Here is a 56562-nt window from a genome sequence, read left to right on the forward strand (position 1 = left end):
TCATGAACAAGTCCTCGAGATACTTGAAGTCCTCCACTCGGGGCAGCAGCTCATCCCTGACCACATGTGCTGATGTGCACTCCACCCATTTCCAGCTGAGAACCATGGCCTCAGACTTGGAGGTGCTGATTCTCATCCCAGCTTCTTCCTACTCAGCTTCATTACCTGGAAAATGACTGAGCTATGAAAAAGCTTGTTTTGAAAATTCCTTCTCCAAAAGACGAAGCTGAAGCTTTTGTGGCCTTACAGTCCCTGATGTAAAGTGAAAATGTGTGAAAGGATCTGTAAAATATTGCTACTTCTTTAACTGGTTAAACTGTGTAATAGGTGCATCGCTCACAACACAGTAAAGCTGTTCATTACCTGCACAAAAAAAGAGGAAAAATTCATTTAGATGTTGCCCTGCAAACAACAACATGCTAAACTGTAGAAGTCAAACTTTTATTGCTTTCATAGTGAAACCACATCATCTTGGGACAAATTAAAATTTTCAGTTTTTCCCAGAATTATCCGCACTCTGTTCATTTGGATCCCACCTGTTATCCTTCTCAGGTTTGAGCAGTAAACAAAGAAACTGACCTCTGCACACACCAGGGAACGTCCCCAAGACTGTTTTATTTATTTTGTTTTTTTCACTTTCAGTTTCTCTCCAGCAGTTACAAGGAGTCATATGACAGCAGATCAGTCCATATGATATTACTTGATACAATCAGAATGTTATTGCTGCTAAGGCTACAGGTTTATTTATTTATGTGATGATTTATGGGTTTTTATCACTTTTTCTTTGGTAAACTTGCACCACACAGTCAACGTTGATCTGACCAGTGGCGCTGTGTTTCTACCATTATGACCTGGAGTTATTACTTTATTTGGAGAGTTTGGAGGATTATTGTGTTAATTTTGCCACTGCAGTGTTCTAAATGTGCGTCAAACTGGGTGTTGAAAATATTTAATATGAATGTTTGTACAACAGGACTTATGAATCCACTCCTAGCCTTCATTTGGCACAAAAAAAAAAAAGGAATGTAAAGAAGCAAAAAAACCAAACCAAACATTGTTCTGGTTACATACCAAACACTGACATGGACAGTTCTAGTTTCCAGTAGACATCTGAGACTAAAGGCCCAGGTGAGCAACCTGGTGATGGGGCAAAGAGGTAGACTTGTATTCAAGACCGCCTAAACCAAGACCAAGACAATACCAAGACCAGAGGGTATCGAGACCAAGTCAAGACCAAGACAAAGTTGAGACGAGACCAAGACCGAGACAAAAAAGTCTTTAAACTGCAGCCAGATGCTGCTTCGTTTACAGGTGTCAGGCATATTTATGTGTTTTTGCGATGCACTCCTCTTCACCGCTGTCTACTGTCTCACTCACTTACTGAGAGGACAGACGCACGCTCCACTTGACTGTCGCGTCTCTCACCCTCTATGTTTTTCACATAATTATATTATCCCATATCCTCGAATGTGGTTGGCCACAATATGGAGGGATTGGAGCATAGCTGAGCCACTGTGTGAGAGCTGAGCAGCAAAAAGAAATTAAGTGAGGAGCCGGCTCTCGCTCAATGGGAGTCAATTGTTCTGATTCACTACAAAGCACTCTTCTAAGCACGGCTCTTAGAGCTGATGCTTTTGCGCACGACACATTATCGAACGTTACGTTGTGTGTCGTGGATACTGTTGACCCTAAATCTCCCGACCACTAAGACAGAGACAGCGAGACCAAGACAAGACCAAGACCATGTAAAAGTGGTCTCAAGACCGGTCTTGGTCTTGAGACATCCAACTCTACAAAGAAGAACACCACCTACGTCAGGAAGAGGTCAAAGCAGGTGTGGCCAAGCAGGAAATGAGCAGAGCAGTGGGACTTTGGGAGCAAGGAGAACAGATGTTTTGGCTAACCTGGTAAACTTCAATCGTCTTGAGAAAGAGACACCTTTCTGCTCCTTTGCTCTGGAAGCTGCTCCTTTGAATATCACATATCATAACTTGGATTTGGGATAATAGAAGTTCTTCTACAAAATGTTTACTTCAGCGCAATCCATGTGAATAAGTTAACAATGCTTTTAAATAACTTAAACAGAGTAAAATACTGATCCTCTGGAATCACACTGAAACTATATAATTAATTAACTTTCAAACTGCTAAACTTTAATCAGATTAAGAGTTAAATATATTTATATTGTCTTTATCATTTTTTTGTACAAATGAAGAATAAAGAAAACTGATTTTCCTGCATTTCCCAACTCAGCAGAACAAAGTGATGAAGTGTTCTCCTACTGATACTGTATAAGCAACCTAACAATAATGACAATGTCTGCATTTTAACTCAGTTACTGTATTAATTTAACCGTTAAGTCAATATTTCATTTGGACCATTTTATATAATCTATAATGAAGGATCACATTTTACATGACAGTGTTCACTTGCAGGACCTAAGGAATAAATAAAAATCCACAGGATTTTATTGAAGTTGGTTTTGTTGGCTTTTCTTCCCAAGAGATACGTTTTTATTTACATTTACACATTGATACTGATTAAACATTACTAAATTTTACTAAAAGAAACATTTTCTCTAAGCAATTTATCAATGTGTAGCTAGGAATACAATCAAATGTGTGATTAAGAGACAACAACCTGTGTTACATATGTAACTAACCAGAGGACAAAATGTGCACACAGAATGTTTAATCTTACTCTAAGTTTATAAATGAACAACATTTTTCAGATTTATCTTTAGACTTCAGACACAACTGTAAAGATCACATCTGGTAGTAAATTTCTCAGTAATAAAACACAACGATTTTTATTTATTATGTGATGTTATTCAAAGCAGAGAATTTAAAATATGGCATAGTGAATTCATTTAGAAAAGGCACTCTCAAAAAAAGAAAGTAAAACTTATCAGCCTTGTTTCTTTCCCATTATTTCTTCTTCCACACAGGTATAGAGGTCTGTCTGGGGGCAGCAATGCAACTGGTCAAACATTCGCCAGAGTTTTTCAGACACACAAAACAAAATGTCACATTACATCGAGGGCAATCAACTGATGGGCAAGCCATCGTGCTGTGCTCCAACAGCAAACCACAGGTAGGACAGGCACGGACCGAGGGACAAACAAGGACTCCAGAATCAAACTCATCGTCATCCTCATACTCGGACTCAAACTCATCGTCATACCCATGGAATGTGATATCTGGGCATTTCTTTAGTGTTTCTAGTGATGGGTTGCAGCAGCCACGATTTCCACAGCGGTCTTTCCGAGGCCGTGCACCCTTCCACTCCCTCAAACACTGCCAGCAGAATTCAAACAGCCGTCCTTTTACTGCTGTGCATACTTTACAGAGGACATTCAAATCTGACCCATTCTCTCTCGTCACAGCGAATCCACATCCAGGACACTACATGGAGACAGAGGTGGGGCAACATTTTATAAATAGCAAAATGTCTATCAAGTCTAAATTCACAGCATATAATAACATGTTGATGAAACCCTTACCAACTTAGTAGTAAGTGTCTGCCTGGCAGCATTGAATTCCATGATTTTTTGAAAGTACTCCATTTCTTCAGGGGTCAGAAGAGCCATTTTACAAACCTCTGCAAAAGTCCACTCAGCACTACAACCAGACCCACCACACACAAACCTGCTTCTACCCTTTATTAAAATATGGAGAGGTGAGAGAATGATTAGACTCGCATGTCGGAAACAAAACAAGTTGATGAGTTTTTTCAAGAAGTTACATTATTAAGAAATATTTCATCATACATCAGAAGTGTCCTGCTATATGTACAAATATTTGATGAAACACAGAGTTTTGTTGCTATATGTTGTCTGAAAGTCATTTATGCTCTTTACATTAGAGAAACACTGAAATTATCACAGCTGTAACAGAACAGGTGGAATTCAAAGCTACACTGAAGCCTCACTGATGTATTACAGGTTTAGTGCAGAGGCAATTTAACTTAAATCATTTAAATGCTACAAGTTACAATAGAGAAGACGGAAGCTGAACATTTCTGACTGTTTTATTTATTTCCTTGAGAGCACAGCAGGTTTCTGCTGAGAGAAGTTCATGAATTTACAGCAGTTCAACGCTCTGTGTGTCGATCTCAGTCAGCGTAGCTTCTTTCTGTCTCCACTACATGGCAGTAAGCGTTACAGTCACACCAATAAAAAACAATGATGTACTGGCCACTGTTTTCATTATTCTTTATTTATTCACGTAGATGTAACATAGTCCTGTTAAGAATCAACGCAACCCTGCCGGATGCTGTTTTTATTTGTTTGCTTGTGTATTTTAACAAAGCCAACCTTTAGTGGCCTACCTGGTCCAACAACCTGCGACACCAGTTGGTGAGAGAGGTCGGGGTCACAGCGTGACCACAGGACATCTTAGCTCTGCGAGATTTGAAGCCTTCATACAAAACTGAGAACAATCACACAGAAGTAAAAAATCAATGTCACACACGAATAAATGCGCATGCATTCTTTTTTACTCTGGTTAGTGTGAAAACACGTAAAACTATTTTTTAAAATTCTTTTCATTATTTATATTTTAGATTTGAATTGGTTCGATGTCACTTTGAAAAGTGCCCACATGATACTTACAGTCCAAATCATCCTCTCCATCTACAAATGTAAGTGTGGGGTCGTGTGGGTTGTAACACTTCTCCTGTTTTGTTGGCACGCTTGAAGGCGTCACACTGAGAAACAAAAACAAACAGATCAGAATGAACACTTCCAGTTGGACTTCAAAGAAGAACACTTTTCCTAGAGGCAGATACTTCTTTTTAACATGATGTTTGTGATCAGCGGCTTTGTGTTTCCCAGTTGCCAGTCTTGGCAGCCGGGGATCACTCCGCTCCTGGCCGACGCCCGGCACACAATGTACGCCTATGGCGTCTCCTGCAGGTGTTGGGCCTGCGGGAGCATGGGCCCATGTCCCCTTTTCGGGCTGTGCCCGGCAAGGCCCCATGGACTAAGGCCCGGCCACCAAACACTCGCCCTCGGGCACCCTCCCCGGTTCCTGGCTCCAGGGCGGGGCCCCGGTATCCCGGGCAGGGTAAACTGTTCCCTTGATGTTTTGTTCATGAGGGTCTTCTAAATCGCTCTTTGTCTGGTCCCTCACCCAGGACCAATTTGCCATGGCAGACCCTACCAGGGGGCAAAAGCTACATGTGTTTTGTGGACTTGGAGAAGGCATTCGACCGTGTCCCTCGGGGCGTCCTGTGGGAGGTGTTGCAGGAGTATGGGGTGTCTGGCCCATTGCTACGGGCCATTCGATCCCTATACAACCGTTGCAAGAGCTTGGTTCGCATTGCCGGCAATAAGTCGGACTCGTTCCTGGTGGGTGATGGGCTCCACCAGGGCTGCCCTTTGTCACCGGTTCTGTTCATAATTTTTATGAACAGGATTTCTAGGCGCAGCCAAGTGGCAGAGGGCTTTCACTTCAGTGGCTGCAGAATCTCATCTCTGCTTTTCATGGATGATGTGGTTCTGTTGGCTTCATCAGGTGAAGGCCTCCAGCTTGCACTGGAATGGTTCGCAGCCGAGTGTGAAGCAGCGGGAATGAGGATCAGCACCTCCAAATCTGAGGCCATGGTTCTCAGCCGGAAAAGGATGGAGTGCCGACTCCGGGTAGGGGATGAGTTCCTGCCCCAGGTGGAGGAGTTCAAGTATCTCGGGGTCTTGTTCGCGAGTGATGGGAGAAGGGAGCCGGAGATCGACAGACGGATTTGTGCTGCAGCTGCAGTGATGCGGACGCTGCACCGGTCCGTCGTTGTGAAGAGGGAGCTGAGTGTAAAAGCAAAGCTCTCAATTTACCAGTCGATCTACATCCGGATACAAGCGGCAGAAATGCGCTTCCCCCGAAGGGTGGCTGTTCTCTCCCTTAGAGATAGGGTGAGAAGTTCAGCCATCCGGGAGGGGCTCAGAGTAGAGCCGCTGCTCCTCCACATTGAAAGGAGCCAGCTGAGGTGGTTCGGGCATCTGACAAGGATGCCTCCTGGACGCCTCCTGGGTGAGGTCTTCCGGGAGGAGGCCCCGGGGCAGCCTTACCTTACTCAGGTAATTGTTATTTTATATATTATGCTGTATGTTGTTCAATACATTTCTATGCAAAACAAGAGAAATTTCAATACACAGCAGTATATTCACAATTGAAACAAGATATTTACATACACTTTAGGGAAGTGTCTTTACTGTTAAACATCAATTTAGAGTAAACTTTTTTGTTTTAGATAAATAAATATTTAAATACCTTTAAATTAGTTAAATGTCAGAATAAAGAGAGACAGAGCTGTCTATTTTTGTATCACTGTCATCAAATTTAAGAGTACATATACACTAAGTTTATTTTTAATTAATAAGAAAACTGCAGACGATTCCATTCTGAGCTGAAGAAGCTTCTGATTTAGGAGTAAAGTCCATGTAAGTAAATTGGTGGCACACCTGTGGATGCATATAAGGCAAAACACAGAGCCCGTTTCTTTGACATGGGAAAATCAAGAGATAACAACCAAAACTGATTTGATTTTTTACAATTAAAAAACTGTTTGTGTTTTTATCTGGAGAGTATGTAAAAATCTGGTTTATGATAAGTTGATGATAAGCACAACAAGGCTAAATAGTTAAATAAACTTTTCTGAATCTAAATAGTGGACTTTGGTAGAATTAAAAAAATAACTGTAGTGCAGGTCTATAACTATTTTCAGTGCGACTATCATCTAGTTTTTATTCTAGTTCTTTCTTGGTTAAGTCCTAAGTAGACCTGATTTTGAACTGTTGTAGTCCTGTTTTAATTCCAGATCAGTTCTGGGTCTGGTTGAATTGGGGTTTAGTCCTCGTGCCTTGATATAGCCCTGATTTTGTTCTCCCTTGCTGCCTAATTAAAAAAGTAGATATATGGTGAAAAGGTAGAAAAAGTAGATATATAAGTACACATATGTCATGCATGTGTGATATTCTTTTTCTTATATGAAGTTATTCTATTTCGAACAAAACTCAAAACACAGCCTAATAAATCTTCAACTTCACAGCATGTTTTTCAGTCATTTCTACCGCCCCCCCCCCCCCCCCCCGCCCATCCCACATGCATACTACCCTTTAGGGCTAAGCCACGGGTGTATAAAGTGTCTGGCTCCGCCTCTGCTGTAACGCCAGACTGTGACACTGAACAATCACATCGCGCAGTTTACAACAATAACAAAAAAAAAAGCCCGTGGAATCAGAGCAACAGGTGCACGCAGTGTTACCTGTGCTGCGGAGCCGGGTATGGGGCCATCGTCGCTCTGTACGCGGGAATCTCTGGATACAGGCGATAGACATGTGGCACGCTGATGAACGGCGCAACACCTAAATCTGGGTAAGGTGAAGGCACACCTGTGGTCCGGTTGAACATCTGGCTTGGATTTTACTGTCACGGCGTTCTGTCTCTGGTCACGGAAGAATATCCTGCAATGGACTGAGAGTTGCTTTTGTCTGCGCTGAATGTAGGCAGCGATGCTCCTCCCTCTCTCGTGCGCGCCTATGTGTGTTTCAGGCTCGCACCTCTGAGAAGAGCGAAGAAAAAGTCCTTACCAAACTGGTAAATGCAAGGCAAAAAGTAAAAACAATTACCTGAAGTCTGGGATATAAAACTTTTTGAGACTTTCATTAAGATTATTAAATCCTCCAGCCAGCATTAAAAGGTGTGATGTGATAGAACCTTTGTGAACGATTATATGAAAGTGAATTTAAAGACAGTAAATAGATGACACACTTTATTTAACTCTTGAAAAATCAAGATGGTGAATTCCCAGTCCTTCCCTTTCCCCCTCCTTCCTCTGTTCTCTCAGTTTTCCTCGGAAAACTGATTTCCCATTCGTTTCATTTGGATTTCACCAGTTATCCTTTCAGCTGTTTGAAGAAACATTAAACACTAAACCTACCCTCTGCACACACCAGGGAATGCCCCTAAGATTTTTTGTTTTGATATTTTTTCCTTTCGATTTCAACCCAGCAGTTATGAGAAGTCATGTGACTACAGATCAGAATTCTTGATTATTTTATACACTTTTATTTCACATAATCCGTGTTAGTGCTACTGGGATTTGAGGTTTATTTATTCATTTTAGAAATAAATCTGTTTGGGTTTGATTGCACTACTTTTGTGACCTTGCATCATGTAGCCAAAGTTGAGGAAAGTACCCGATCTACAGATCAGAGACTCTGGGTTGGATTATCTGAGTTTGTGCATGGGCTTCATGTGTTGTTTTTCTCATTGTGGTGTTCTGAATATGCATCAAACTGGATGTTAAAATGTTTAAATTTTTCATATGGTTATACAAAATGACTAACATCAGATCAGATCAGATCAATACCATGTTTATATGTTTACAATGTTATTTCCCGGTTGAAACGAAACAACGAATGGACAACCCCGCCCCTCAGGCGAAGTTATAAAAATTGGTAACACACCTTGCACAACCTGTTGCCTTCAGACTGATAACCTGAAAGGATCGCAGCCTCACTTCCTAACAAAGTGATGTGTGCCGCCGCTGTATTGCCTGTGAGTCTGAGGAGGGGGGTGAAACGGCACATGAACCAGCTGCCAGACGTGACCGTGAGCGACCTCAAGAGGGTGCTGAAAATCTGCGCAAACGAAGGTAAAAATATAAATTAATTAATTAACTTAACAAATATGAAATTATCGGTACTCAGTGAGCTTACATTCAATGTTTTAATACATGTTTTGCATTTTTTCAGGTAAAAAAACATGTATAAAATGTAATGAAGCGCAAACATTTTTAAATATTTTTGTTTACGTTTTTCTCTATCGCATGAAATTTACACATACAGTTACTTGGACCTGTATAATAGCAATATAACTGCTAACTGCTGCCGGCCACCTTTACTTTCAACAATAACCTCTGCTAAGGTTCACTCTAAAGCGTGAAAGATAGTTTTTTATAATGTCATTGTAGCTATTTTTAGTCTAAAAGCTGCAAAGTAAAATCCGCTCTGACCCGTCTTATGTGTGTTTAGGATACACAAAGAATGATCAAGGAAAGTCACATGACCACGACTCTGCACCACTGTCCAAATGTGGAATCAAGCCCAGTTCAGCTGTGCAGACGGTGAGGAAGGTTCATGGCGGGTGAAGGAGTCTATCATTAATTTGAGCTTTCTTCACATTTCACGTCTCCTTTCACTCTCAACACTAATTTAATACTACGTGGAAAAATGATTAATTTTGTGTAAATTTTTATCTTACATTTTTATCGTAACTTTATATTTGGGTATAAAAACATGAACTGACTCTGAAGTTGCTCATTGCATTTCAAAAATTGTTGCACAAACCGGTGACATGTTTCTAAAAAAAATTGTGTTTTTGTTCTGTTGTTATGATATGTAATCTAAGAAATGTGTTAAGCGCTGTTTAACAAAGGTACTAGCTGTCACCTCTCATAACCTTAAGATGGAGAACCTGGAAGGATTAAGGCTTCGTCTCCTAGGAATGATTGAAATCATCATTATCTGTCCTGATGGTCAGAGGCATTCGATTTGGCTGCACAAGATACAGCTGGAAGCAATGATTGTGGGCTGTTTTAAAGGGGAAGTGCTGAAAAAGCTCTTCATCCTTGGTAGGTTACTTAAAAACTGAAAACAAATACATTAAAAAAATGTATTTATCACTACTAAGTGATTCTACATTCAAAAACTTTGTTTTGTATGTACCTTAGTTTTTGTTTTTTGTTTTTTTTTTTTTATGTTACACGTACGGTCACTTAGACTTGTATAATACTGATAAAATTGCTTAGCTGCTAACTGCTACCAGTCACCTTTATTTTCAATCAAACTCTAATACTGGGAAGATAATATGATTATTTATAACATTTGTGCAGTTATTTTTTGTCTAAAGCTGCAACTGCAAAGTAAAACCCTGCCTATCTGTCTTAAGTTTTTCTAGATTACACTTTGGAAAATATCAAATTGCACTTTAATGGCAAGCCACTGGATGACGACTCTGCATCACTGGCCGATTGTGGAATCAAAGCCGGCTCAGCTGTGCAGATGACGAGGAAAGTTGATGGAGGCTGAAGGAGTCAACAATAAATTCATCTGAATACATCAAAGTTACAGGAAACACTGAACTATAAATACACATAAGTAACAAAATGCATGATTCTCATTGGTGTGACATCTATGGTTTTCATTCTCCTTTGCACTTTCTTTACATTTTATGGTTCATGTCATATCCATGCTTGACACTAATTAAATATTAATTGGAATAAATAATGATGAATTATTGTGTACATTTTTTATTTAAATGTGTATTTTTTATAACAACAAGTTGGTGGACCTTCTGTGCTCACAGTCAGAGGTGTGTGTGTGTGTGTGTGTGTGTGTGTGTGTGTGTGTGTGTGTGTGTGTGTGTGTGTGTGTGTGTGTGTGTGTGTGTGTAGGTGTGTGTGTGTAACCTTAGATTATTACATTTTTTGAAAGAAATCAAAATAAATCTAATGGTACCTAGAACAACATCCACAAAGCAAATGCTGAAATAACAAGTGTATTTTCAGGTTCCCATTTTACACATTATCCTTTTCTAATGTAGATAAATAAAGCATATCAGCAAATGTTAAAAAATTAAATATAAAGGCTTCCAGTTTTCAACTTGAATTTTAAGAAAAATTTGTACTAGTTTTTCTCTTCCTGTAAATACTTCTAAATCAACATTGGCACATTTGGACCGCATTTTTTGATAAAGTATTATGAAGGATCACATTTTATATGATCATTTATCTATATGAGCTCTAATCAATAAGCAGGCAGGAAGAAAATAGGCCAAAGGTTTACATCAAATGAGGTGTTGCTAACTTGTTCACATGTATGCATCAAATTTGGCGATAAATGTTGTGTTTTATAATTACACACATACTAGTCTTTAATAGTCAGCAAAAGAAGATGCAACATTGGTTGCACATAGATAACTCGAATTGTAAGACATGCTGGGCATGTAATTTAGGTTTATATTGTTGGATTGTCATTTATGCTTAGAAACACATACTCATATATGCTTAGAGGTATACAATCAATTGTATGTTGATAGAAGGTCTGATCCTTCGTAGTCTGCAAGCACTGCATTCTGGAGTGGACACACATTCTTAGGTCATGAGAGAGGTCGTACCTTCTCTTTCTGATTTATACTATGGGAGGACACCTACTCTGTATCTGTTTAAGTATATGAGCCTTTTGTTTAGGTGGTCCGCTGAGTTCCTAGCACCGGAACCCTAGCTTTGGGGAGTCATTCGCAGGGTCATATTTTGACACATGCACACGCGTGCCTACACATACACAGAGACAGGTACTCTTTGTTCACATGTATGCTTGTGTAAGATGTCATATGTTAATGAACCTATGCATATTCATGTACCACAATAAAGAGCAGTGCACCGAGGGAGCTAAATGAGAGTGACTGGGGTTCAAGAGGCAGGAGCAGCGCTCGTCTCGCCCTCTCTCTCCTGCACGAGATCACACACAGAGCTCTGGTGCGTCTTGCTTTTGCCATTGTAGCAGAATTGTCTCTGATTGTTCCAGGGATGGTGTTGTGCCCTAGATGACCCTATCAGTAATGCTCCCTAGCTTTCGGACAATACCATGTAACAATAAGTCATTTTACTTGTTCTAAATGTCTGAAGAGAAAATGAGAAAATGATAGCAAAACTACTTAAAACTTCTGGCACTCTACAACCCCCTGCTATGCTTATATGATAGCCTTCATTCCAGGCCTACAAAATGGTTTCCTATGTTTATTATTGCAAAATAAATAAAGAAAACAGAAAAGCACGAAAGTGTCTGTCAATCTCTCGTTCCACTCCCCCATCATTAATGAACAAGTCCTTGAGATACTTGAAATCTTCCACTCGGGGCAGCAGCTCAATCCAGACCAGTGGTGCTGATGTGCACTCCACCCATTTCCAGCTGAGAACCGTGGTCTCACACTCGGAGGTGCTGATTCTCAGTCCAGCTTCTTCACGCTCAGCTCAAATACCTAAAAATAACTGAGATATGAAAAAGCTTGTTTTGAAAATTGAAGCTTTTGAGACCTCACAGTCCATGAAGTGAAGTGAAAATGAGTGGAAGGATCTTAAAAATATTGCAAATTCTTTAACTGATCAAACTGTGTAATCGGTTCATGACTCACATCGCAGTAAAGCCACGTGTTTGGCCGTTCATTACCTGCACAAACATTGAGAAAGAAAAAATGAATTTAGAAGATGTTGCCCTGCAATCAACAAACTGTAGAAATCAAACTTTTATTGATTTCAAAGTGAAACAACATCATCTTTAGACAAATTTAAAGGTTCAGTTTTCCCAGAATTATCCACACTCTGTTCATTTGTATCCCACCTGTTATCCTTCTCAGTTTTGAGCAGTAAACACAGACACTGACATCTGCACACACCAGGGAACGTCCCCAAGATTGTTTTGTTTATTTTGTTTTTGCTACTTTCAGTTTCTCTCCAGCAGTTACAAGAAGTCATACGACTGCAGATCAGCACTTATATGGTTTTACTTTATGTAATAAAAGTGTTAGTGCTGCTGAGAGTCCAGGTTTATTTATTTATGTAATGATTAATGGGATTTATCCATTTATCTTTTGTAAACTTGCATGGTGTAGTCAAAGTTGATCTGACCAGTGGTGCTGTGTTTTTACTGTTATGACCTGGATTTATTATTTTATTTGAAGAGTTTGGGGGATTATTGTGATATTGTGCCACTGCAACGTTCTGAATGTGCATCAAACTGGATCTTAAAATTATTTAATCTGAATCTTCATACAACAGGACTTTTGAATCCACTCACAGCAACCATTTGGCACAACAACCAGGATGTAAAGAAACAAATAAACCAAATGAAACATTGTTCTGGTTACATAACAAACACTGATGTGGGCAGTTTTTAGTTGTTGGGTGGTTTCCAGTGTTCATCTTAATGACGGTATTTGAAATTATGTTGTACAACAAGATTTACTTCTATACTCGGCTATGAGGCATTATGATGAGCATTGTTTACTTGTTTTACTTTTAGTTGAACTTTTTGGTTTACACATCATCTTGGGCTCCATGTTTAAAACTTAATGTGTATTTTCTATAACTTTTGTTCTGAAACCATAGCAATGCAGGCACCGTAAATAAATAGAAGTTCTTCTTTAAAATGTTTACCTCGGTGCAATTAATGCTGTGATTTACATGTGAAGAAGTTTACAATGTTTCAAAATAATTTAAACAGTAAAAAATACCCTTGAATCACACTGAAACTAGAAATTTAAGTGGCTATTTTCCAAAGATCAAGATTAGTAAAACCTGGTGCAAAGAGGAACACAACCGATTTTAGGGAGAGGTTGAAGCAGACATGGACAAACACTAAATGAGTAGAGCAGTGTGGCTGTGAAAGCATGGAGGATTGATGTTTTGCCTTGCCTGATAAAGCTTTATGTCTGGGAAAAGGGCAAGACACCTTTCTGTTCCTTTGCTCTGGATGCAGTTTGGAATATCACATATCAGAACTTGGATTTGAGGAAATAGAAGATCTTCTGTGAAATGTTTTTAAATAATTTCAATAGAGTAAAACATATACTGATCCCCTGGAATTACACTGAAACTAGACATTTAAGTTAACCTTCAAACAGCTAAACTTTACTCAGATTAAGAGTTAAAAATGTTTATGTTGTCTATTATCAGATTTTTGGGGTACAAATAAAAAACAGAATAAAAACAGGTTTTCCTCCATTCCCTACTCAAACAGCACAAAGCGATGACACCTTCTCCTGCTGACTCTGTACACAGCAAATTCAAAAGTGTTAAATGTATTGGTGTTAGTAGTCTTCTTGCAAAAGTAGAGTTAATTTTACTCTAAGTAGAGTCACATTCTTTTAATGTAACTCTGAGGTGTAAAATGATAGTAGTTAAAATCGAGCGTTAAAAATGAGTGTTTCTATTTCAAATCTGGAGGTGTTACAATGGAAACATTAACTCTTGACCTCTTAACTCTGAACTCCTACAGGAGCTATGACACCAATAGAGTAAATTCACAGACTCCGCCCCCAGCACCATAGGCTCCAATTGAAGCTGAAGTGAAGCCGTTTCAGAACATTTTGCTCTACATATTTGAGTTGTTTGCCATGCTTGGTAAGTCATTTTTTCAAAGATTGTTTCAATTATTATTATTAGCTTTTACTTCTGTAGCTCTTTGGAGTTGAGACAAAGCTGTGTGAAAGGCATTAGCCATGTTGCTCGCTGATAGCATAATATTCTGTTTTAGCTAGCTGAAAGGTATTGTTTCCGGGCAAATACCACAGCCTTGAAAAAAAGCTTGCATGTGAATTTTCAGTCAAACCTTTGGTCAAATACACCTAAAACATTGTCTAGAATGTGAATTGGTATAATGGTGGTACTTGAAGCCTGAAAATGATCTCCCATAAAAAAATGAGCAAACAGCAGTAGCAGATGTCCTGACTGGGTTCTATGAGTAACCTAACAATAATGAAAATATCAGCATTTTAACTCAGTTACTGTATTTTCATTTCATTTGTACCATTAAAAAAATAATGTACCATAAAGGATCACATTTTACATGACAGTGTTAGACTTACAGGACCTAAGGAATAAAATGGCTGAAAGAAAGAAAAATACACAGGATTTAATATGGTTTTGCAGTGTTTTCTTCCCAGAGATGCGTTTTTATTTACATTTCTATATTAACTTTTATTAAAAATAGCAAGGTTTTATTAAAAGAGAAGTTTGCTCGGAACAGTTTAGAGGAAACAAGAGCAGTCCTCACGTACTTAGGAAGTACTTAGGAATATAAACAAAAATGTGTGTTAAGGAGATGACACAGGTTATATATGTAACTAACCAGAGGACAGCATGTGCTTACACACAGTGTTTAAGTTTCTTTCCCATTATTTCTTGTGCCAAACAGGTATAGAGGTCTGTCTGGGGGCAAGAATGCACACAGTTTTTAAACATTCAACAGGCTTCTTCAGACACACAAAGCAAAACCTCAAATTGCATCGAGGGCAAACAACCGATTTACAAAGTATCTTGCTGCGCTCCAACAGTAACCCACAAGTGGGACAGGCACGAACTGAGGGACACACACGGACACCATGATATGAATTAAATGTCATATCTGGGCATTTTTCTAATGTGTCTAGTGACGGGTTGCAGGAGCCATCGTTTTCACAGTGGTCTTTTCGAGGCCGTGCACCCTTCCACTCCCTCAAACACTGCCAGCAGAATTCAAACGGCCGTCCTTTTACTGCTGTGCACACTTTACAGAGGACATTCAAATCACAGCAGATCCACATCCAGGACACTACATCGAGACGGATGTGGGACAATATTTAATACCTGATGAAATGTCTAATTACAATTCTACATTTACAGTAAACATCATATTAAAATGAAACTCTTACCAACTTAGTCGTAATTGTCTGCCTGGCAACGTTAAATGCCATGGTTTTTTGAAAGTACCTCTTTTCTTGAGGGTCCAGCAGAGCCATTTTACAAACCTCTGCAAAAGTCCACTCAGCACCACAACCAGACCCACCACACACAAACCTGGTTTAACCCTTTATTAAATATGGAGAGGTGAGAGAATTATTAGACTCACATGTTGGAAACAAAACACCAAACAAGTTGATAAGTTGTTTGTTTTCCCCTGTAAGTTAGATTAAAAATCGTAAATAGTGAAATATTTCATAAAACATCAGAACTGTATTGCTATATGTGGTAATTATTTGATGAAACACACACATGATTATCACAGCTGTAACAGAAAAGCTGTAATTTCAAGCTTCACTGAAGCCTCACAGAGGGCAGATCAGTCAGCCAGCATGCACAGTCCCAATATTGAAAAAGAAATGTGTGATGTATTACAGGTTTAATTGCAGAGGCAATTTAACTTTAAAGGATTTAAATTCAACAACTTAAAACAGAGAAGACAGGAGCTGAAAAATTATGTCCTTTTTATTTATTTCCATGATTACACAGCATAATTTCATTAACTTACAGAGCAGTGTGGCGATCGTGACTCAAGAGTTGGGAGTTTGTCTTGTAATCGGAAGGTTGCCGGTTCGAGCCCCGGCTTGGACAGTCTCGGTTGATGCGTCCTTGGGCAAAACACTTCACCCATTGCCTACTGGTGGTGGTCAGAGGGCCCGGTGGCGCCAGTGTCCGGCAGCCTCGCCTCTGTCAGTGCGCCCCAGGGCAGCTGTGGCTACAATGTAGCTTACCATCACCAGTGTGTGAATGGGTGGATGACTGATTGTGTAAAGCGCTTTGGGGTCCTTAGGGACTAGTAAAGCGCTATACAAATACTGACCATTTAGAAGCGTAGCTTCTTTCTCTCTTTTTCTTTACATGACAGTAAAAGTCACAATCCAATTCATTACAAAAAATAACGATGATATAATTGCCACTGTTTTCAAATGTCTTTATTTATTCATGTTCATGTAACATTGTCCTGTTAAAAATCAATGCAACCCTGCCAACCCTTGTTATTTATTTATATATGTCTGCTTGTTTATTTTAACAAAGCCAACCTTTAGTGGCCTACCTGGTCCAACAACCTGCGAGGTGAGGGAGGTCGGGGTCACAGCTGTCCTGTGACCACAGGACATCTGAGCTCTGAGAGATTTGAAGCCTTCATACAAAACTGAGAACAATCACACAGAAGTAAAAAACATCAATGTCACAGGAATAAATGCCGATGCGTTTTGTTTGACCTTGGTTCATGTGAATACAGGTAAAATAATGTATCATAATGTATCACTTAACCAGCACTAAGGGGGAGAGCAGAACATTCATGCTTGGAAAACAAGCACCTAAGTTTACAATGGTTAACTGATTATCTTGGAATCATAGGCCTTCATCATGGTCATCTGAGACAAAAGGCCCGGGTGCCTGGTGATAGGTCTAGAGGCCTGGGGCAAAAAGTAACACCACCTACATCAGGAAGAGGTTGAAGGAGGTGTGGACAAACGGGGAATGAGCAGAGCTGTAGGACTGTGGGAGCATGGAAAAATAGATGTTTTGGCTAAACTGGTAAACAATATCATCTTGAGAAAGAGTGAGACCCCTTTCTTCCCCTTTAGAAGAGGTTCCTTGGATCATCTTCTCAGCAGCTGCCCACAGCCTCTCCACGATGGCTGCTATCTGTGGCACCACGACCAGGTGCTGAATGCAGTGTGTTACGACCCGGCTCAAAGCCGCAACATAAAAAAGGAGACAAATACCAGAGTACGGGTGAGAAGAGGTTTTGTCTTAAAATGGAATATCAGGTCAGCTAAAATGGCTGGTGCCACCAAGGCAAAGACAAGTGAGCTCCCCGGGAAGCTTGCCTCAGGTATGCTTTTATCCACACCTGACTAGGTGTGGCCAATTAGCACCAGCTGAACACACTGAGCAGATTAGAGGCTGCAGAGGGACGTAACAAGTGGCAAAGAGCTTAGCCTCATCTCACAGTCTCATGCTGTGTCCCAATTCGGGGTATGCACGCTTGAAGTACGCACACTACGCGTACTACGTACGGTGCGTACTATAAGTACGAGAAGTGCGGAAGTGAGAGGCTTGTGAAATGGGACGGTATATGCTTCGTCGCGCTGTTCAGGTTGCCTAGCAACCATGATACTAACCGCGAGACACGTTACATACAGCTTTGTTTGACAGAAATGAAGGAGAAAATTGTTTTGTTGGTCAATCATTTTTGTCATGACATCACTTTGATTAGTTGAGTATCTGAGGCTGAGACCACAGGACTGTAAAACATGATTCAAGGGCTTCATTTCTGTACTGAACAGTCATTTAAGATTAGCTACTAAATAATAATTAGTTAATGTTGTTCATGAGACTAAAGTCATCTCACTATGGTAATGTAAATATAATATGGCCAATATTATAGTATTGTCAGATTATTATGATATATATATATATATATATATATATATATATATATATATATATATCACTGACTGTCAGCTTGTTGTGTTTGTGGATATATGACTGACTTTAATTATCCATAAAATCATCAGATTCTCTGTAAGATTAAGGTCGACTATATGTATATTTAGAAGTAGAGGCTTTAAAACCAAGTTAATGCTGAAAGTACAAACATCACTAGTGTCACATAACTTTGCCGACATGTGGCCAACAGCAATGTTTTAATGTTCTTCGTTATTAAACATTCGCACATGAATAAGTGACGTCATATTCAGTACTTACTTTTGACAGTTCACTTTTCGGCCGCTCCCTTCTGCCGTATTTTGCGGCAAAATTATCCACACCCACCGCCGCGCTATGAATTGTGGGATATATGGGACCACGAAGCGTGCACCGGACCACGCTTGATATTTGGGGAAATCGACGGCGCATTTGGAGTATGCATTTCAAGTACACTTCGAATTGGGACAGCCGTCTTCGTGTGGCGGTGACGTAACCGCACTTAAAATGCATACTTCAAGCGTGCATACCCCGAATTGGGACACAGCATCAGACTGGCTTTTCTGAGACAAGTATTATATATCATATATCGTAAGTTGGATTTGGGGAAACAGAAATTACTAAAATATTTGCCTCAGCGCAATTCATGCTGTGATTTACATGCAAATAAGTTAACTATGATTTTAAAACGATTTAAACAGAGTGAAAAATATACTGATATCCTGGAATCACACCAACAACTAGAATTTAAGGAAACCTCTAAACAGCTAAACTTTAATCAGATTAAGAGTTAAATATTTTTATATTGTCCAATGAAATGAAAAACAAAGAATGGAAACAGGTTTACCTGCACTCCCCAACCCAACACCACAAAGTGGTGAAGCCTTCTCCTACTGAGACTGTATGAGTAACCTAACAATAATGAAAATATCTGTATTTTAACTCAGTTACTGTATTAATTTAGCTGTCCATTTCTACCATTTTTAAATAATGTATAATGAAATATCACATTTTACATGACAGTGTTCACTTACAGGATCTAAGGAATAAATAAAAATCCACAGGATTTCATTGAACAGTGTTTTGCTGGCGTTTCTTCCCCACAGATATATTTTTATTTACATTTACACATTGACGTTGATTAAACATAACTACTTTTAAAAAAACATATTCTCTAAACAACTTATCATCATGTAGCTAGGACTACAAACAAAATGTGTGGAAATGAGACGTCACAGGAGAGAGGTCGGGGTCACAGCGTGACCACAGGACATCTGAGCTCTGAGAGATTTGAAGCCTTCACACAAAACTGAGAATAATCACACACAAGCAAACAATCAGTGTTACACGTGAATAAATGCTGATGAGTTTTATTTAACATTAGTTAGTGTGAATATGGGTAAAACTGTTTTCTTTTATTTTTATCATTATTTATATTTTGGATTTGAATTTGTTGGGCATCACTTTGAAAAGTGCCCACGTGATACTTACAGTCCAAATCATCTTCTCCATCAACAAATTTAAGTGTTTGGTCACAATGGTCGTAACACTTCTCCTGTTTTGTTGGCAGGCTTGGTGGCGTCACACTGCGAAACAAAAAAAAAAACGAGATCAAAATGAACACTTCCGGTTTCACTTCAAAAAAAGAGAGTATGTGAGCTGCAGTGTTGCAGCTCACGTTTTTTCTTAACATAGAGTTTTTGATCAGCGGCTTCATGTTTCAGTATCACTGTGATGTCAGACTGTGACACTGATGTCACACAGTTTGTTTTTAACATAAAGTTTGTGATCAGCGGCGGTCCTAGCCTGTTTGGCGCCCTGGGCGAACACTCCAATTTCCTTAGGGATTAATAAAGTATTCTGATTGTTTCAGGATGATCTGCCATTATCCAATGACACATCTGCTTACCTGTATCTTTTGCTCGTTTTGCCTCCTCTTCTTTTTCTCTTTTTTCTAAACTGAGGACCTGATGGCTTTGAACTTTTCTTGTTCATCTTGGTTTTAACTTTGCACTCCAGTATAAACACCCATCCTGAGAATCACCACAACATAACCTAATAGACCTACACCTTAGTTCACAAATTCACTTTCTGGGATTTCGCACAACCCAGGATTCAAATCATGAATACATAATGGGCTTGGATTTACAACATTATGAATGAAATGTGCTCTAATTGGAAGCAGCCGGGGCCCCTTCCCTTTCGACAGGTTGTGTGTGAGACTTTAAATCACCAAACTATAAAATATACATTTTCAATTGTTATTGATCCCTTTACCCCTAGTCCTAAAGTGTATATTTATTTTCTTACTCTTCTTATATTGATTGTTTGTTTACTTGCACTGCTGGAGCCTCGTTGTCTCGTCTCTCTATAAACTGGACTGTATGTAGCGGAGATGACAATAAAGTTTACTTTGACTTCAGCAGCGAGCAGGCGCACCGAGGGCTCTCGCGCTCACTTTTCGCGTATAGAATTTCGAAAAAACATCGGTGCAAATTATAAGTCTGTATCATGATGTCTGGTGTTTTCATGTTTGTTGGTTTTTTATTATTTTGTTTTATTTTGCGAGTTGGTTATTAGATGCTGCTCCAGCCAGCCAGCGAATCCCCCGCCGCCCCGCCCTCTCCTCCCTGTGCCGCAAGCAGCAGGCGCACCTCGCAAACGGAGGGCGCCCTTACTCCCAGCAAATGGGCGATAGAAAACTGATCGGTGCCTATGCCGGGGATGGCAAGCAATTTTTAATTTTTTTTATTATTATTATTTTGCCGATGCCCGTGATGCCGCCCCCCACCACGATGCCGCCCCGGGTAACCGCCCGTGTCGCCCGTATCAAAAACCGCTACTGAGTATCACTGTAATGTCAGACTGTGACACTGAACGATCACATCGCGAAGTGTACAACAATAGAAAAAGTCAGTGAAATCAGAGCAGCAGATGTAACACACACAACAGTGAGTGAATTGACCCTGTGCACGAGAAAATGCTAACTTCCTGGTTTGAGACCGGATGTGGGGTTGTACATTTCCGGTAGCTTTACTTTGCGGTCAATCGCTACTGCAAAGATATACTCCAAAATTGATGTCCTAAACTCGAAAACGGAAAGATCGCGTTAAGTTACAAAGAGCAGAAGGTGGGAACACTCACCACTGTTGTGTCATAAAAATCTAATGATCAATTTTGACGTTTAAAGAGTTTAAATCGATCAGTTGTTTACATCACTCAACACAAGCAGACCTGCATTACTGCATGCAGAAGACACATCGTCCACATTCAGAAGCACATCTCTGTATAGTGACTGGTCTTATGATTTAAACAGGCAAATGTTCAGCATTCAAACTACAGGTGAAGAATAGTCAAACCAGATGTTTCCCCGTTATGTCGAGATCAGCTAGTCAAGTACACACCCGCACAGCACGTTAACAAACCATGAAAAAAGCCACACAAAAAATGAACGATTGCTGGTAAGGGTTTCTATACATTAGTATTTACGAAGGGTATGTTGTGACTTACCTTCAAAATTACAGGGGTCCCTCGCTATAACGCGGTTCACCTTTCACCTCGCTGTTTCGCAGATTTTTTTAGTTTTTTGTTGCATGCTTTTTTTATGTCCTGCGTCCTGATCGCTGCAGACGATCTCCTCCGTGATGTCTCTCCTGTACAGTACAGAATCGCTGCATCGATGCTAGCAGTGTGACTCTGAAGTGCAGTGCTGTATGTCCACGATGTCCACGAAACGTTTTGCACCGTCAAAAAATAAAATTGGCTACTTGATTTCACCTATCACTGGTTATTTTTAGAACATAACACCCGCGATAAACGAGGGACAGCTGAGAAATATAACATTTGAATCCATTTTCTCTTTTGCTTTGAGGCGCGGGGAAAAAATATCGACAAGTCGATGAACATCATTTACAGATATATTGGGTAAATGCCCAAGACATCTATAGAAGTGTAAATCGCCGCTTGATTTATTAATTTGCTTAACTTGTTTTGGACCGTAAACAGGGCGCGAATAGGAAACCGGAAACAAAGCTCCCCACAGGAGTTTCCGCACCGGAAGTAGCATATGCTAACGTGCACATAGTCAATACGCCTCCCCACCCCTTTATTTTCACCCTCCTTCGTCTCTTCTTCTCTCTTGTTGCTGATGCTGCTGTGGACAGTGAAGAAGAAGCAGCCCTGCATGTAACACGTGGGTCCATTTGACACATTTGTCACAGCTAATTTTAGTTCATTTTCTTTTTAGGTGTCAGCTTTTCAGCTCCACCTTTTCGCCAATTTTTTCCACACTAAACTCTGTTCTACAAGGTGCACCAGCGCAGATAGGGGAGGTTCTGTTTGCATAAAGAGATCTTATCGGACAATACACTGTCGATAATGAAAATGAGCGAATCGGCACACAGAGCAAATTCCCGGTATATTCCCGGATTACCACTCTAGCCCTGGGTCCACATTAAATAATACATTAAATTTGTAATTATTATTGTTCAGGTTTAGAATCAAGTCAAAATTTCGAGATTAAACTCGAAATGCTTTTCAAGGAAAATAGTAAAAAAAAAATGTTTCAAGTCAAACCACTGCCCCACGGCTTCTATATACTCTACAAAATGCCTGGTGTAGATGGGTTAGTTAAACAACTTAATCATGTGCTTTATTGTGTCTTGTGATATAGTATACACCCTCTTTAATGCATGAGGGTGTCACCATCGATATCCTTGCATTTGTCCACTGCAGCTATTTTCTTTTGCACAAATCTTCCAAATTTGTTTGCTCTGTCTTTCTGACCAGCTGATACAGCTTTCTTCACGGGTGCTTTAATTTACAAATGTGCCTGCTAGAAAAAAAAAAAAATGCTACTTCCCATTGGAGGGACATTCAACAACCTTTCCCTGTCTTTAAGTGATGACCGATGAACCCTGCTTCCAGGTCCAAACTATTTGTTTATTAAGGCTGTTGTCTTTTTAACATTTTTTTAATGCTTTGTATCTAGTTCTATTTTATCTGAACAAGCCTCTAAGAAAAGACAGTGATCACTGTCGGCCTCTCTCAGTTTTTATCACCACTTGTCATTTTAAAGCTGGTTTTTAAAACCTTACAATGTAACTATACAGCCCAGCCCATGCAGCAGTATGTTCACTGTGGATAAATTATCTCAGTTGTTCTCCTGACTGAAGTTTGGTCTGTTTACAGCATTCTGCCATACGATTGCATTTGTCCCTAACTATCGAGAAACCTCATCTTTACTTTATAGAGTGGAAAAAAGTTAGCGTTCATCCTCCAGCTTCACTGTGCCAATGTGTTTATATTATGCTAACCTTAGCTGTGTAGCTAGCCACCATGTAGCACATCATTGTATACAAGCTAGCCGAACTTCAGTAACCCTACAAACATCACTGCTTTTTAGTTTTCTGTCTTCATTTATGTTGGAAGATCCAGCATTTGCTCTAGCACCATAACAGCAGTAGAAATGACTGTGAGAGAAGCAATTCGGCAGACTCCCCACACAAGATTTCTCTGATACAGTCTACTTCAGCATGCATCCTCACTACTAATCTTCGAGTGGATGCCTGAAACATGCTCAGAAGATCGGTCTTTCCAACATTCTTCTTTGTGAAATTATTTTAGAGGTTAGGTTATATGTGAGATAGGACACATTATTTAAGGTTTAGTATTCTTGAACTGGTTGAAATTGACCTTTGGTAATAGAAAACTAGGTTTCTAAAATTAGCTCCCCAGGTATGCTGCTGTTTTGGAAATGATGTCATGGGTAGTCAGAGCCACTCACTTGTCACATGACTGCATCAGGATGCTCATTAGATGTCACTTGAATGCACCTTGATCCTAACTCTGATTGTAAAAGCTGCCAGTCACGAAAGGATGTCAGAAAAAAAATCTTTTCAAAAAATTAGGTCAAATATTTACTTATATTGCTAAAATCTATAGATTTAGTTTGTTTTTCATTGTTTTTGGTGTCAGCTTCAGTTTGTTTTGTGCTGAAGTATGTGCTCAGGCAGGCTGTGGTAAAGAACCATAGAAAACTCAAATTGTATCCCACTGCTTCCACTAGTATAATGCCAGGACCTTTGTTAAACTGGTCTGCAATATGATACCAAAAATAAGTATTATTCAAACAGTGAAATGCTGAAGCACTTGAAATTTATTTATTTATTATTATTTATTTAGAATTACCAAAACATCCTTGTTAAAATTTTACTCTCTCCAATAACCAGTCTGCAGTTTACAGTGTTCCCCTTCCTCGAAGAACCTAAGCACTACAAGTGATTACACAAAATTATCCTACACCACAGCACACCGAAAAAGCACACTACACAGACATGAAAGCTCAACCGTGGAAATCACAAGAATAAAGAGGCCACATCCTGGCCAATAACATTAATTGAGAGAAGGCCCCTTAAAATTTAACGGTTAATGAGCCTGTATTGCCAGATCAATGTCACTGAAACAAAACAGAAAAGCCAATTAGATACTAAACAAGATGGATAACTTAACTCACCTGATCTTCGACAAGGCTCCACCCCCGGGTCTGGATACTGGAACCCGTACAGCAACACGGGAAACGCTCACCTACCTGGCTCTCTTCACTGTCGGCAACGCTAAAGGTTGTAAAATTAATTTAAAATCCTCTGAGTTTGATCAAAGTTTTGAACAGCTGTAAAACAGGATGTTTCAGTTCAAGAGTTGTTTTCAATAAATTGCATTCTCAAAAAAATGTTTTGTCTCACTCCCATTTCTTCTTGTTGCATGTTGAAGCTCTTCTTGGAAAGATAGAACAAAATTAGATTTATTGCCATTTTCAAGTGGTCTTAAACTTTTGATCAGGGCTGTTTAAATTTATAGTTCACGAAGTATGTAAAAAAACCTACTTTTGCTACTTCCACGAGGTGGGGCTGTGCACCAAATGATACGTGAACTGCTTTTACAAAAGACACATACCCTCACCAGACATTTTATTAGCTACACCTTGCTAATAAGGATTGAACTCTCTTTTGTCTTCAGAACTTCAGACGTCATTTGAGTGCAGTGAACTCATCGTTCAGCATTTGATGAAAGAACACTTTGCACTTGTTGTTCTTCAGGGTGAAAATACTGAGGCTCTTTTACAGCCAGTAAAGTTGAACGCTGAGAAAGCGATGAACTCCTAGAACCAAATAATGACCCAAAGCAGCCATTAGACTTCAGTATAAACTACACCAAATGAAAACATTTGCTAAAGCTCACAGTACTTTTCAATATCAGTGAAAATCTGTGGGAAGATCTTAAAAAAAACTGTTATTCCTTTAATGCAGGGGTGGGCAACTCCAGGCCTCGAGGCCCAGTGTCCTGCAGGTTTTAGATATCACCCTGGGTCAGCACACCTGAATCAAAAGATGAGTTCATTGCCAGGCCTCTGGAGAAATTCAAGACATGTTGAGGAGGTACTCGCCGGTCTCTCTGTCAGCAGATTCTCCGTCCCTCTCCTTTCCCCCTCCTTTCCCTGTCCTTTCAGTTTTCCCAGGATTGATTCCAATTGTTTCATTTGGATTTCATCTGTTATACATTCACCTGTCTGAATGAACAGTAGACACCGAACCTGCCCTCTGAACACACCAGGGAATGCCCCTAAGATTTTTTTTATTCACTCTTTGTTACTTTCGATTTCTCTCCATCAGTTATTAGAAGTCATGTGACTTCAGATTAGCAGTCGTGATCATTTGTGATCATGTGTTAGCAATACTGAGAGTCAAGGTTTGTTTATTTACTTTATAATCCATGGGTTATATTGCACCATGTAGTCAAAGTTGAGGAAAGTACCCGATCTTTGGATCAATGACTCTGGGTTGGATTATCTTACTTGGAGAGTTTGTGGGCTTCATGTGTTGCTTTTGCCATTGTGGTGTTCTGAATGTGCATCAAACTGGATGTCAAAATGTTTTACTTTTTATATGGTTTTACAAAAGGACTGATGAATTCACTCATAGCCGTCATTTGATACAACAAATCGGTGAAGCAGCAACAAAACCAAAACAAACATTGTTGTGGTTGCATACGAGACTGTTGAGGGTGTGTTAGGTAGTTTCCAGTTTTCATCTGAATGACAACATTAAAATTTAATAAGGAGATTTATTTCTACAATGAATTACCAGGCATTGTGATCATTACTGCTATAGGGCAACTTCAAGCTGGTGCTGTGCAAAACCAAGCTGCAGCAGTATTTGGTGTAAGCACTAGTACCATCTCCAAATTGAAGGCCAAGTATAACAGGGAATGTCAGAGACCAACCCCAAAGTGGGCACATTTCCTCTCCCTGTCAGCATTTACAATCTTTAGGCAGTCTGCTACAGATTCGCAGTCAAGGTTTTCAAGAGGATCTGGCATACGGTTCTCTACACATTCAGTCACTGCCCTGCACTGTTTGTATTGTTATCAGCAAGATGCACTGGAACCAGAACATGCTGGAACGTTATGTTCTGCAATGAATCCAGATTCTGCCTATAGCAGCTGGATCATAGGGTCAAAGTGTGGAGTTTGGCATTGGCTCAGGAGATTTGATGCTGAACTCTGCTGCTCAACCCACAAATCTACTTTCCTTTCTTTTCAAGAAGCATTGTTACAAACATATATTAAACGTGCTGTTTGCTTGCATGTTTAACTTCAGGGATGTTTTTTATTTCAAAATTAAAATAATTATTGTAATGAACTGCATGTCTTATATATTTAATTTTGATTAAACATGTTAAAATTAATTTTGTTTTTTCATACTCCGATGGATGCATCGGAGAGCAACTTAGGGTTAACATCTTGCCCAAGGATATTTGGCATGCAGACTAGGAGAAGACATGACTTGCTCTACCTTCTGAGCTACATCCACCCCAATAATAAATATTTATTTGCATAAATTGTAATAAATCAAGAAGATACTTAAAAATGGTATTAAGGGTCTCCCTGGCAGCATTGAACACCATGGTTTTTTGAAAGTACTCCATTTCTTCAGGGGTCAGAGGAGCCATTTTACCAAACTCTGCAAAAGGCCACTCAATGTTACAACCAGACCTGCCACATACAAATCTGCTTTGCACACCCCTGTGAAACAATACCCCAGACCAGCGGTCCCCAACCTTTTTTGCACTACGGACCAATTTATGTCCGACAATATTTTCGCAGACTGGCCTTTTAAGGTGTCGCGTATAAATACAACAAAATAAAACCAGTACCGGTACCATAAAAAAGAAGATTTATTCCTAACACATGAGAAAAGACCCAGGGAAACCGAGTTAACGATAAAAACAATTTAAAAAATAACAATAAAACCCCCGAAAACCATAAATTTCACACCCGAGCCTCAACTCTCACTGCCCGGTAGCCCAGGGGTTGGGGACCACTGCCCCAGACCCAGGACATGCTAGATAAATGATGTCTATCAGCTGCCTTGGGAACAACTTAGTGTATTCCAGAAGACCTGGAGCAGGTGGCCAAGGAGATGGAGGTGTGGACATCATCACATTGACTACTGGTCCCAGCATTCCAGAAAACTGATACATGGATAAAACGTGATACCAGCATGAGCAATCCCAGTGCTTGAAACAAAAGGTAAATAATCTGAAAAACAAAGAAAAACAACAACACAAAAAATTCCTCTACTAATTGTGGAAAAATTTCAGAATAATTCACCAGTGTAAAACTGTGACAACTGAATATCTCATCATGTGCAGTATCATCAACACATCCAAGTAATCTGGAGAGATCTTGGTATGCAAGGGACAAGGTCCAAAATCAAAACTGGATGCTTGTCATCTTTGGACTGTCAGACAGCACTGAATTAAAAACAGAAAAGATTCTGCCATAGAAATCATTGCATGGGATCAGGAACGCATCCAGGGATTCACCGCACCATCCACAAATACAAGTTAACCTCTTAAGCCCCAATGCCCCCTGATATAAAGCGCCTTGAGGCGACTTTTGTTGTGATTTGGCACTATATAAATAAAATTGAATTGAATTGATATTGAATTGAATTGATACGGGGGCAAAAGGCAGGAGATCAGGTAGGTTAAAGCTCTGTCATACAGATATGACTCCTTACGTGAACATGATTCAGAAATGCTGCCGTTTTCTTGGCAAGACAATGCTAAACTGCAACAGCCTGGCTTCATAGTAGAAGAGTGTGGACGCTGCTTGTGTTGTTTTAAAAGTCCTTACTTTTCTCATTTATAAACTGCTTCTCTTGTCTTAAGAACTGAAAGTATTTTAGACTTTAGCACTTTATCTCTTTCATGTCCATGACCAATTTATAATCCCACGTTAACTTATTTTATTGGTAATAAAAATTTAATTAACAGTTAAAAATTGATACCACATCACAAAATGTTCATCTAATCATTTAATGTGCACTGACCAACACTTCTTCCTGCTCTAAAATATGCACTACACTATGAGATAAACAATTTTATTTTCCTCTCACAGTGGTAAAGATTTTCTCATCCACTGTCTTGACATTCTCAAACAAATCTGCAAATTAGGGAAAAAGCATTTAAATGTCACCATGGAGGTAGCTTTAACTGTTTTTGTTGTTGTTATAACTATTCTCATGCCTGTCAGCCTTTTACTTTAGCCGCAACAGCAAGACAGTTTGAAGTTTACTGACAATTTACACAAGACACTAATTTTAAACAATCTAATCTGAGCAGGAATGATCAAAATATACAGTTGATCAAAAGATTCACTTTCTTAACTAGAAGTCAGTGATTTTGCTAAAAAGTCTTGATGCTTCTTCACACAGTTTTCCAGTTTCACATATAAGGCCATGGAGAATGTTTTCATACATACAACTGATTACATGGCTCTTAGGATATCCCATCTTATTGAAAGTGATGCTGTTACAACCATCCCTGTCTCCACTACACCTGGGCATGTGTTCCTTTCTGATGTGTCTGTTAAAAGTGTGCTCTTATTTTCAATGATGAAGTCAACCTTTAATGGCCAACCTGGTCTAACAACCTGAGACATCAGTTGGTGAGAGACGTGGGAGTGATATCGTGACCACAGGACATCTGAGCTCTGAGAGATTTGAAGCCTCACCCAAAACCGAGAACAATCACACACAAGAAAAAAATCATGTGTCACACATGAACTTATGACATGCACCAAATTGTTTTAAATAGTTCCACAAGATTGCTACTGTTCACTTCGAGAAGTAACAGCAACATTGTGAGCTGAGTCTTTCGGGACTTTTTGTGAGATACACTTTCGTTTTCAGTGTGACGCAATAGTGTGTGTGTGTGTGTGTGTGTGTGTGTGTGTGTGTGTGTGTGTGTGTGTGTGTGTGTGTGTGTGTGTGTGCCTCATAGACACACACAGCACTGACTGACCCACGCTGTTTCGCCTTGGCAGCAGACCCGTGAGTGACCTCGTGTGCACACCGTTGTGCTTTACAAATGAATTAGACCGCCAGTGTCAGGTTTATACCACAGCTGATATATATTATATTTGAAAGTTTTTATGTTTCAATTTAAACTTTATTAGTAATTACCATAATCCTTTTTTCATTTCTATGTAGAATGGTTAATCCACCAATGCGCAAAGTATTTGATAAGAATGATTATTTTACTAATGATTTCTTTTCTTTTTTTTTTTTTTTTTACAAAAAAGCAGAAAAATATTCACACCTTGCATTATTATTTTAAAGGACGTCGAATTACAATCATTTGTTTGCTCAACAGAAAATGCTTTTAGTGGTTGATTGTTGTTTATTGTATTTGTTATTAACTTAGGAACTGTTTGCGTGCAAAGCAACACAAAAAAGACGCAAAAATGCTTTCACAATTTTAAAGGCGTGTTATCAATACAAATAGTATTCTCGCAGATAACGAGATCAATACCTTGTTCATATGTTTTTGTTCATTGTTATTTCCCGGTTAAAACGAAACAACTAACGGGCAATCCCCGCCCCACAGGCGAAGTTATAAATATCGTGACCACACCGTCACCTCGCATAACCTTCAGACGGAGAACCTGAAAAGATCGCAGCCTCACTTCCTAAACAAAGCGATGTCTGTTGTACTGCCTGTGAGCCAGAGATGGGGGGTGAACCTGCGCATGAACCAGCTGCCAGATGCGACCCTGCGTGAGCTCAACCAGGTGTTGAAAACGCGCGTCAACCAAGGTAAATAAAATCTGAAAATAAATACATAAAAAATGACATTATCAGTACTCAGTTAATCTGTGTCCAGTATTTTAAACCATTTTTAATCTTTTTAAACTGGACACCTTTACTTTCAACAATAACCTCTGCTCAGTGTAAAGCAGCGGACATGGTACAGTTATCTATGACATGTGTGGAGCTATATTTAGTCTAAAGGCTGCAAAGTAAAGTCCCCTCTGTCCTGTGTTATATGTGTTTAGGATATACGAAGAATTACGGAGGAAAGTCACATGACCACGACTCTGCACCACTGTCCAAATGTGGAATCAAGCCCAGTTCAGCTGTGCAGGTGGTGAGAAACGTTTATGATGGAGGGTCCATCATTATTTTGAGCTTTCTTCACATTTTACAGCTCCTGTCACACCTGTGCTCAGCACTAATTTAATACTACGTGGAATAAATTATAATTCATGTATTTCAACTTAATATTTTGGTATAAAAACATGATCTGAGTTTCCTCACTCCATTTCAACATGGTTGCCCTTAGAGGACTCACTGAAAAGGTTTCTAAATTATTTGTGTTTTATTTTTTATGATATGTGGTATAGTAAATGTGTTAAGTGCTGTTTAACAAAAGTACTAACCATCACCTCTCAGAACCTTCAGATGGTGGTAGCCAAAACAATGTGTGAAATCTTTGTTATCATGGCTAATGGTCAGAGATGCCTGATGCTCCTGTGCGCCATACAGCTGAGAGTAATGATTGTGAGCAAGTTCAAACAGAAAGTGAAGAAAATGCTCAACGAGAAAGGTAAGTAACCTAAAAAAAAACAAAAAATATATACGTTAAAATTTTAATTACCAGTGCTTAATAACTCTATATTCAAATGTCTTTAAAAAAATTTCACTAAAAAAATCTATAAAATGTTATGAAGTTATGTTATGTTATGAATAATGCAGGAAACATAATATAATTATTTATGATATATTTGTAGCTATATTTAGTCTAGTCATCTCTTTCTGTGTTATGTGTGTTTAGGATGCATTGAGAAGGATTACAAGCTGCACGCTGAGGGCATGCCACTGGACGATGACTCTGCACCAGTGACAAAATATGGAATCAAAACCGGCTCAGTTGTGCAGATGGTGATTGTGGTTCACGGAGGATGAAGGAGTCCATCATAATTCATCTGATTACATCAAAGTTACAGGATTCACCGAACTATAAATACACATAAAGAACAAAACGCATAATTCTAATTGAAGCCTGGCGTCTATGACTTTCCTTCTCCTTTGTGCTTTCTTTGCATTCTTTCTTTGAGGCTTCTGTTCTCACAGTCAGAGGTGTGTGCCTGAGATGGTAATATTAGGAATATCTCCTCTCACTGACGTTACACACATCCACTATCTGAAACAAAGGATACAAACAATAATTAAGGACCCTCAGATTATTATCATTACAGGAAGAAATCAGAATAAATGTAACTGTATATAGAGCAACCTCCAAAAAGTACATACTGAAAAAACACAGATTTTACATTTGCTATTTGCTATTTATAATGTGCATGAATAAATACACATTACCAAATGTCATTGTTCTGCTCACATACCACTGATGTCTGCATGTTGAGTAGTTTACCGTTTTTAAGTCAATGACAACATTTGAAATAATTTTGAAATCAGGTTTAACAATTTTAATCTAAACTGAGCCGAAAAGCATCGTGATGTTCACGTGTTTCATATTTATTTAAACTTTGTGATTCCACCTTAACTTGATTATTGTACAACTTTAGCTGTTCCTGTAAATACTTCTAAATCAACATTGGTGTAAGGTTTATATTGTTGATTGTCATTTATGCTTAGAAATTTTTACTCATATATGCTTAGAGTTTTATAATCGATTGCATAATAATAGAGGTTCGATCCGTAGTAGTCTGTAGAGACTCTGTGTGCTTTCCAGAGTGTTCTGGCATGCACACACATCTTAAGGTCATGAGAGAGGTCATACCTTCTCTTACTGATTTATACCTACTCTGTATCTGTTTTAGTATAAGTGCCTTTTGTTTAGATGAACTGCCGGACTTCCAGGCCAGCAGATTTTGGGGAGTCGTTCAAAGGGTCACATCTTGACCACACACACACATACCTACACGGCACACAGACAATGTATTCTTTGTTCACATGTATATCTGTGTAAAACGTCATATTTTAATGAACCTATGCATATTCATGTAACCTCAATAAAGAGCAGTGTTACGAGGGAGCAGACGAGAGCACTGGTAGCACTGGTGTCAAGCGAAGGAACGGCGCTCGTCCAGTTCTCTCCCTCGTGCACGAGTAACACAAAGAGCTCTGGTAAATTGCGTCTTGCTTTTGCTGTTGTAATAGAATTGTCTCGTTCCAGCGAGGGGTTGTGTTAGACAGACCCATCAATTGGCACAATTGGACCACTTTATAAAAAATAAAGTATTATAAAATATTTCATTTTACACGATCATTTTCATTTGTCAATATGGGATCTCAGCAAAATGTTGCAGGAAGGAATGAAAATCCACAGGCTCATATCAAATGAGGTTTTGCTGACTTGTTCAAATCCAGGGATCAAATCTGACAATAAATGTTATGTTTTAGATTTACACATACAAGTCTTTAATAGTCAGTAAAATATTACAAGGTGCGACATTGGTTACGTGTGGATAAACCATGTAATGCTCCTCAGCTTTTACACAATATTATTTAACATTAACTCACGTTATTTATTTTAAATGTCTAAAGAGAAAGTGATAGTGAAACTACTTTAAACACAGGATTTCCCCTGGCTCTCTAAAAACCACTGTCATGTTTACTTGATAGGCTTCATTCCAGCCCTAAAAAACGAGTGGAATTCCCATCATTTATTATTGAATGAGTCTAAGAAAATGATGATAATATTTCTAAAGAAAGAGTATAACAACAACAATAATACCTCTCTATCTCAAGAGCTGAGCCCTCATCCTTCACAAAAAACTCTGCTGCTTGTATCCACAGTCTAATTCTCACCATGGGTGAGGGGAAGAACATACATCAACATGTAAATCACCAGCTTTACTTTTACGCTCAGCTCTCTTCACCACACCAAACCAGTAAAGCACTAAACTGCCTGTCAATCTCTTGCTCTGCTCCCCCATCACTTAAAGTCCTCCACTCAACATAGCAGCTCAACCCTGACCAGTGGTGTTGATGTGCACTCCACCCATTTCCAGCTGAGAACCAGGGTCTCAGACTTGGAGATGCTGATTCTCACCCCAGCTTCTTCACATTAAGCTTATGTGAATTTAGAAGATCTTGCCCAGCAAGCAACAAGGTGCTAAACTTTATAAGTCAAACTTTTATTGCCTTCATAGTGAAACCACATAATCTTAAGACAAATTTAAAGGTTCAGTTTTCCCAGAATTATCTGTACTCTGTTTGTTTGGATCCCACCTGTTATCCTTCTTAGGTTTGAGCAGTAAACACAGACACTGACACACCAGGGAGTGTCCCCAAAACTGTTTTGTTTATTTTGTTTTTGTCACTTTCACTTTCTCTCCACCAGTTACCAGAAGTCATACGACTGCAGATCAGCACTTATATGATTTTAATTTCTATAATAAAAGTGTTAGTGCTGCTGAGAGTCCAGGTTTATTTATTTATTTGATGATTTATGGGTTTTATCACTATATATTTTGTAAACTTGCACCTTGTAGTCAAAGTTGATCTGACCAGTGACGCTGTGTCGCATTATGACCTGGATTTATTATTTTATTTGGTGAGTTTGGGGGAATTATTGCGTTCCTTTTGCCACTGCAATGTTCTGAATGTGCATCAAACTGAATATTAAAATTATTTAATCTGAATGTTTGTAAACTAGGACTGATGAGTCCACTCATAACCATCATTTGGCACAACAACCAGGATGTAAAGAAGCAAAAAAAACAAAACAAACATTGTTCTGGCTACATAACAAACGCTGATACGGGCAATTTTTAGCTGTTAGGTAGTTTCCATTTTCCAGCTAAATGATTGTGTTTGAAATTGAGGCATTACGATGAGCATCATTTACATATTTACAGTTCATCCATATTTAAATCTTTTTGTGTATTTTCTAATATATCTTTTTTTCATCTTCTGGAAACCAAAGCAATGCAGAGTATCACTTAACCAGCATTGAGGGGGAAAGGAGAACATCTGGGGAATTTTAGCCAGAACACGTTCCTTTTTAAAAAATAAAATACAATTTTTAAAAAAATATTTTTTCCTGATTAATTCAACCAGGATAAAACCCCATTCAGATTCAAAATCTCATTTACAACAACACTAAAACATTTTACAAATTATGATAGATGAGTGATCATTCACATAGAAATAGAAAGAAAAAAGTCCCAAAACATTTTCACATAGTAGTCAGATAATTTATCCATTAAAACATTTGCATGCCGATCTTTGCCTATTTAAATTTTAAGCATTTATTTAAACTCACTTAGGGAAACAACTTGCTTCAAATGTAGCTCATTCTGGAGCTGATCCATTCCTTAGCTTAAAGGACCTCATGCCGGGAACACAAGCACATAAGTTTACAATGGTCAACTGATATGCGTATCACAGAATCATAGGCCTTTATCACTGATGCCTGAGATCAAAAGCTTGGGTTGGCAACCTGGCAATAAGTCTAAAAGGCTCGGGCTATTTTCCAAAGATCATCACTCTGGAAGCAAAGATGATTGATGTTTTTATTTTATTTTATTAAGCCTAGTAAACCTTTATGTCTGGGGAAAAAGCGAGACACCTTTGCTCTGGAAGGGGCTCCTTGGAACATTACATATCAGAGCTTGGATTTTAAATAGAGATAGAAATTCTTCTGTAAAATGTTTACCTCGGTGCAATACATGCTGTGACTTACATGTGAATACGTTAACAATGATTTTACATTTAAAAAGAGTAAAAAATATACTGATATCCCTGGGTTACGTGACGTTTACTAAACAAAACAAGGTTTTCCTACACAAAACATTTGTTCTAAACAGATTTAACATCACGTAGTTAGCAAAACAAACAAAATGTGTGATAAGGAGACGACATGTGTTATATATGTAAGTAACCAGAGGACAGGATGAGCACACAGAATGTTTAACCTTATTCTAAGTTTATGAATGAATGGCATTTATCAGATTTATCATTACAGTTCAGACATGACACAGCTGCAAAGATCATATTCGGTAATACATTTCTCACTACCATCATTTTTTTTTTTTTTAATGCGATGACATTTAAAGCAGAGAATTAAAAAACACAGCATGGTGGATTGATTTAGAAAAGACACTCTTAATTTAAAGAAAGTGAAACTTAACAGTGTCTTGTGTCTTGTGTCTTTCCCAGACAGGTATAGAGGTCTGTCTGGGGGCAGGAATACACCTGGTTATCAAACATGTACTGGAGCTCTTCAGACACACAAAACAAAATGTCACATTGCATCGAGGGCAATGAACCGATTTACAATACATCTTGCTGTGCTCCAACAGTAACCCACAGGTGGGACAGGCACGGACAGAGGGACACTCCTTCACTGAACCAAAGGTGATAGTTGGGCATTTATTTAGTGTCTCTAATGACTGGTTGCAGCAGCCACGATTTCCACAGCGGTCTTTCCGAGGCCGTGCACCCTTCCACTCCCTCAAACACTGCCAGCAGAATTCAAACAGCCGTCCTTTTACTGCTGTGCACACTTTACAGAGGACATTCAAGTCTGATCCATTCTCTCTCATCACAGTGGATCTGCAGCCAGGACACTACATGGAGACAGAGGTGGGGCAACATGTAATACATGATGAAATGTCTAACAATTCTCCATTTACATGAAATATATAAGTTAATGAATCACTTACCATCTTAGTCGTATGTGTCTGCCTGGCAGCATTGAACGCCATGGTTCTTCTAAAATATGCATTTTCTTGAGGCGTCAGCAGAGCCATTTTACAAACCTCTGCAAAAGTCCACTCGACGTTACAACCAGACGCACCACACACAAACCTGCTTTCACCCTTTATTGAAATATGGAAAGGTACATTATTTATAAAGATCAGGGGTTGAAAACAAACGACAGAACAATCTCATGAATTGCAGTTAATACCTTTAGGTTAATCTTTGATTAATAAAACTATAAACACTATGTTGTGTGAGGGTTACTGCATCTTATCAACAAATGAAATAGTATCGTTCCAATCCAGTCCGCAGGGAAAAAATAATAATGATGATATATTGGGCATTGTTTCCTTGATTTATTCATGTGCATGTAGCATTAAAAACATTAACTTCTGTAATTTCAAGACGCAGGCAAAATTATTCTGCTGTGTCTGATGTTGTCTGTTATTTATTTATTTTAATGAAGCTGACCCTTAGTGGCCTACCTGCTCCAACAACCTGCGACACCAGTTGGTGAGAGAGGTCGGAGTCACAGCGTGACCACAGGACATCTGAGCTCTGAGAGATTTGAAGCCTTCATACAAAACTGAGAACAATCACACACAAGCAAAAAAATATCAATATTACACGCGAATAAATGATCATGCGTTTTGTTTAACCTAATGTGAGCACAGGTAAAATTATTGTATTTAATTATTGTCATTATTTCTATATTAAAGTTGAATCTGTTCGATGTCACTTTGAAAAGTGCCCATGTGACACTTACAGTCCAAATCATCCTCTCCATCGACAAATCTAAGTGTTTTGTCATGAGGGTCGTAACACTTCTCCTGTTTTGTTGGCACGCTTGGGGGCGTCACACTGCGAAACAACAACAAACAGATTAGAATGAACACTTCCGGTTTCACTTCAAAAAAGAGAGTGTGTGTGAGCTGCAGTGTTGCGCAGTTTTCTGATACTTGCACACAGCTCGCGTTTCTTCTTAACATAAAGTTTTTGATCAGCGGCTTCGTGTTTCAGCATCACTGTGATGTCAGGCTGTGACACTGAATTATCGCATCGCGCAGTTTACAAGCGTAACGAAAAGTCAGACCATAAAGATCGTTAGCAGTGGAATCGGAGCAGCAGATGTAACCTGAGTTATTACCTGTGCAGCAGCAAAGGCGGGGGCAAGTACATCGGCGCTCTGTCTGCGGGACACACTGGATACATGTAATAGACATCTGGCACGTTGATGAACGGAGCAACACCCGAATCTTGGTGAGGAGAACACAAAGGTGTGGTCCGGTTAAACATCTGGCTTGGCTTTTACTGTCACTGCGTACTGTTCACGGGAGTATCTCCAGCGTCGACTAAGAATCGTGTTGTTCTACGGTGAATATGAGCAGCGATACTCCTCCCTCCCTCCCTCCCATCTCTTTCTCTCTCCCTCTCTGTGTGTGTGTTTTCAGGGCCGCACTTCTGTGCCTGCTGGTTTTTACGACAAGTCCTGATTTTATTAAAATACTTTTTTTTCATTATTTAATTTCGTTCATTAGTGTTCCTTTTGAGAACTAATTCCAAGTTTCGAGATTGAACTCGAAATAGTTGAAAATCAAAAATGAAAAAAGTCGAAATACCTTTTTTGATTTTTTTGAAAATCGTTTCAAGTCAAACCACCTCCTCAGTGCTGCTACATATCCTACAGCATGCCTGGTGTAGATACGTTAGTTAAACAACTTAATCAGCTCTCTTTTTGTGTCTTGTGTTACAACATACACTCTCTTTACTGCACGAGCGTGCAGACAATACAAGAAGTAAGAAATAGCACAATATATGCTATATATACATACATATAAGTCACTTACTGATAAATATCTGAATAACAAAGAAAGAAAAAAGAGTAGGCCCTATGTGCAAAAAGGGTGTGGCTATTACAGTATGCAGTGTGTTAGGTGGATGAGATGTACAGGGAGATGGCCACAGCACCAGCTGTTGGAAATACCCAGGAGTCTTTATAATTCCACTTTTGCCTCCTCACCAGCAGACTGAGAACAAAGATGACCCTGTTTAACCTTATATCTGGTTGCCATGCAATGTAAATAGATATTCCCTCCCCCTGGTTGTGTTACACCAGAGCCATAACTTAAAAAAAATGGAAATGTTGGATGCATTAGTGACACAAGCTGATATAGTAATCTACTGAATCCTTTCAGTAGCATGATAGCACTGTGATTTGGTTTGATCCTTAATTGTTATGGTTTGTTCTTATTTGAATGTCTAGAGAAAATCATCCATCCATCCATTCACCTCATTGCCATAATAAACCTTTAAGAATGGCTTTCTGGATCTTGTCTTTAAATATGCACACCACATCAGACGTTCTGTGAGTCAGCACAACCAACATCAGTGTTGTTCCTTCATTGACATCCCCACATAACACAGAGTTAACCTATAAGGTGGCTGGGATAGAGTTTAATTCCTGGCCTGAATTGTTATCTCAGGATATGTTCACTGAAACAGTGGAGTATGAAGTCTTCTGATTGCAGGGACATTAAAAGATGAACAGACACCACATTGGCATAGATCATCATAACGACATATATTGGTCATGTCCACAGCTGGACTGGCCATTGGGCATACTGGGCATTTGCCCGGTGGGCAGATGGTGATTTTTCATTTTTATGGGCCAGTGTTGTTGTTGTTGTTGTCTGTAATGGTACAGACAATGAAAGGTGGTGGACTGGCCAATTGGTCATGAACGACTCTGGGTTGGACCAATTATAGCAAAGGAGGTCGGATGCACCTTAGTGCTCTCTTGGGCAATGGCTCTAAAAGCAATCTTGTCACAGAAAAACAGAATAACATGGTATTGAGGTGAAAAGGAACACGATTTGTCCCGTACTTCAGCTAGAATAGAAAAAAGACAAAGCTGGAGTTATTCTGTGTTTTTATGCTGCACAGCTGCCTCTTCTTCCCTCATTCTCTCCCCCTCCCTCTTCTGTTGCCACTTCAATCATGAAACTGATCGATGATCAGCTGATCGGCTTTTCTCTCTTGTTTGTTTATCGCCCACTTTGCACCAGTAAGAGAAACCAGCGGAGGTCAAGCTAAACAACAACAGCACGTTTAAGCTTGATCAGCTGCTGTTAGAATTTATTTAATATTACTTTCTAGGACCAGCTGATGTTTGCTGGAGCCACAGCTGTAAAGCTGCTGGTCATGATGTTGATTTGGATATGTGGTGAGAGGGAAACATGAAGATGAAACCAGGAGATGTCCTTACTGAATCATCAGAGCTGAAAAGGTGATGAACAACCAGGTTTACCTTTTAGGTGACATGAATGACTTGAAGTTATGAACTGTTTCTGAGAGACAAATAACGCCAGGATCCTTTTCTACATAGCTGACAGCTGGTAACTGTGCAGGGGCGGGTCTAGCAAAGTTTTGCCAGGGGGCCAGGTAGGGCATGAACAGGGAAAGGGGGACACAAAGAAGTACTTTTCTTCTTTATTCTAATTTAAAATGTCTGGCTTTTAATAAATAATTAACTAAATCTTTCAACCAAAGTGGTCATCTGATGTAAAATGTATAGAAATCATATATATACCAACAAGACTGTACATCACTGTCACAACAGCGTTTGTTTTCATTCAAAGGCTTTATGGCTTTTCCTATAATACCTGGTCTCTAGTGAAAATGCCCAGGCCGATTTTTTGTCCCAGTCCAGCCCTGGGTCTGTTCGTTCAGCTGATGTAAACTATCCACCCTACAGTGTAAACATAATGTGTGGCAAAAGTAAACCATGCGATTTCTTATAACTCGATTTAAAACGATAGTGAAACTAAATTAGATATGGAACTTCCCTAACAGTCCAAACACATCTGTTGGTGTGGTTTTTTGATAAAGCCGCCATTGTAGGCTGATATAAGCTGCTACCGCTACTCTTTGTGAACAGCGATTTGGGACAACCCACCTAAAAGGAAAAAGCCATCTCAATTATAAATTCAGCCCACACCTATTCTGACTTTAACATAACCTGAAGGAGCTCGTACCGCTCACACACGATCCAGACAAACAAAATGTGCAAGTACAGCTTGTCTGTTCTCTCACCTGCAGGGGAAATGGGGATTCTTAAATTAAACCACTCCAAGAGCAAGCGGAAGACGGTCAGTGACCTGAAGAAAGGAGCGCTGAAGCTGTTTCCCAAGAAAGGTAAGCCTAAAACCTAAAACAGATCAAAAAGAAAAATTACTTCTTAAGTGATCACGTGGCTCTATTGTAAGCCTACATTCAGATGTCTTTGTCTACTTTATGAATCGTTTAAATTATATATTAAAAAAAACTACATGCAGTGTTTAATTTTATTGGTAAAAATAATATAATTAAGAACGATTTCGTTTGGTGTCATTGTTATGTGAGGTATTTGTGTAGCACAATAATGCAACACACCAACTTCAACCACACATTCAAGTGGACATCTCAGTCTGAGTAAACATGTGAGCTCAAGCCAGCTCAGACAGGCTGTGTTAACAGATATGACCACAATTACAAACACGTTTCCTGTGTACTGTGTTGCTGTTTCAGTAAGTCGCACAAACTGTGTTGTTGAGGTTTTGTTTTTGTCTCCAGTTAATATTTTTATTACAGTTGAATTAAATGTTTTTCATACTTAGTTTAGTTTTAGTTGAGCAGTGGCCAAAGTCATGTGCTGTCTGAGTGCAACTTAAAAATAACAATCTTCAGTGATGTTCAGGAAACATGATATAATTATTTGTGACATCTTTATATATTTAGTGAGGTTCCTCTCCCTCCTGTGTTGTGTGTGTAGGATATCTTATGGGTGAAGTCCGGCTGATTGTCTCAGGGAAGCCGCTGGACGATGACTCTGCATCTCTGTCTGAATATGGGATCAAACCTTCGTCTGTGGTGCAGATGGTGGCGAAGGTCCACGGTGGCTGATCATCATTGATGCACTCAACTGCATCCACAAGACTCACAGCAGGACTGAAATATGATACACCAAAGGACAAAATCCGTCATCTTTAACTGTTTCAAGACTTGTCCCATACCTGCTTAGAGTTCAGCACTAATTAATTATCATGAGCTGTAAATGATGAATAATTAGGATGTAATAATGTATTTTGTGTTTATTTTGTGCTTGTGTTTCCCTGCTAAGCTGTGTAACTTGCTATTTGTTGGTATATCAAAAATAACTATGAATGTATATAATTTTTCCCAAGAAAGTCATATTGAGATATTTTTCCATCTTATTCAATAATAAAAGTTTTTTTTTCTTTTTTTACAGTCTGTGTTCTGAAAACTAATCTCAGTAGTCCATGCTACAGATTCCACACTGCTACATGCAGGCATTAAAAATCTGTTTGTCTCTAATAGGCACCACCTATCACTGCTCTAATTCACATACCTGATATACAGAGTAAAAACAAAAATAAATATGAAGAAGAGCTGGCTGGTGGCTAAAGGTGAAAATGCAAACCGTGGGGTATATTCAGTCTGCTTGGGATCGGAACAGCATCCAGCTACAGCTCAGGACCGCTTCCTCATCAGTCTCTGCCATGACACCCAGCCACAGTTTCCTTTTGGACTGTTGGGTGCTGCCTTTAGATTGCAGTTGCCGTTAAGCAATATTATTACCACACCAGCTTCTGCTGGTGACTTATGCAGTATAGCAGTTCATCTACTAATCAGAAGGCTGGTGGTTCAAACCAAAGCAGACATAAATTTCCACTATTACCTACAGTGCATAAAATTAAGCTTTTGAGGCCTCACGGTCCTCTGATGTGAACATAAATGAAATCTGCGGGAGGATCTTAAACATGTTGATCTGTCTTTAACTGGGCAGACCTCATATCATAGTAAAGCCATTTTTTACCTGCACAAATATATATTTTTGCCACTTTTCTGTTGTTTTGATTCTGTTGTCTTCAACACACTTCTCAATATGGCTTGGGTATATAACATTTGTTATAATAATAATTGGATTTATATAGCGCTTTTCAATGCCACTATTCATTCACTCTCGCATTCACACACTGGTGGTTATAGCCACAGCTGCCCTGGGGCAGGCTGACAGAAGCGAGGCTGCCATATCGCGCCATCGGCCCCTCTGGCCAACACCAGTAGGCGGTAGGTTAATTGTCTTGCCCAAGGACACAACGACCAGGACAGAGATCGAACCGGCGACCTTCCGGTTACAGATGCGCTTCCCAACCCCCTGAGCCACGGTTGCCCTTGTTGCCTTTGTTTCCTTGATTGTGGCATCTACGTTGAATCCTTTTTTATTACTCAGCTCATGCCGCACTCAGCTTTGTCATTCTGTGATCTCTTTCCTGCACTCCCAAAACAACCCTTCTCTCTGCTGTAGCAGATTCTCAGTCCCTCTCTTTCAGCTGTCCTTTCAGTTTTCTCTGAATTATCACCACTCACCTGATATCCTTCTCAGGTTTAGAATGAGCAGTAAACACAGAAGCTGTTGTCTGCACACACCAGGAAATGCCCTAGATTGTTTTTTATTTATTCGTTATCACTTTCGGTTTCACTCCACCAGCTACGAAAACTCATGCAACTGCAGATTAGCAGTCAGGATTATTTTGTACATTTTTTTTTTATGTAATCAGTGTTAGTTCTGCAGTGAGTCCAGGTTTAATATCTTATTTTATGCATTTATGGGTTTTATCACTCTACTTTTGGAACCTTGCACCATGTAGCCAAAGTTGTGGAAAGTACCCGATCTACCAATCAGCTTCACTGGGCTGGCTTATCAACTGGATTTATTGTCTTATTTGGAGAGATTGGAATGGTTATTGTGTTACTTTTGCCATTGTGGTGTTATGAATGTGTATCAAACTGGATAAAAAATGATATAATAATAAGATTACTGATGAATCCACTCATACCTATCATTTGGCACGACAACCAGGATGTGAAACAGTAAAAAAACCAAACCAAACATTGTTCTGGTTACATAACACACATTGGTGCGGGTGTATTAGGTAGTTTCCAGTTTTCATCTCAATGACAGCATCATGCCTGATAAAGTGATTCAACTCAAAACTGAGCTAGCAGGCATTATGATGAGCATTATTTATATGTTTGAAAGTTATTTTAATTTTCTGGTTTACACGTCATCTTCGGTTCCATATTTAAATCTTATTGCATATTTTCTGTAATACCCTTGATTCTGCTGAAAACCACAGCAATGCAGGAAATGTTCTTCTTTGTGCCACTTAACCAGCATTTAGGATAAAGGTGGATCTGTGGGGAATTTTGTCAGCAACCTATTCATGCTGGGAAAACAAGGCTTTAATTATGGCTTTAAATAACTGAAACTAAGTATACTAGTTTACTAAGCATACTATCTCATGGAATTAAACTGAAATGAAGGAATGCATACATAAAGTATATGCAGGTTCAACCATATTTCAGATTTATGAATAAATGAAAAGTTTCAGACTTGTTATGGTCCTTGTGACTTAAACTAAAAGCAGTATAAGCAAAAAAAAAATCACATGTGACAGCAAAATATCTCACCAACAAAAGCCAATAATGATTACATATGCCAAATCTGACCTCATGTTATAACCAGAGAAGGACATGAAACACTGTATGGGAAATTACGTTACACGCAAAGAAAACAAAGCTCCAGCAGGCTGCTGTCTTTTTCCATCATTTCTGCTGCCTAACAGGTATAGAGGTCTGTTTGGCAGCCCACACACTGGAGCATTGTGCAGATATTTGACTTGTTGTCACGCATTCAGTCTTCAGGCACACAAAACAAAACTTCACCTTACATTGAGGACAAACAGAGAGATTTGCAATGTGTCTGGCTGTGTTCCAACACTATGCCACAGGTGAGTAAGGCATGGATGGAGGGACATGGACTCCCTTCACAGACTCAAAGACAGTACTTTTAGAGACTGAGTGCAGCAAAGAGGTCTTAAAGAGGTCTTTCTGAGGTCGTGGATGCTTCCCTCAGACAATTCCAGCAGAATTCTGTATCATTTCTTAACGTATCATCTAATGAAACTGAATATTTATTTGCATGTTTCAGAACTGCATTGCAAGCATGTTAGTACGATGCCTCATACATAGAAGTCCGGGGTTTTAATAGAGAAATATTTGGGTGAAATTCGTCTGGTCGTTGAAGGAAAGCCCCTGGACGACGACTCTGCATCGCTGTCAGACTGTAAAATCAAGCCCAACTCTGTTGTGCAGATGGTGACCAAGGTTCACGGAGGCTGACTGAGCTCCATCGTCGAGCTCCAACCGTTTAATACAGGACAAGGACAAAAATGCTTTTGTACGCTGTTAAACCTGTGCAGTTACTTCAAGCTGTTTCTCAGGGTGTAAACAATTCATTAGCTACTTTTTTCTTTTTTCTCTTTTTTTGTTGTTGATAAATTGTGTGAGACACCAATTACAAATCGAAGAGTACAAACACCGGGGAAATGAAATGCTCTATCTCATTGGCATCTGTGCTCAGAGCCAATGAGACAATTATAAATAATAAATCAGTCATGTTAGCAATATCATTAGCATTACAGGACACTAAGAAATGAGAAAATGTAAAGGCACACGGAACAACCTCAAGAAAGTAAATAATGTACTGATTTTTATTATTTGTGCTTTGAATACCACTGTACTTGTCATGGACTGGATTGCACTTTTAGATTACTTATTTGCAAAAAGTTACGCAAGAAGTAAAATTCTGATTTGCTTTGTTTTAACTTGAATAAACTTTCTCGCAGGAGTCAGACTGTCATGTATATCATGTAAAATGATACATAAAAGTTTGATACTCATGAACAAAAGCTGGTTTTACCGCCTGCAGCACAAAATGATAAAGTTTTTGTCTTCAACAAAAATATAGGCAAGTTGCTGTACTAGTTGTTAATGTGGTGCTTCTAAGTAAAATTCACTACACTGGGACCACATTTTTAGTAATATATTATCAAGGTAAACATTTGACATGACACTTGGCTCTATGCAATGACATGGCAGAAAGAAAAAAAACTTCACTGGCTTTTATTTAAAATGTTTTTGCAAACAACATTTTTACAATTTATTTAAATGAGCTGCATGTTTTACATCTTAACGTTTGGTTAAACCTAACAAAAAGAAAGAATGTGTGTTTAACTTCACATTTAAAATTTATTTTTGAGATTTTACAAATGGTAAATGGACTGATTCTTATATAACGCTTTTGTACTCTCCCGGAGTACTCAAAGCGCTATATACAACATGCCTCATTCACCCATTCACACCCACTCATACAAGCACTTCTAATCACTTCTAAACTCAAGTGAAACTAATAAACATTCACACTCCGATGAACGCATCAGAGGGCAATTTGGGGTTAGTATCTTGCCCAAGGATCTTTGGCATGCAGACTGGGGGAACCAGGAATCAAACCACCAACCTTCCGATCAGTAGCTGATCTGCTCTACGACATGAGCCAACACCAAAACAAAGTGAAGTTTGATGGCCTTGTGTTGTTACTATTATTTCTTCTGCCATACAGGTATAGATGTCTGCCTGGGGGCCACTCCACTGGAGCAAGGTGCAGAAATGCCACTTGTTTTTATGCATTCAGTGAAGATCTTCAGGCACACAAAACAAAACTTCACCTTACATCGAGGACAAACAAGAGATTTACAGTGCCTTTTGCTGTGCTCCACCAGTAACCCACAGGTGGGACAGGCACGGACAGAGGGACACCCGTTGACACCCTTCACTGAATCAAAGATGATATCTGGGCATTCTTTTAGCGTTTTCAGTGACTGGTTGCAGCAGCCATGATTTCCACAGCGGTCTTTCCGAGGCCGTGCACCCTTCCACTCCCTCAAACACTGCCAACAGAATTCAAAGGTCTGTCCTTTTACTGATGTGCACACTTTACAGAGGACATTCAAATATGATTCGTTCTCTCTCGTCACAGAGGATCCGCATCCAGGACACTTCATGGAGACAAGAGAATGACATTTAACGCTAATAACAAATTTCCATTTACAGCAAATATAATATGTTATTGAGAAACTTACAAATCTGATGATAAGCATCTGCCTGGCAGCGTTGAATTCCAGGGTTTTTCTGAAGTACTCAGTTTCTTCAGGGGTCAAAAGACCCATTTTACAAACCTCTGCCAAAGTCCACTCAGCACTGCAACCAGACGCACCACACACAAACCTGCTTTCACCCTTTATTGGAATAATGAGACGTAAAAGGATTATTAGACTCACATGTTGGAAACAAAACACAAAACAATTTGATGAACTGGATTTTTGTTGTTTCAGTTAAACGTACATTATTAAAACATTATTAAAACAATAAATACCATATTGTGGGTAAGACTTGCTCTGTAATTCATTAACTTATTAGCTAATAAAAGAAATTATATAATAAGCAATTTTTTTTCATGTTGCTAATACCTGCATTGCTAGATATGCAATGGTTTGATAAAACACTGAAAAGGTCACAGCTGGACAAGCACAGGCGTAATTCAACGCTGCACTGAAGTCTAAAGGCTATGATAAAATTTACAGGTTTCAGGTTAAGATTTTTGATACAGGCTTTTACAGCGTTCATTAGGTGCTCGTTTAGTTTTTATACTTTTTTTTCCAAAACCTTGTGACATGCAAAAGAATAAAATGATTTTTTAAAGGATAAAAAGTGGCTGTAAGGTTGTTTAGAAGAGCACCGTTTAAACCCAGGGAGAGTCTATCAGTCTCTTAGATGTGTGATTTCTTGAAGTGCCTCACAGGTTGTAGTTCAACTCGAGGTGATTATAGGCCCTAAAATGTTGTGTACACACTGTTGAGTGATGTGTCTGGAGACCAAAGAGCGCTTGCAGTGTATTATGTTTAAAATAAGATGTGATAATAGATCAGGTATTATTTTTCATCACTTACACACAAACGTGTGTACTCGTATGTTGTGGTAGGATTAAAAATATTACCATGGTTAATTTTATATCTAATTTATCCCAAAATCAGAAACCTGGCACCACGCCCGATGCCTTCTGCTTTTATTTATTTAGGTACACTGTTATTTATGCTGACTTTACTTTATCTATTTTAACAAAGTCAACCTTTCGTGGCCTACCTGCTCCAACAACCTGCGACACCAGTTGGTGAGAGAGGTCGGGGTCACAGCGTGACCACAGGACATCTGAGCTCTGAGAGATTTGAAGCCTTCATACAAAACTGAGAACAATCACACACAAATTCAAGAATAAATGTTTTGTGACATTGGTTTATGTCAGTTGGTTAAAATGATTTTCACCGTTATTATTGTAATAATTCTCATTATTGCTGCACCCAAGTAATACTTACAGTCCAAATCATCCTCTCTATCCACAAATGTAAATGTCAGGTCGAGAGGGTTGTAACACTTCTCCTGTTTTGTTATAGTATTTGAGGCCACCAGTCTGCGAGACAGTAACAGAGCACAGTGTCACTTCAAAGAGACACCCCCCCCCCCCCGAGTTTCAGTTGTGTGTGGGTGTATTTCGATTTCGGAAAGAAAAGAACACTTCAAATAAGTTACAGTCGGGGCTGGAATGGGACAAAAAACGACAAAAAAAGGCATTGAGTTATTGACACAGGTTTTAATCAGATTGGTGTTGCTGGGTTATTTCTCAGTTACACTGAAATGCAGCATATTATGATTTAAAGCCACACTTTGGCTTTTAGTGAGATCCTTGAATCTTCCTAATGACATCTCTCCAGCTCTTTAATTCCTCCCTTTTTAACAGCACCCCTGCAGATAATATCTCTGTTCTTTTGACATATTTTGTACATCTATTTTTAGTTTTTTTTTATTTTTCGGTTTCAGTTTCTCAGCTCCATCTTTTCAGAACTTTTTTCCACACTGAACTCAAGCGCCGGAGCGCGCAGGGAAGGTAGGGAGGTCCCGGTTGCGTAAAGAGAATTTATTGGACGACACAGTGTCGGTAATGAAAATGAACGAATGGGCTGCTCACACTTCGGGGGCCCTTGAACTGATCCATCGCCCTGCCTGTGAAATTCCCGGTGTGCCAAATTACCACTCCAGCCCTGGTAACAGTAAGTTCTGAACTTTCAGTACTATGTTTTTAATGACAGGCTTTATGTTTTAGAATCACTGTGATGTCAGACCGTCAGACTCTAAATGATCGAAGTAAAGAGCCAACTCTCCGGTTCGCAGTTTCTAACCATAACAAAAAGTCGTTACCAGTGAAATCAGACTATTGAACATGTAACCAAAAGTAACACGCGCATGAGTGAGTGAATACGCTGAGTGTTACCTGTGCGGGAGACCGGCCAGGTAGGTGAATAAGGCCATCGTCGATCCTGCTGCGGGACAAGCACGGTGCAGTCAAAAGACGTGTGGCGCCGCGATGATCCTAGTAACAGCTGACTCTGAGTGACGTCAACACAAACGTGTGGCCGGATTTGTTTATTATATACAGTTTAATGTGCAAGCTATTACTAAAACATTAAAAGGGGAACAGACAGCAGGCCTATGAATAAACAACAATGACGACAAACTATCAAACCAACAAAGTGAACCTAACATTAGGTTAAAATTAATCATAAAGAAAGAAAGTGATTTCTTTTAACGATACTAATGATAGTGAAACTAAATTAGATATAGAACTTACCTAACATTGGATTCCTAAAGGATCTTTTCGTATGTTTGTCTGATAAAGCGTTTGTTATGAGGTGAACAACTATTTAGAGACAGCCCATCTCAGTGACTAATACGCTCTCAACTCACCTGACTTTAACAGAAACCGAAGGAGCTCCTCAGACTCACACACGATCCAGACAAACACAATGTGCAAGTACAGCTTGTCCGTCCGCTCACCTGCTGGTGAGTTGGGGATTATCAAATTAAACCACTCCAAAAAGCAGCAGAAGACCGTGAAAGACTTGAAGATCAAAGCAGCGCAACTGTTTCCAAGGAAAGGTAAGCCCAAAAACTCAAAACAGATCGGAGAAGAAATAGTTGACGAGTAGTGAAGCTATGTGTCGAGCGATTGTGTTGCCATCTAATGAAAATCAAGTGACACAAATGACACAAATTCATTCAAATGTCCTCGTTTATTTCATGAATCTTATATCTTTTTAAAACTGTATCAAGCGTTTATTGTCAAAACTCTTTCGGTTCAGTTTGGTTTTCATTATGTTCCGTGTCAGTTTCAGTTTGTTTTATTGTTATGTAAGGTCTTTGTGTCGTGCAAAAATCACGAAGCACAATAATACGACACAACTTCAAACACACATTCAACTGGATATCTCAGTGTTTTCATCGCACAAACTGTGAGAGCACACTTTGGTTTATGAAGCGGGTGAAATAAATGTTTTTCACACTTAGTTTAGTTTTAGTTGAGCAGTGGCCAAAGTCATGTGCTGTCTGAGTGCAACTTAAAAATAACAATCATCAGTGGTGTTCAGAGACATGATATAATTATTTGTGACATGTTTAAATATTTAGTGAGGTTCTCTCTCTCTCCTGTGTTGTGTGTGTAGGATATCTTATGGCTGAATTCCGGCTGATTGTCTCAGGAAAGCCGCTGGACGATGACTCTGCATCTCTGTCGGAGTATGGGATCAAACCCTCATCTGTGGTGCAGATGGTGGCGAAGGTCCACGGAGGCTGACAGATATCATCATCGATGAACTCAACTCCATCCAAAAGACTCACCTCAGGACTGGAATGTGATACACCAAAGGACGCAATGCATCATCTTTGCTAGCTGGGACTGAACTGTGTCATCTTTGATCTTTGGTTCTCTTCTACACTTTTGTGTCTTCCTTTAGATTTTAAGACTTTTATCATACCTATATAGACTTCAGCACTAATTTATTATCACAAGTTGTAAATGATGCACATATAGGGCATAATAACATTTCTTATTTTATTTCTCTTTTTTGTTTCGTTGCTAGCCTGTGTAACTTACTATTAGTTGAAATACCAAAAGTTGACAACAAATTTACGGTTATGCAGCAGCCCCATCAATATCAATATTCCTAAAAAAAAGTTATACTGAGATCATTGGTTAATATTTAGTTATCTTGACTTTTCAGCTGATTCCTAAAAATGCTCTGCTTTCATCTTGTTTAAAAATAAATGCAATAAATAAATAAATAAATGCAAAGGCTGTCCGATTGGCCTCCCTGCTGCTGCGGAGCCTGGGGCGGTCTGCTTGCCTCCACCCCGGAGGGAAGGGTAACATCTCTTGGGTCTGGGTGCCGTTTCCCCCTCTGGGGGCGAGGATACCTGGACCCGGGGTATAGAGTATGTTTGGGGAGTGTGATTATGTGTACATGTCCATTTACGTTTATTCCTACGTTGGGTGAGTGCTGAGTGTTTGTGTAACACACCCCAAGCAAGAGGGCGGCTGACAGATTATGTCTGGTTCTGAAAAAAAAAACAGATAAATCATGAGATGGACGACAGGTAGTGTGTTTCCTCTCTCGCTTCTGCCAGATCTTTATTTAAACACATTCATGTGTTCACAACAGGTTGCAAAAACTTCTTAACATCTCTGTCTCACATTCCCAAAGCCCAAAATCAGAATAAACTAAAATACTATAAACAAAAATCTAAACAGTCATCTCTGTTGTTTGTTACTAAGAGCTATAAATCACACTTTTTTCACACATAGTTTGATAAAGCAAACATTCCAGTACTGTACCATATACTAATGGCGTATCTGTATAGTGGAAATCCCCACATCAACATTGCAGAGCGATCAGAATTATTATAGGTTATTACACTAACTTTAGACAATAACAATGACAACACATCAAACTGTCTCTGCGAACACATTAACTCAAATATACAGGAGCCGTGGTGTACTTTTGTTACAAGAGGGTGGATGTGGCGAGCTAAGCTAGCTCCTACTCTCGATCGTAACACATTTCAATGAGCAAAACAGACGAATACAGATCTCAGCAAAACAAACTGCTGGTTGGGTTTTACCCTTATTTGTCATGTAAATTATGTGGACCACATGTGTGGCCTTATTACTTACTAACCTGAAAAAAAACAGATAAATCATGAGATGGACGACAGGTAGTGTGTTTCCTCTCTCGCTTCTGCCAGATCTGAAGACGAGCAGTAGCGTCACACTAAACCATCTCACTGGGGCGGAAGTGCCCCCTTGTGGCGTAACTAGGGATCACACCACATGTTGGATCTCCAACAAAAATCACAAGATTAAGGTCCTTCCTTAACAAAACTACACCTAAAAGCTTATACAATATACAAAAATTAAATCACATAATGTGACACACATTACAGTGTGTCACATTTGTATATGTGTGCATGAGGGTGGGAATGCATGTCTGTCTGTGTCTGTGTGTGCCTGTTTGTCTGTGTCTATATGTCAGGTCGGGTCTTAGACTCCACCTCTCTGGGAACTCCCAGGCCCTCCAAAGTGTGGAGGCCTATCTCCCCTCACCACACTCCCTGCCAGTGACTGATGCCCTCAGAGGTCGGTGCGTTGGTGGTTCTTGGTGTCCGGGGCTGGGCGCTCAGGTATGTACCAGCTCACTCCCGGTGGCTACTTGGCGGGGCCTGGCGCCTGGCGCCTGTTGCTCGGTCAGGCCTCTTCCGGGGCACGGAGAGCCCTCGGGCCTCCGGCCTCTGTGCCTGCGGCTCGGTTTTTACTCTGGCACAGCTGGCTGCTGGCGGAGCCGGCGGGCACGCCGGTGCAGCCCCCTATCCTGTTTTCCTTCTCTCACCCCAACCGGTCGCAGCAGATGGCCGCCCCTCTCTGAGCCTGGTTCTGCCGGAGGTTTCTTCCTGTTAAAAGGGAGTTTTTCCTTCCCACTGTCGCCAAAGTGCTTGCTCATAGGGGGTCATATGATTGTTGGGTTTTTCTCTGTATCTATGAAGCGCCTTGAGGCGATTTTTGTTGTGATTTGGCGCTATATAAATAAAATTGAATTGAATTGAATATTTGTGTACAGCGCTTTGTGACTGCCTGTCTGTGAAAAGCGCTTAATCAATAAACTTTACTTACTTTAGTTGTTCACACAAAGCATAAAAGTAAAAAACAATATATACAGTGTTATCTTCATTTTAGATTTCAAAAAGTATTTGTGGCTCCCAGTGTTTTCTTTTGCATGGAAACTGGGTCCAAGTGGCTCTTTGGGTGTTAAAGGTTGCAGACCCCTGGTCTAGTGTCTTAGTTCGGCTTTCTTGTATTCTCTTTAGTTTTCTGAGTATTTAGTAGCTGCCCTCTGTGTCTCCTTGTTATTGTTCTCTGTGTTTCTTAGTTGCTCTGTCTCCCCTAGTCAAGTCTGCGTCTATGTTACATTTCCTGTTTTACTTTGAAGGTCTGTGCCCTTTGTGAATGTATTGAGTTTCGCTTCCCTTTGGTCTCGTTATGTCCGGTTTCTCCCAGCTGTGCTCCCATTCTGTGTCTCATTCCCCTCGTTATTTCCCAGTGTATTTAAGCCCTGTGTGTCTGTGTGGTGTCTGTGTGTCAGTGTCGTGATCTCCCTCATGGCTTTGTTTCCCTGTGTGTCAGTTTATCCATGTCCCAGTTTAGTTTCGTTATATTTTTTGTGCCATTCTGCAATAAAGCAGCTTTTTGAGTTTAATTCCTGCGTGGTGAGTTTTGTGTTTGGGTCCTACTCCTGCCTGCACACAGTAGTGATGGGTAGATGAGGCCTCATAAAGCGTTTCAGCACATTCCCCAAACTGTACCGACACTGTGTCGACACAGTGTTGCTGTTTTGCTCCATACTGACACCTGCTGGACCTTAAATATCATTGCAGGCAACTTACTTGAGACTCACAACAGACACTGATTCAATGACCTAGTCATACTTGTACACTGTAAGGTATTGTACTGTCCATAGAATCATTTTATATCTTTTATATTGCAAATATTGTAGACATCTTTAAAATATATTGTGAATGACATTAAGTGAAAATCAAAATGAAAGTATTGTGAATGTAATATTACCCATTTAAATGTAATTGACTCAGAGTTTATTATAAATTTCTATTCAGAAAAATAAGTTTATCCAATGTTTTAGCATTCAGTCTATTGTGTTTTTTTACACCATTTCCACAACTTTGGAAAACTCACAGGAACAGATGAAGCTGGGGTACACAAAAACTGTAAAGCCAGGTGGAAAAGGTTCTGATAAGATGTCTTCCTATTCCCCCAGTATGTTAAAGGATCCTCTGATTGTGGAATGTTTCTCTCCGACACTCTCCACAATACTAAGGGGTTGGCAGTCCTTTATAATAAAATTCAGGACTGCCTGGTCCAGAATTCCTAGATACTTGATTTCAAAATAATAAAACACATATTAATAAAAAAAAAATGACGATAAAGCTGTTCAGTGTCTATATAGGCCGACCTGTGTTCATTCTCGGTGTGTTTGTCTTATTTTCATGTTTGGCTCTGTAATGTCTAAACCATTGACTGTAAAAAACATGGTCTAAACACTGGGGATGTGCTTTTGTTTGTGTAAGAAAGCTCCGCAGAACAGATGCGACATTTAAACTGCATAAAATGAAATAAATAATTTACACTTCAAGTCACATTGCTGTTTTTCCTGTCCTGATAGATTACACTGAAACAAAGACAAACTATTATATTATATTATTTGCAGTTAACCCTTTAAGACCTACCATAGAACCAAGTCTGCCAGAGCTTATATTTTTACATGCTGTAGTGCCATTTTTGGTAGCATTTCAAGTTGCTATACATCAATACAACCATTATAGCCCAGATTGTAATAATATGTCTGCATTAAGTGCATAGTAATTACATAAATTGCAAAAAAGTGCAATAAACTACAAAAAAATTGAAAATCGTTTTTGTTTTTTTAACATATATTTCTAGTTAGAGAAATTTAAATTATAATAAGTTTTATTTAATCTAATCTAATCTAATAACTTTAATCTCTGCCAAACCATTTTATTCACGGACAAATAAAACACTGAAAAAGGCCAAACAATAACATGTTTAAGTTATTTAAGTGACGGAAAAATCAGGAGGGTTGGCATGTATGGCGTAGCATAGCCTGTAACGTTATTATGACGGACACATTATATGAGTGAACTTGACTTTAAGTCACTTACAGGTTTCTTTGAAAAATACTTTCTTATATCCAGGTTCTTCCTTTTTGCTGCCATCCTCCTCTCTTCCTTGCAGGTCCTCGCAGCGCAGGCTTGCCACTGCTAAAACTAAACAGAGCTCCCTGAAGGGCACAGCCAATCACATTGGCCATATTTGTCACACGAGGTAAGACTCCAGTAGAGAACGTAATTTAACTCTTTCTGCACCACTAGGTGAATGAGACGTTGACAGATCGGTTAGTTTTTCTTTACTCAAAGAGATCAAATTACTGGTGGCGACATTTCAATAATTGCTGGATATTGATGGGGACATGTCCGTTCCCATCCCAAATCTACGCCCTTGGATGGTGGTTTCCTGCTTGAGGTCCTGGGTGATGGTGGTACCCGGAAGTGGAATGAATCCACAGTGGTGATGAGGGTGTCAGTAAGCATGGTGGGGGTAAGTGGGGCTGTGTGCTTCCACAAGTCCACAATAAATAATATTAATAATATTAATATTAATTAATTAATTAATAATAATATAATTAAATAAGATCCTTAAATAAAAATCGATTTAAAAAGTTTAAAGTTTTCCCAAAATAGTTACTGATTCAATTAAATCACATTGGACAGTAACAGTTGTGTTCAAAAATGGGAGTCATTGTTTCAGGAAAAAATAAATAAAAGACAAAGTGTTTGTAGTTTTAAGATAATTTTTTTACTGTTGATTCTCTCTCTCTCTCTCTCTCTCTCTCTCTCTCTCTCTCTCTCTCTCTCTCTCTCTCTCTCCCCCCCCCCCCCCCCCACACACACACACACACTGTTTGTGTGAATGTGTGTGTGTGTGTGTGTGTGTGAGACAAAGACAAAGAAAGACAGGTTCTGGGTTCACTAACATCCTTTCTAGCAGATAAAGACATTATTAGTTACATAAAGAGTAATGAGTCCCTTCAGCAGCCCGACGGACTCCACCAGGTGGTCTGATGAGAGAGTGGAGAATGATGTGATGTATACAGAGGTCAGATGGCACCAACCTCACTAAAATATAGTGAAAAAAGGACTCCCACCTGTAAGCTATCAGGCGTGCGTTGTAAAGGTATTTACAAAATGTACTAAGTTCTTCTGGGCATCAAAACATGGCAGTACGCACACGGTCTGTTTGACAGGTGGAAAGAAGGTGGAGCCAAAACACAGAGTTGAGTCCTAAATCAGTGGATACATAATCAGTCTTTATCCAATTTAAGAAGGAAAACACAAGATAGCATTAACACCATCGTCCTCGTGGAGGGAGGAACACAAATGATATTCTCACAATGCAAATCATGACCAATGTTATACCACCGTTTTAATAAAGTACAAGCAAGTCTTTTGCCTCGAGAAATATTTGACCAAAGAGCCTACACAGGATAAACAATATGGCAGTCGCTTCTGAAATATTGAATCCAACAAAAAAAAACAAAAAAAACATCAGTCCCACAAAATAAGAAACAACGTCCTGTACACAGTTTGTCACTGTTTCACATGTAGCTGCTGTTTGGTCACAGCAATAATACCAAAAACAGATATTTCCATAGGGAACAACAAACATTTCAGAAAGTTTAGACCTGATTTGAGACACAGAAAGAAATCACAAAGTGATGTCAGCTACACTCAGTGTGACCTACTAATGGCATCCATTGCTTATGGGATCATAATTATTATTTAACACTGCAGACAATTACAAAAGAAGTATTAAAACTGATCTTTGTCTTCATAAACACATCAATCAGGGATCTAGGCATCACTGTCACATGAAATAAATGATGAAGACAACACTTCAGACTTTAAACTATTCTTTAATATCAGTTTTTTAGTTTTATTTATTCAGGCTGTTGGTTGAGCACATAACCTTAGAGCAACATCCTGATTCAGTTTCATGTGTGGCTGATGATGCAAACACAGTTTGTTTCTTTAACAAGAGTTGGTAACACATGTGATACTTCAGCTGATACAGTGGATCTGAAAACATTCTCATATTACAGGAAATATACTAACTGCAATTCTCCCACAATAGTTTTAATGTCTAAAGGGAAGGAAGGATGTAGATTTTAAAATTCATCACAGTTTTCTCTGTGAACAACCTTCGAAACCTGACAGTGTACACTTCAACCCTCAGCCTCATGCCGTCCCAAAGATCTTTACAACAGAAACACTTTTTTGAGGTTACAGAATTTACAGCTTGCAGCACAATAATGTCAGACATTATTTCACCTGTAGCTGCAGTTTCCATGTTCAATCATATTACTCAATCAAAGATCCATCATTATCAAAGAATGACTTGAAAATACTGATGAAGTGAATAACTATAATAACAAGCTTCAAACCATTGTTTAATTTCTCTGGTATTTATTCACTGTGTTGACTGAGCACCCAACCCTTTTCCAAGA

The 56562-nt window shown here is 39.3% G+C and overlaps 4 protein-coding genes and 1 pseudogene across 5 annotated transcripts; 1 reads left to right on the forward strand and 4 right to left on the reverse strand.

The window, feature by feature from the left end:
* Positions 1-2424: 2424 nt before the first annotated feature.
* Positions 2425-7499, reverse strand: LOC148104252 (uncharacterized). The gene is made up of 5 exons (XM_087839322.1): positions 7258-7499; positions 4613-4707; positions 4330-4430; positions 3503-3658; positions 2425-3404 (listed from the first exon to the last, which is right to left on the reverse strand). The coding sequence occupies exons 1-5, from the start codon at positions 7401-7403 to the stop codon at positions 2928-2930; spliced, it is 975 nt and encodes a 324-aa protein (XP_087695448.1). The 5' UTR covers positions 7404-7499; the 3' UTR covers positions 2425-2927.
* Positions 7500-14948: 7449 nt separating this feature from the next.
* On the reverse strand, positions 14949-25878 carry LOC118453423 (uncharacterized; annotated as a pseudogene).
* Positions 25879-29324: 3446 nt separating this feature from the next.
* LOC148104253 (uncharacterized) lies at positions 29325-32569 on the forward strand. Of its 2 annotated transcripts, none has more exons than XM_087839320.1 (5): positions 29325-29383; positions 29940-30148; positions 30388-30479; positions 30794-30938; positions 31167-32569. In XM_087839320.1, exons 2-5 carry the CDS (start codon positions 30034-30036, stop codon positions 31295-31297), a joined length of 483 nt encoding a protein of 160 aa, XP_087695446.1. In that variant the 5' UTR covers positions 29325-29383; positions 29940-30033; the 3' UTR covers positions 31298-32569. The 2 variants fall into 2 exon arrangements, with proteins under 2 accessions (XP_087695446.1, XP_087695445.1); XM_087839319.1 differs by having other exon boundaries at positions 30388-30476; positions 30785-30938.
* Positions 32570-35234: 2665 nt separating this feature from the next.
* On the reverse strand, positions 35235-37401 carry LOC148104254 (uncharacterized). The gene is made up of 5 exons (XM_087839321.1): positions 37212-37401; positions 36831-36925; positions 36550-36650; positions 36028-36183; positions 35235-35931 (listed from the first exon to the last, which is right to left on the reverse strand). The coding sequence occupies exons 1-5, from the start codon at positions 37358-37360 to the stop codon at positions 35473-35475; spliced, it is 960 nt and encodes a 319-aa protein (XP_087695447.1). The 5' UTR covers positions 37361-37401; the 3' UTR covers positions 35235-35472.
* A 7667-nt stretch (positions 37402-45068) lies between these two features.
* On the reverse strand, positions 45069-48431 carry LOC102779867 (uncharacterized). The gene is made up of 5 exons (XM_035912494.2): positions 48351-48431; positions 47398-47492; positions 47168-47268; positions 46108-46263; positions 45069-46023 (listed from the first exon to the last, which is right to left on the reverse strand). The coding sequence occupies exons 1-5, from the start codon at positions 48386-48388 to the stop codon at positions 45568-45570; spliced, it is 846 nt and encodes a 281-aa protein (XP_035768387.2). The 5' UTR covers positions 48389-48431; the 3' UTR covers positions 45069-45567.
* Positions 48432-56562: the final 8131 nt, after the last annotated feature.

This window comes from Neolamprologus brichardi, chromosome 3 (assembly GCF_056152115.1).
Source record: "Neolamprologus brichardi isolate AB-2024 chromosome 3, ASM5615211v1, whole genome shotgun sequence".
NCBI lineage: Eukaryota > Metazoa > Chordata > Actinopteri > Cichliformes > Cichlidae > Neolamprologus > Neolamprologus brichardi.

Bases quoted from the DNA above. Each gene is read 5' to 3' on its own strand.
- LOC148104254 (XM_087839321.1), bottom strand. From the start codon at position 37,360: ATGTTTAACCGGACCACACCTTTGTGTTCTCCTCACCAAGATTCGGGT. The intron at 36,184-36,549 runs GTAGGCCACTAA...ATTTCAATAAAG, and splicing joins GTCGCAGGTTGTTGGAGCAG to GGTGAAAGCAGGTTTGTGTG. The intron at 35,932-36,027 runs GTAAGTGATTCA...GTCTCCATGTAG, and splicing joins AGACACATACGACTAAGATG to TGTCCTGGCTGCAGATCCAC.
- LOC148104252 (XM_087839322.1), bottom strand. From the start codon at position 7,403: ATGTTCAACCGGACCACAGGTGTGCCTTCACCTTACCCAGATTTAGGT. The intron at 4,708-7,257 runs GTAACACTGCGT...TTTGTTTCTCAG, and splicing joins TACCCGGCTCCGCAGCACAG to TGTGACGCCTTCAAGCGTGC. The intron at 3,405-3,502 runs GTAAGGGTTTCA...GTCTCCATGTAG, and splicing joins AGACACTTACTACTAAGTTG to TGTCCTGGATGTGGATTCGC.
- LOC102779867 (XM_035912494.2), bottom strand. From the start codon at position 48,388: ATGGCCTTATTCACCTACCTGGCCGGTCTCCCGCACAG. The intron at 47,493-48,350 runs GTAACACTCAGC...ACTGTCTCGCAG, and splicing joins CTGGCCGGTCTCCCGCACAG to ACTGGTGGCCTCAAATACTA. The intron at 46,264-47,167 runs GTAGGCCACGAA...ATTCCAATAAAG, and splicing joins GTCGCAGGTTGTTGGAGCAG to GGTGAAAGCAGGTTTGTGTG.
- LOC148104253 (XM_087839319.1), top strand. From the start codon at position 30,034: ATGTCTGTTGTACTGCCTGTGAGCCAGAGATGGGGGGTGAACCTGCGC. The intron at 30,477-30,784 runs GTGGTGAGAAAC...ATCACCTCTCAG, and splicing joins AGCCCAGTTCAGCTGTGCAG to AACCTTCAGATGGTGGTAGC. The intron at 30,939-31,166 runs GTAAGTAACCTA...ATGTGTGTTTAG, and splicing joins GAAAATGCTCAACGAGAAAG to GATGCATTGAGAAGGATTAC.